Source organism: Podarcis bocagei, assembly GCF_964188305.1.
Source record: "Podarcis bocagei genome assembly, chromosome: 4".
NCBI lineage: Eukaryota > Metazoa > Chordata > Lepidosauria > Squamata > Lacertidae > Podarcis > Podarcis bocagei.
In genome coordinates this window covers 67,505,233-67,559,617 of record NC_138128.1, presented here as the reverse complement: position 1 = coordinate 67,559,617, position 54,385 = coordinate 67,505,233, and the positions used below count along the sequence as shown (strand labels likewise).

General features: G+C 44.9%; 1 protein-coding gene across 3 annotated transcripts; it reads right to left on the bottom strand.

Moving 5' to 3' along the window:
* Positions 1-1,838: 1,838 nt before the first annotated feature.
* On the bottom strand, positions 1,839-45,008 carry SLC16A12 (solute carrier family 16 member 12). 3 transcript variants are annotated; one of them, XM_081189695.1, is made up of 8 exons: positions 44,816-45,007; positions 26,270-26,339; positions 14,449-14,666; positions 8,786-8,889; positions 7,126-7,269; positions 4,742-5,333; positions 3,682-3,941; positions 1,839-2,446 (listed from the first exon to the last, which is right to left on the bottom strand). In XM_081189695.1, exons 3-8 carry the CDS (start codon positions 14,631-14,633, stop codon positions 2,199-2,201), a joined length of 1,533 nt encoding a protein of 510 aa, XP_081045821.1. In that variant the 5' UTR covers positions 14,634-14,666; positions 26,270-26,339; positions 44,816-45,007; the 3' UTR covers positions 1,839-2,198. The 3 variants fall into 3 exon arrangements, with proteins under 3 accessions (XP_081045821.1, XP_081045822.1, XP_081045823.1); XM_081189696.1 differs by lacking the exon at positions 26,270-26,339 and having other exon boundaries at positions 44,816-45,008; XM_081189697.1 differs by lacking the exons at positions 26,270-26,339; positions 44,816-45,007 and adding an exon at positions 20,488-20,610.
* Positions 45,009-54,385: the final 9,377 nt, after the last annotated feature.

Sequence of the window (54,385 nt, the reverse complement as noted above, 5' to 3'; positions counted from 1 at the left end):
TCAACCATTATTGGAATGTCTCTCCTGCATGTAGGTAATAATGTACTAGAATTCTTATTTTTGGCCAATAGAACAGGCAAGGCCCAAAACACACCAACCGTGAACAATGCAAAACCATTTGCCACCTACGTGGGAAGTTATATATATAAAACCGCTTCAGTACAGATGTGCAGATTCCAGCCATGCCATAAAACAGGTTACTTGAAGTGACCACAACTGCAGAGAGAGAGCTGCCTCACACAAACAGGTTGCACTCACATAACTGCATCATGAGCAACCAAATGTGCCTAGAAACAGAGTCACTGCAATGGTTTATAATTGTTGTGCTATGAAGCAGGAGATGTGGCTGAAACGCAGAGAAATACCTTCCATTTGTGCTGCATAATTCTGCTTAGTATATGCATTTTGTCAAGCAGTTTTCTTCTGACAGAAAGCATCTTTGTTGGGCAGGGGCTGGATTACGCTAATATATGCATTCCATGTGCACTTTTCAATCACATGTACTGTACACATTCTCGGTTGGAGAAATACAAGGCAAAAGATGCAAATTTTTAAGGAGCACTGTGTTTCGGCTCACGTATTGTTCAGGAAGTGTAAACTGTGTCTGTTCACTATCAAGATCATCTGAACCCAGAGAATGTTCATTATTAAAAAAAGGTAAAGGTAAAGGACCCCTGGACAGTTAAGTCCAGTCAAAGGCAACTATGGGATGCAGTGCTCATCTCGCTTTTAGGCTGAGGGAGCCGGCGTTTGTCCATAGACAGCTTTCTGCGTCATGTGGCCAGCATGACTAAACTGCTTCTGGTGCAATGGAACACTGTGATGGAAGCCAGAGCTCATGGAAACAGTTTAATTTCCCGCTACAACGGTACCTATTTATCTACTTGCACTGGTGTGCTTTCGAACTGCTAGGTTGGCGTGAGCTGGGACAGAGCAACAGGAGCTCACTCCATCATGGGGATTCGAACCCCCGACCTTCTGATCGGCAAGCCCAAGAGGCTCAGTGGTTTAGACCACAGTGCCACCTGCATTATTAACACCGGATGCATTCACTGAAGGAATGAAGAATTCATCTGCATCAACTTCAAATGCAAACTGAACTCATTTCTCCCCCATCTCTAGCATGCACTCATCAACAATGAACGTTCTCTGGGTTTTAACATGTGTGCAACTGAACAGAACAAGCACACAAAGAATTTCAAAGCTAAAATTAACTGCCTTTTAGGAAATCAAAAAGGCTTTAAAATATAGGAACAAACCTTAGTTAAATTTAACGAAGGCCCCTTTCATTGTATTATGCTTCCCAAACAAGAGGGCGAAGCTTACCATAGACAACTGCACTTAAGTGGCTACATCACAAGCAAGAACCCACATGGTTGGATGCATGTACTCAAGATATTCGAGTGTGTTTACTTTGCACATCAATACTGCAAAAGCGCAGTATTGCTCAGTAGAAAGCTGCCTCCATACCTGCAATGTCGGATCAACAACTTGTGATACTAGAGCCAGCTTCGCTATGAGTTTTTTCAAATGGAAATTCGTTCCTTCCATTCGTTCCCTCTAATTACTACAAATTGTTTTCAGGTGTTTTAAAGAAGAAACCTGTGAGAATCGCCAGCCTTCCAAAAGCCACATCCCAGTTGTTTATCAAATCCAGGCACATCATAAAGCAGATTTTGTGACCTTTTGAAATGAAGTTAACCACAGTATAAAGCAGCAGTTCTGCAGCTGAGTTCCTTTGCAGAAGTCAATAGGCATCTGTTGATTTTCAGAGTTAATCAAAGAACACATTTAACCTTTTTTCATCCCTGCTTATTCCAGGAAAGAGCAGCCACGTGCAAAATTAAAAGGCTTTTTACTGCGTCAACATTGTTTTACACACAGTTTTATCATCTATTTGAATGTCTAGTTTGCCTTCTTTGTGCATACAGGGCCACCCTCAACCTCCCCGGCACTGCGTTAGAAACTATCTTAACTACATCCTCAGAGAAGAACTTCCTCCTTCTCTGCTACCCTCATTAGGGCACAGGCTTTTTACCTGCTGAAAGGACAGAAAACAAAAGTCCCATTCCTTCTCTCCTTTCTTCCAGTGGGGAGGAACATCTTCAAATAGTGTAGCAAGACTTAACAAAAATCTATCTTAGCAAAAGGTTATTGGGTACGCTAAGGAGAGGGGGAGGGCCCTTTCAAGCACATTGTCATCTTTTGCTATAACTCTTTGCCTCACTGGCCAGCAGCTCCACACCTCTGGGATCTAATTCTCTAGTTACAGAATAGACAATGGCTCCATTTGTCCAGCTTGGTTGCTTGGCCCCAGGCCTCAAGGGAGTCCGTTTCGCCTTCTTGGCTAGTCTTGCGCAACACAGAAGCATCGAGCTGAATATCATGGAAAACCCACACAGCAGAAACGAGGCCATGTAGTTGCCAGTTGTGTCCACAAGCCAACCTGTAGGGAAAGATACAACATTGCCGCCATTATTATTATTATTATTATTATTATTATTATTATTATTATTATTATTATTTCAATTTATATACCACCCTTTATCAAATGATTCCAGGGCAGTGTACAATATTAAGAATGCATTAAAAGGTAAAGATAAAGAGACCCCTGACCATTAGGTCTAGTCGTAACCGACTCAGGGGTTGCGGCGCTCATCTCGCTTTATTGGCCGAGGGAGCCGGCGTACAGCTTTTGGATCATGTGGCCAGCAAGATTAAGCCACTTCTGGTGAACCAGAGCAGCGCACCCCATCATGGGGATTCGAACTGCCGACCTTCTGATCAGCAAGTCCTAGGCTCTGTGGTTTAATCCACAGCACCACCCGCGTCCCTATGCATTAGGGAGCACCTAACCCTTATGGCTGCAAAGGTCATCCTTGAAAATGTGTTGATGATACCTGGTGAAATCTTGAAAGCCAGAGGACATGCTGAGCAATATGACAGGCAGGGCTTCCATGCTCTACATTGCTAGGTGCAATGCAACTAGAAGCAGCAGAAGGTATTATCATCAACAACCTCTGTATCCCATGGTCGTCTGCATGGATGTGGGTTACCCCGCTTTGTCCTCACAATAATCCCATGAGGAGGGGTCAGGCTGAGAGCAACTGAGTCCCAGTCCCCCAGTGAGCTTCACAGCTGAGTAAGAGTTTAAACCCAGACCTGCCAGACTGTTTGGTCTGCATAGCTCACATAAGGCAAATGGTTCCAATTTCTTCGGCAGATAATTTGAGTTGCCTTGACGCAGACATTTGGTGGCAGTGGCAAACGCTACTTCTAAATAGCAGCTCAAGAGTATCCACAGGCAGCCTTTGCATTAGAGCGGTTAAGGAAAACAAGGTGTGATTTTGCACTGAAAGTTCACAGTGAGAGAATGAAGAAAAATACCCAGAAGACAATGAAGAAATCTGTTCAGATCTGTCACATATTTCTGGCCTTATAGCAACAAATACAGTATGGTGTCTGCTGTTTTTTGTTTGTTTGTTTCCTCTTAACAGGACCTCTCTAGGGTCCTCTTTCTTGCATTTGCCTTGCATACAGAAGGAATGTATTGCCCTCTGGTGTTCACTTTAGAGCAAGAGGAATCCAAGCAGCAATTGGAAAGAATAGGAAGGAGCCGGTAAAGCCATGTACTTGAGATTCATACACAACCAGGGAAGCCAATTCACATACAAAACTGACCTGCAACAGGTGGGCTGATTAGGTAGGGTATTGCATGAAGGAAGTACACCACCCCAAGGGCGGATGACAAGGAAGCTGTGCCCACCACGTCCGCGGTCACCACTGGGAGAAGCGTGATGTAGGCTCCATCGAAATACCCGAAGGTGAAGGAGAAAGGCACAAGGAGCGGAAAGCTCTGGAGCACCGGAAGGAAAAGGCAGCACAGGCCATCCATCCCCACCGCAAAGAAGTAGCAAACATAACGATACTTCTTCAAACACCTGCAAGGCAGTAGGCAAGAGAGTCAGTTGCAATGAAGTAATATTCATTTCATCTGATATCTGTGATCTTCACTGTAGCTGGGGTCGGTCTATCTATCTATCTATCTATCTATCTATCTATCTATCTATCTATCGGCAACTCCATGGGCTGATCCTCATGTTTTCTGCCTGGACATGCTCTGTTGCATTTGTTGGATTTTTGTCTCCTTTGGTTATGGACTCTAGCCTGTAATAAAAGGGTAAAGGACCCCTGGACAGTTAAGTCCAGTCAAAGGCGACTATGGGGTTGTGGCACTCATCTCACTTTCAGGCCAAGGGAGCCGGCATTTGTCCACAGACAGTTTTCCAGGTCATGTGGCCAGCAGGACTAAACCGCTACTGGCACACAGAGGACTGTGACGAGTGCCAGAGGACACTGAAACCTTCCTGCTGCACCAGTACCTATTTATCTACTTGCACTAGCATGCTTTCAAACTGCTAGGTTGGCAGGAGCTGGGACAGAGCAACGAGAGCTCACCTCATTGTGGGGATTCGAACCGCCAACCTTCCAATCAGCAAGCCCAAGAGCCTCAGTGGTTTAGACCACAGCGCCACCCTTGTCCCAACTAGCCTGTAATATTTAGCAGGGACACGCAGTCCGAGATGTACTGAATAAAATGGATACCACAATAAAATTGTTAATGCTGAAGGGGGAAGGAAAGATGCACTCTTCTTAACGTGGAAAATAATCCGTGGGGCGTGCAATGGTGCTCGTTATTCCACATCACCTAGCTTTCTATGTCATCGCTCTTGGCCATTACCGTCTATCTGTCAGCCATCCAAAAGTGATGTTGCCGATGATGTCAACGACCCCAAGGATGGACATGAGGAAGGCCGCCTGCTGATGACTCATCCCGACCCTTAAGGCATAAGGCACCAGGTAAACGAAGAGGGGGCTGCAGCCGTAAGCCATGAACAAGATGGACACCGCGAGCACCACAAAGTCCGGCATCAGCAGAAAGTGGTACTCCTGCCACGAGCATTGGCACAGGTATTTGTGGGACCAGACTTTGATCAGAGGGGAGCAGACCGACCACTGCGTCAAGTCCTGCTTCTGTGCTTCCGGCCCAAACTCCTGCTCCGGGAAGTCGGGCACGCTCTTGCGGTCCTCTTTGCCCGCAACCGGTCTCATCAAGGCACCGCAGACGCAGAGGTTTAAAACGAAACCTCCCAGGATGAGCAAGGCTCCCCGCCAGGAAAACTGTTCAATTAGGAGCTGGACCACCGGGGCCAGGATGAAGGTGCCAATGCCGCTGCCCGACATGGCCATCCCATAAGCCAGGGCTTTCCTCTTGTTGAAATAGTTGCCCACCATGGCTATGGCTGGTGAATAAGAAAGTGCAAATCCCAGGCCTGGAAGAAGAAGATCACAAACACAAGCAAAACACGATTTGTTAGCAATGCAGATGCCATCACTGTTTCTCTTCTCTGTTAACCATTCAAAAGGCCAATGAGATCAGCATAAAGGAAATAGCCCTCCTTCCATAGTTTGCTCTCAGATTTTTGCTATGTTCAAAAGGCACACTGAACTGAGGGCTCGCCATCATATCTTGCAGCAGTGAGTTCCATAGATGGTTCTCATAGTAATTGTCATTCAGGAAGCTGCCAAGGCATGAAGGAAATCTGCCAGTACAAAGTGCTGGTTATTTTGGGGAAATAGCTGAGCTGAAGGCTGATACTGAAGCACTCGGACAATATGTGCAATAATAGGGACCTTTTTTTTCTTAGCAAACAAGCTATTGGCAGCATTTGAGTACAGCATTTCTACAAAATTGTTATTAAACTGCAGGGGTCTGTGCACTAAGCTCCCATCACCGTGGCTATAATGCGAGTTTTAACAAGTCAGCAATTTCTGTGTAAACATTTCCATTCCTCATTTTTGAAGAAAACGAACTAGCAGAACATTGCAGGTTATTTCACACACACACACACACACACACACACGGCTGAATTCGCTGGGGATGATCCCAAGCAATGTAACCAGCTGAAAATGCTGGTTTCACATTTAATTTTAGTGAATTAACCATAGAAGGTTAACTGGTGTGCTTACTTCACACTGTCACAATGTGTGGCCTTTAACTGGGGGGTCATGTAATCACTTGAAATCTGATGAACTTTCAGAATCCAGAGTTTGAGAATTTTCAGCTGCAGACTTGAGAATCTTAGTGGGAAATTTGACCAGAACTTCAAAAGGTGTCATTGGTGAGCCTCACATTGCAACACCAACATTTGAACAGCCATAGGCACACAATTATGGCATTCCACCAAAACAACAAACCTGCATTTCTGAATTTCAAAATTAAGATCCCATTGTGATTTTCAACATTTGAATTTGCAATCTGAGAATCCAAGTCAGAATTATTATTATTTTTCAAAAGTAACCTTGGCTTTGTTCTGATTGTTTCCTTCATATTCCTGATTTTGTTGACCAGGTTCCCTCCTTTTCCCCTCTCCACATCTCACCATAGTTATGGTTCTCACTGTATGGCTTTGTTCAAGTCACTGTCTCCTTACCTAAGTTCCCACTCTGTAAAATGGAATTATGGTGTCCTAATTCAAATATGTAGTTGGGAAACTGACAGCTGGTCATACGTAAAAGCATAAGATATTCTGATCCATTAACAGATATGTCCAATAATGGAGGAGGAGGGGAGAATTTCCACACACACCCCACACCCCATCTCCCCTCCTCTCTGCAGCCTTCAGTGTTCCTCCACAAATATGCTCTGAGGGGTCCCTCAACCCTCCAGGACAGATTTTCAGGGACTACCAGGGCCTGCAGGTGGAGAGAGAATCAGCCAACATCATCTCCTCTTGTCCTCCATTAGTGGATGCCTCTGGTGAAGCAACAGCACTAGGACGACCAGCTGGATTTTGGGCAGACACACACAACACACAAACAAGTCAAATTAGTCTCCTGAGCAACATGCATGGAGCTCTGCTGCAAGGTTGCAGTTCTCTAGATGCCTATCTGGGGTTAAGTCTCAATGAATTAAGCAGCAGAGCCTATTTCCCAGAAAAATGCACAGAACTGGGCTCTCAGAGGAGGTTCCTGAAGCATGGAGAATAATAGTACTGTATTGATGCTACAATAATAACAGCAATAGTAATAGTAGTAGTAGTAGTAGTAGTAATAGTATGATACCTGTAAGAATTCCTAAGGAAAGGTAAAGATGCTCTAGGCTTGTGGCAAAGGAGCTCAGGATAAGTCCAGCAGATGCAAGAAGTCCTCCCAGAATGATGCCCACTTGGCAGGAGAGGTGATTGCTGATGAAACTCCCCAGTGGAGCTTAAAATGAAAATGAAGGCAGTCAGTGGGGTGCATCTCCATTTGAACACACGTACTTTCACATGGACCAGCATGCACATTGGGGATAGATTTCTGTGTACTAAAAAGGGTTACACACATATCTGTGATGCTCTGAAATCAAACAGAGAGAAAGGACGCCATGGGTTGTGCACCCTACTCTCCATAAAGCTTTCAACCATGGCTGTTTCCCCTCAAAAAAAAAAATCAAGAACGGTGGGGAGGGGGATAAAAGAAAATATTGGCATCCACTCTAGAGCCCAGTGATTTGTACATTTAAATTAATAACACACTCCCTAAGTTATGTTGAAATGTTATCCTCCGATGAGGAAAAAATAGGTTCTATGCCCCATAATGACTCTGTGCATCTCATAAATGAAATGTGGGTAGAGATTATCTCATAAGGGAATTCTCAGTGAGTGATGGCTTGCAGATGGGGAAGCAATAGACATACGGGTCAAAGGAGCCCATGTCATCCCCTTCCCAGGTGACACTTGACAATAGATGTGAGTTGGGATGAGTAGATTGGCCTGTTTCTACTCTGTCTCAGTTCTAAACATACCCATTCATAAATCTGTTCTGTCTTTTTCCCATGCTGGTCTGTGAATTTTTTTAAACGTACGGAAGTTCACACTGGGTGGCGTTCGACTAAATGTTATTCAGAGTAGGCTCACTGAAGTGAATGGGCTTAACTCATTTCAGTAGGTCTGCTCTGAATAAAACTTAAGTCAAATACCACTGTTTTTTAAAAGGTCTTTCATGGAAAGAAGTGCCAATTCCCTTCTGCTTGCGCAAATATGGCTTCGGAGGCCAGGAAGTGAATTGTACCCTGTGAGTTTTGCATTTCAGTTTGTGTAATTACAGTCACACCTCGTCTTACATTTGCTTCAAGTTGCGGCTTTTCAGGTTACAAACGCAGCCAACCTGGAAGTGTTTACTTCTGGGTTCGCCGCACACACAGAAGCAATCTGTGCGCTTCATGCATGTGCAGAAGCGCTCTATTGCGCTTTGCGCACGCACAGTAGCGGCACTCTACTTAGGACCTTTTGGGATGCGAATGGCACCCTGAAACAGATCACATTCGTAAGTAGAGGTACCACTGTAGTCCAAAACAAAGTGATGGGAGTGCATCCTAAAAGTTTCTCCAATCAGTACATGCCTTAAACTTTGATTCCCTGATTACTAAAATGCATATCGTGTATTTTAAACCATAACAGGAAAGCAGTGCAGTATAAATGAAATGAAACAACTGGAAACCAGAGAGATTATGTGGAATTGCTTGTTCTGATCATCAGGCAGGTCTAAACCAGAAACTCTGCTCATTTAGTTCTGGTTTTTTTATGACTATGTATCAAACCGTTACTAAAAGGAGACGTGCAGCACAATCTTATGCATATTTGCCCAGAAGGAAGTCCTACTGAACTGAATGAGACTTATAGGCATAGGACTGCAGCCTAAAAGTACTTCACCCATACACACAATTGATCCAAATACTCACCACAAAACATTGTAGCACAGTCTACTATGGAATGGATCCAAGCTGTCCGGGCATAATCTTGAGCAAAGTAAGTCTGGAACTCCACAAAAAAAATTGAGATGCACCTGGAAAACACACACACACATTTAATTCAACATGTTAAGCTACTGCAGTTAAAGAATAAATGGAAACTAACTTAAGATGTATGGTGGATTCCAAGTGAAAGGCAGAGAGTTGATTCAACATGGTTCCTTGTGCTTTTTGAGCTAGGGATGTCAAAGCAAGGGAAAGGGGCGTGGAAATTGCCATAATTCATGTGTTCACCCGAGGGCAGGAATGGAAATAATAGAAACAAATATGAGCACTATTAGCTATCTATATCTATCATCTATCTATCTATCTATCTATCTATCTATCTATCTATCTATCTATCTATCATCTATCTATCTATCATTTATCTATCATTTATCTAAAGTTAAGTAACATTCATGGACCTTTAGCCAACAGAATACTCCGCACTGCTCAACCAAAAAACCCCAAATTGAGGCACAGAGGGATTGTGTGTGTGTGTGTGTGTGTGTTTTATTAAATTTCCTGTTTTATAATTTCAGATAAACATTTTACATACTTAAGATATCACCCACTTCCCTTCTTCTCTTTTCATGGTTCATTTTACATATCTTATATCCCTGCATATTTTACAAAAACTATACCAGTCGGTTTTCCATTATTACATCCATCAAAACTTATTTACACCATTGGATTTATCTTAATACTGCCAGCATTTTCACATGTACACAATTATTTTCCATATATTCAATAAACCTTTTCCACTCTTCTTTAAACGTATGTTCTTCTTGTTCTCTTATTCTATCTGTTAAGTCTGCAAGCTGTGCATATCCTGTCAACTTAAATTGTCAATTTTCTTTGGTTGGGACCTTGCTCATTTTCCATTTTTGGGCTAACAAAGCATGGGCCGCAGTTGGTGCATACATAAACCACCTTTTCTTACACGTAGGAATTTCAGTCTGAATTATCCCCAACAGAAAGGACTCTGGGGTTTTTTTTTGGGGGGGGGAGTAATTTGTTATTTCAGGGAGACTTATTTTTAATAGAGTAAGAAGAGCCCTGCTGGATCAGGTCCATGGCCCATCTACTCCAGCACCCTGTTCTCACAGAGGCCAGCCAGTTGCATCTGAGAAACCCACCAGCAGAACTTGAGCCCGACAAGACTCTCCTCACTTGTGTTTCCCAGCAACTGGCACTCAGAGGCCTGCTGCGTCCGACTGTGGAGGCAGAATATGGTCCTCGTGGCCAATGGACATTGACTATTTAGCCATGGATTTTACCCTGTTGTGAGGGTTACTGGGCCCCTTCTTTCAAATAAGCCCTCTGATGGCAAAGAGAAATGAGAAAGATGGCTTCTGTAAGAAACAGGAGGATGACGGTGGCTGATCGTCTTTTGTGTAGTCTCAGACTAAAGCTCCTATCTCAGGTATGCACAGAGCAGGTGCATTGTTCTGAACAACTCAGATCTACTGAGTGGTGTTCTTATGAAGGAATACAAAATGGAGCTTGAAGCTTATAATGTTTATGTCCGATTATTGTGATCTATACATCAGTTTTCACTGTTCTGTGCAAGACACACACTCACCCAAGAGGTGTGGATTAAAAAGGCTTTTCTCCGTTTTAGATAAGACATTCCCCTTGCTTCACACAAGATAAACAAGCTTCCTCCTGAGAAAACTGCAAACATGACAGAAAACTGCCCTTCCGAGGGGCCCGTGTGTTCACAACTGATGATTAATGGCAGTGTTTGTTTCAAGCTCATCATGATACAGCATTAACTGAAACACGTTCACCTCTGAAAAACAACTCAGAGCTGTCTTTCCGTGCCATCTGATTTGGCTGGAACACCGAGGCCCATTTTAATGTGCTCCCCAGTTATGTCATCTGTCGCACTTGGTCTAGCTGCAGGATATTCCTCCTGGTCCACGCTCTGAGGCGTCAGTCTCTTTCCTCTAGACAAGTTAGCAGACACAGCCTGCAGTGCTAAATATTTGGCTGGACGTTTCTGCCCTCCTTGGGTTGGTGGGAACAAAATTCCATGTATAATTCTATTTCTTAAAGTTTTATCACCAGGAAGAAAATGGAACTGAAGCCACATTTGCAAACCAACAGAGACAGGCTTGCCTATATCTCCTCCACACCTCGGGGCCAAATGCATTTTAATTTGTGCAATGCACTCTTGAACAGTCCTTGCACAGTTTATGAAAAGCAGCTCTGAATCAGTGTTGTAGTTTGCATGATATGTGTTATGTGGTTGAAGAGCAACACCTGGAGGAATAATTTTGTCTCCATACTCCAATGTGTATTATGCAAACGCTGAACGCTGGCCAATTTTTTCTTCTTCTATTTTCTATTTTGAAGGTAGGCAGTATCAGATATTTTCTGAATATCTAAGATGCTTGAAGAGTATATATAGAGAAGGGGCCTTCTTGGGTCACTCACCCGTCTCATTGAGGGTAGTTGTGGAAAGGGATTGCACAACCAATGTCTGAGACATGAGTCATGTCAGGCAAGTCCTCAAAAAACAGGGCAGAACCAAGAAACCTGCCGTCTCTCTCTGTCTCTCACGTTGCCCACCGAGACAAAACAGCACGCAGCCCATCAGGCATGTGCAGCAGTCCCATTGGATAGGGGTCTTTTTTATTGAACAAAGATAATTATTAAACAAACTTAATAATTACTTTTTGAAGAAGTGTAAATCATATTACAAAGCGTCTTGGTAGCGACTCTGACAAGGGGGCAGTGCTAACAAGAGGTTGTCCTCACCTTGGTTCTTTTATTTGCCATCCTCTTGCATAATTTTCAGAAAGGTTGTGAACTGAGGCCAGTCCTATCACTAAGCAGAGTAAGCCTCAGACAGCAAGATTAGGATGTGATGAAAAAGCAGCGAGTTGTATCAGCCGCTTAATCTGTTATTGTATAGAAAAGACCCTTGTGGCCTCGGGTGCTAAGACTAATTTTAGTTACTTAAAGTACAGTGGTGCCTCGCAAGACGAAAAGAATCCGTTCCGCAAGTCTCTTCGTCTTGCGGTTTTTTCCGTCTTGCGAAGCAAGCCCATTAGCAGATTAGCGGCTTAGCGGCTTAGCGGATCAGCTGTTAAGCGGCTTAGCGGATCAGCTGATAAGCGGCTTAGCGGCTTAGCGGATCAGCTGTTAAGTGGCTTAGCGGCTTAGGATCATCTGATAAGCGGTTTAGCGGCTTGGGAAAAAGGGGGGGAACCCCGCAGGAACTCGCAAGACATTTTTTGCTGTTGTTGATTCTGCTTAGCTGAATAAAGTACTACTGGGTCACTGCCACCAGAGCTATACGTGGAACCCCCCTCGCAAGACATTTTTGTCTTGCGAAGCAAGCCCATAGGAAATTCGTTTTGCGAAGCACCTCCAAAACGGAAAACCCTTTCGTCTAGCGGGTTTTCCGTCTTGCGAGGCATTCGTCTTGCGGGGCACCACTGTACTGTTATCGGCCACCCCAACCTCTGCTGAGCAGTGCAAGATACAAGGGGTCTTGGCACCCAACCAGGGCTTATGTTTCTTTTGGGCACAATGGAGGCTGTAGGGTCTTTATGAAATATGGTTTGTTATTTACACCTGAGTCTGGATGGAGAGAGGGTTCTGAGCATCACATCTCAAGAGGGACTTGCTTGCTACAGCGGCACAGCACTGGATTTAAAGGCAACCAAAACACCATTCCTGTGTCTCCTCCATACAGCTTGTCCGTCCCTTGGCCCACATGGCCTCTAGCCCCACTCTTTTTCTTCCCCAAAACCCTTGCTAAAAATGCAAGCCAAGTTTTGTTTTTAAAAAAGGACATTTTCCCCTGTGGTGACATCACGCCCACTGTTACCCTGGCAACCTCATTTGTTCAGCCTCAAGAATCTGATTGGTCATCAGCACCTTTGTATTCCTTAACGAGTCCCCACTCCAGGCTATGCCCAGGTCTGGAAAAGGAGCTTATTCTGCAGTTTTACTAAATCCAATGCCAAAAACAGTACTTTTAGGTTGCCTTGTAAAGGTCAAACACCACCACCACCGCAAAGGCAGATTACAAAAGAAAATGCAATGCAGTACAATTGCAATTAAAACCTCACATATATTAATAAAAGCAAGAAATGCATACATAAATTATCCAAGCAAAACTGCTACAGGAAAATAATCTCAGAAGGAAACAAAGGCAGGTATCCAGGGCTCTCCTGGATATGTGTGACCATGGGGTTTGAGGAATCCCAGCAGGAAATGTCTTCTAGAAATGTGAGGCCTCTGTGGCCTCCCTCTTGTGCTCTCCACCCTCTCAGTGGCAGGCATGTGAGGGCCTCCGTTGCAGATCTTAACATATGGACAGGCTGCAAAGGCAGTCCTCGAAGTAACTCAGATCCGAAACATTTAAGGCTCCAAAGCTGTGGTGCCTAACCCTGACTCCCAATGGTTTGATCTGCTCCCTGCCCTCCACAAATTCTTCTGTCCTGCTCAAAGCAGATTCCCAGGAGCCCACCAATTTTGAAGGTGGCAGCAAAATGAAAAAAAAGTTGGCAGAGAAGCTTCAGCCCCGTGCCCTGATGGGGATGCAAACTGCTCCCTGTTAAATAAATGCAACCACCTCATTTTGAACTGGTCTTAGCAATGCACTGGCAATCAGCACAAGTGCCTCGTGAACCAATTGTCAGGCTCCTAACAGGACACAGCCAGCTGCATTCTGTACCAATTGAAGTCATCTGGTTGGCCATACCAAGAAGAGAACATTGAGAACTGGCCTGATCCAGCAGGGATCTTCTTATGTTCTTGGCAGTCTTCAAAGACAGTCCTATGTGAAGCATGTTGCAGAAATCCAGCCCACATATCACTAACACTTGGATAACTGAGGCAAGGTCAGTTGGCATACCAGTCTAAATTGGTTAAAAAAACACACTCCTGGCTGCTATCACCACTCGAGCTTCCCCAGTTGGCATGGAGAACTCCAGAATTCCACTCTTTGTCCTCCAGGGGAAGTACATGTCCAAACAGCACTGGTTGCAAGCCTCCATCCACTCACTTTATCTGGATGGAACCCATCTTGTCTGGATTCAGTATCAGCTTGATGGCCCTCATCCACTCTATGGGTTGACTAACTCAAAGCCAACAAGTTCAGTAGGTGTACTCAAGAGTATGACACAGCCGGCTACAACCCTACATGTCTTTGCGGCTCTGCAGAGGTAGGTACCATCATGCATCAAGTGAGACTGGTGAGGATGCAGAGGGATGTCACATCCATAGTTCAATGCACTCCTCTCAGGTGATCCACCCGGGTTTTTCTCAATGTCTGTGACACACTTTTAATGCTGCCTTAGCAAAGCAATCCTGCTGTTATTAGACTTAGAATCAGAGAGTTGGGAGGGACCTTGAGGATCATCTAGTCCAATCTCACGCAATGCAGGACTATGACCTTGGTTTTATCAGCACCATGCTCTAACCAGCTGAGCTATCCAGTGGACTGCTATAATCATTCTGCAGATAACACGGCTAAGAAGTGTCCAGATAAATTAATTAACGTCCTCCATTCCTGGACCATTTCCCACCGCTTTCAAGCAGGGGATAACAACAACAAAAGCTGGGTGAAGAATCACACCCATAAACGCCCTTACCTTGTTACAGCTCTCGTGCAGATAGTAACAAGGAAGCAGCCGATCACAATCATCCACCCCCAGCCACCATCAGGGGGGGAGGCACTTAAACCTTTCCTTGGTGCAGCCATGGCTGGGATAGGGAGTCTTCCTTTCTGTCCAGAGTCACTCTGCAAGACCTGCCAGTTGACAGGCAAGGCATGCATGGAATGTTACCTGGCACATGGGTTATTTGACATCTGAAACAAGAAAACAAAAAAGAAACAATAGGGAACAGATCAAAGCGAACCACACATGGCTCTGTCAAAGGCCACTATCAAATAGTTCAATGGAGAGGCAAGCTTTATTGTTTAAACTTAAGCTTTTTATTTTTAACTCCCAACAACCGTAGGAGTAAATTCTATGCATTGTTGGCAGCAGCTGACTATGGGCCATATTCGCCACTTTAATCCAGAGTCACTCCATTGATCTCACTTCATGTTCTGCCTCACCCATAACAGATGGAATCTCTGTATCTGACAGAAAATCTATCATCAGAATACTTTTAAATCATAGCACGTTAACATTCAAAATGCATTTGAATGGACTGAATCCTGAACTGTGATGTCCTGTTGTTTTACTTCGATACTTGGGAGCTGGTGAGGTGAGGTGGCTTAGAGTCCAGTCCACAAACCAATATTTACTCAGATGTTCCATTAACATCACTAATTCCTAAGTAACCATGCACAGGATCACAGCATTAGATGTATGATAGAACATTGTGTTCATGTAAGAAGGAGGAGGAGGAGGAGGCCTCACAGGCTAATCTTCCAGAAGTGCAGAGTAATGACTCTTAAAAGGTATGCATGCAACTTTCATGGCAGAGACAACAGCATTTTGCCCCAGTGGTGGGGGGGGGGGGAAGCAGTTAACGTCTTTCTAAAGTTGGGAAGGGTAGAATGTCAAAGGCATAACTAACATCAAGCAGCCCAACTGTCAAAAGTGCCTTTGAAGTTCATCTCCCTTATAGCTTTGCGTGAATGAGGAACTGTATCGGCAAGCTGGAATTTAAAGCCAGACCAAAGATGGGCACCACTAAATCCCAAAGACAGCCAGCCAGTTTCAAATGCAGTCTCTGCAGAATATGCTTCCTTTTCCTAGACCCATTCCCTATTTGTTAGTTTTAAAAGCTTTTATACTGTATACAGTACTTTTTAGGTTAAGTTGCCCCTCAGAGGAGTTTTACAACCATGTTCAAATATAAATCCATCAAATTCAAAGGAGAAGCCAGTAAAAGAAATAAAATATCCAGTTTGGTTCCAGTCATATGCAAGCCAGCGTACCAACAGAATAACCCAGGTATCTCTAAAGAATGTGATGTTGTTCATAGTTTTATTCAAATGGGTATATCGTGGTTTTATTATTGTTGGGATTAATTGTGCTGTAAATCACCATTAGGTGAATAGTGGTAGGCAAATTTACCAAACGAAAGTGAATAAAACACCTTATACCTTCATCTAAAAACCCACACAACCTCTTTCATTGGACCTGTCAGTTGCCTGTCTGTACTCCTGTCAGGGCCCAATTTTAGAGTCTTATTGGACAGGGGTAGGAAGCTGTGCTGAAAGGATTCCCATTCTCAGAATTCTCAGTTCCCAAAATCCTCTGGGGAAAACCTTAACAATTAAATGGATATAAAATCCGCCTCATAGATATGAATGGATTTTCTAACTGTGGTGTTGTATAGTGCTCAGAATTCTCTGGAGAAAGTCTTAACAATTACACTGACAGGAAAAACCTCCTCATATTTATGAACCGTTATTAGTCCATAGTATGGATATGCCCCCTTGTTCATCCGAGAACAGGGGAAATGGCTTCCAGGTCAGAGAACCTAAATTATCTGGAGAAACCCTGGAGCTAAGACACTACCACACTTTCCACTACCTTACTCAAGCAAAAGCACTTCATTTGGAACCTCAACATTAACATTCTGTTGCTCTGTTGAAAAGGATGTTTCTTCCCCTGCTGAATGAAGAATTCTTTTTTAAAAATAATAATAATAAAACAAATAAGCAAAGCTGTCTGGTATGTGATATAGTTTTCCTTGGAGGGAGACCTAAAATAGCCCAGCTGCAGCCTAATCCTTTAGTGGTTGAACACACAATATTCCTGCTGACAAGAATCACAGTCCCTTGAAACCTTATCCAATGCCATTTCTAGGAGGGAACTGAGTCCATTTCAAGATAAACAACGATAAGCAGCTTGGAAGAAGCTTTTAGTTCCATTTCAGCTTTATTAGCACTGATCTTGAGGCCAACTCTAATGTTATGGCCCCACATCATAACTACCAATAAAGTACCAGGAATGTGCCCAGGACTCGCATTTGTAATAGATTGCGCAATGGTCCCTACCTTGACAGAACTCTGGTGTGGTGCCAGCTAAGCCAGGATTTTGGGGCAGAGGGCCAAGGTCCCATTCAGTGGAATGAGCTGTTCATAACAGGCAGCAGTTCTGCACATTTCCCTATACCTCTATATCTGTCCTGGGTAGAAGAGTATTCATGTCTTCTATCCAGTTGTCAAGGGTCTCCGTTCTTTATTTTTAAAACTGTGATCCTTAAAGCTGTCTCGTATCCGCTGCTGTGCATCAAGTGTCCTGCTTGAACATACACACCAACTCCAAGCAGGATGTGGCTCTCAGATCATTAGGAGATCTGGCAGGAAAGTGCTTCCTAAGAATCTCAGCATTTTGCATATTAACTTTTATGCACAACTTGTTTTCATAGAATCATAGAATCATAGAATCATAGAATCATAGAGTTGGAAGAGACCACAAGGGCCATCGAGTCCAACCCCCTGCCAAGCAGGAAACACCATCAGAGCACTCCTGACATATGGTTGTCAAGCCTCTGCTTAAAGACCTCCAAAGAAGGAGACTCCACCACACTCCTTGGCAGCAAATTCCACTGTCAAACAGCTCTTACTGTCAGGAAGTTCTTCCTAATGTTTAGGTGGAATCTTCTTTCTTGTAGTTTGGCTCCATTGCTCCGTGTCCGCTTCTCTGGAGCAGCAGAAAACAACCTTTCTCCCTCCTCTATGTGACATCCTTTTATATATTTGAACATGGCTATCATATCACCCCTTAACCTCCTCTTCTCCAGGCTAAACATGCCCAGCTCCCTTAGCCGTTCCTCATAAGGCATTGTTTCCAGGCCTTTGACCATTTTGGTTGCCCTCCTCTGGACACGTTCCAGTTTGTCAGTGTCCTTCTTGAATTGTGGTGCCCAGAACTGGACACAGTACTCCAGGTGAGGTCTGACCAGAGCAGAATACAGTGGCACTATTACTTCCCTTGATCTAGATGCTATACTCCTATTGATGAGGCCCAGAATTGCATTGGCTTTTTTAGCTGCCGCGTCACACTGTTGGCTCATGTCAAGTTTGTGGTCAACCAAGACTCCTAGATCCTTTTCACATGTACTGCTCTCAAGCCAGGTGTCCCCCATCTTGTATTTGTGCCTCTCATTTTTTTTTTTAAACATTTACATTCCATTTCCCCCAAACATTTCTATAAAAGCTGCTCCTTTATAGCCGTGCACATGACTTACATGCAACCACACCAAAAGTGGAAGAGAGGTTCAGAAGAAGGGTGGTGGGATGAAAAGGAGGGCAGGACTCCTGGCACCTTTAACAGCTGTAGAAAAGCAGGATTGCAGCAGGTATAGCAGCCCTGCTCCCCCTTCCATCTGACCACTCTACTCAAACTGTTTTAAGTGCCAAGCAAAAAATCAGTCTGCTTCCAGAAAGAGGTATATTATGTATCGGTGCCCCACATGCATCCAAGATTATTTCCAGTGTCCTTATGACATAGGTAAAGGTAAAGGGACCCCTGACCATTAGGTCCAGTCGTGACCGACTCTGGGGTTGTGGTGCTCATCTCGCTTTATTGGCTGAGGGAGCCGGCGTACAGCTTCTGGGTCATGTGGCCAGCATGACTAAGCCGCTTCTGACGAACCAGAGCAGCGCACGGAAACGCCGTTTACCTTCCCGCTGGAGCGGTACCTATTTATCTACTTGCACTTTGACATGCTTTCAAACTGCTAGGTTGGCAGGAGCAGGGACCAAGCATCGGGAGCTCACCCCGTCACAGGGATTCGAACCGCCAACCTTCTGATCGGTGAGTCCTAGGCTCTGTGGTTTAACCAACAGCACCACCCGCGTCCTTCCTTATGACAAAGTGAACATTAAAATGTCAGTACCTAGCTTTCCCCAATCTAATCCAGATTTACCCTACCTGAAGGAAATCCAATGAGTTTTTTTTAAAAAACACCTGTTGCCATAACAACCCATTATCATGTTTCTGGAAGTACCCTAAAAGCCATCACAATCCCCACCCCCACCCCCCACCCCGATAATGGTGTGCTGCCTTTAACTCATGCCTGAAAGAAATGCAACAGGTACAGTTTCCCCCTACACCACGCTACTTGCTTGTCAGACAGAATGATCCCCTCCTCCTCTCTTCCAAGTGCTGTTTTGGGGGCTCTCCCAGCTATCCGATGAGGATTTGGGGAAGATGCAGGGGAGGGAGCCCCACTGAACGAGCGGAAGCCATTGCACTGGTTTCTGTTAGTGTGCCAGCTAAATTTAAACCAGTCCTAAGGGTTGTCTTCAATCAAGTCTTACTGAAAGTAGACCCACTGAAGTTTATTGACTAACTTCGGTTCATTAATTTTAGTGGGTCTATGCTAAATAGCCCTTAGTTCAAGACAACGCCAAGAGACTTCGTCTGGAAAACAAAGGTGTCAAATCTAAATGTGACCTTAAACCTAGAGCTTCCCTAAAAGGCAGCGATTTCTACCTGCTCCTGCAGTGAACAACACAGGATAATATCACCAAGGCAACAATAAACATCCATAAAAATGGCAACGGTAGTTTCTTTCCCAAAAAGATTTTATCTTTTTTAAAAAAAATGTTTTAGTGTTTTTATATATGTTGGAAGCTGCCCAGAGTGGCTGGAGCAAGCCAGTCAGATGGGTAGGGTAAAGGTAAATGGTCAGGGGTGACCATTAGGTCCAGTCGTGACCGACTCTGGGTTTGCGGCGCTCATCTCGCTTTATTGGCCGAGGGAGCCGGCGTACAGCTTCCGGGTCATGTGGCCAGCATGACTAAGCCGCTTCTGGCGAACCAGAGGAGCGCACGGAAACGCCGTTTACCTTCCCGCCGGAGTGGTACCTATTTATCTACTTGCACTTTGATGTGCTTTTGAACTGCTAGGTTGGCAGGAGCAGGGACCGAGCAATGGGAGCTCACTCCGTCGCGGGGATTCGAACCACCGACCTTCTGATCGGCAAGTCCTAGGCTCTGTGGTTTAACCCACAGCGCCACCCATGTCCCCTAAGATTTTATCTTAAACAACAGCAAACACAGTACATAAAGAGTTCACTTGTAATATATCAGTGGTTCAGGTTTAACAAACTGAAGAACATCATCCTCTTTCTATGCTCCTCCCGATGGAAACATGCAGAAGGGGACAGATGTACCCCTGCTTTAAGTCATTTGCATACTGTCTTCTCTTGTATATTATTTACTAGAAAGCTTGATGACTAAGCTTTTTAGTGACAAAACGTCGGATTACCAGAATGACGTCCGAGCACTGAACCACTGGTATATCACAAGTGGACTCTTTATTACAGCATTTGCAATTGTTCAAGATAAAATCTGTTCTGGAAAGAGAAGAAATGAGCACTGAACCACTGATATATTACTAGTGAACTCTTTATTGACCGTGTTTGCTATTGTTTAGGATAAAACCTATTTGGGAAAGAAACTGCCTTAGCCATTTTTATGGACATTTATTGTTTGTTTGCAGATCGTTGCCTTGGTGATACTATCGTGAGTTGATTGCAGTAGTCATTGTTCATTTTTTAATTGTTATTCTCCTGCAGTGGGCAGCTGAATGAAAGAGCCGTGTGTGCTAGGCTGCAGTCCGTTCATGCAGGAAGATGGTGAGGTCGCTTTAAGAGCTGCATGGAAAAGGACATCTCAGTGGGTGAGAAGTGTCATGCAGGGCGAGAAGCTGTACCTGCTGAAATGCACTCTTCTGCATTGCTTTCAGTAGGGCATTCGTAGAAGAGAGCTTACAATCCCAGTTACTTTACGGGCATATTGAAAGGATAGCAAACGAGCCTGGATCCTGCAACTGGCAGCTGGCCTCTCTAGCCCACTAAGGGACTTCAGGGGGAAAGGTCACTGCCACACCATACATTTAAAGCACATGGCCTCCCCTCTGGGAACTGTAGTTTACTCCTCACTTAGCTACAAATCCTAGCACCCCAAACTGCAGTTCCCAGAATCCTTTTCTTGGGGGGGGGGTCATATGCTTTAAGTGTATGGTATAGATGTGACTTTCTACTGCTGAACTTTTTCAGACCAGGAAGCAGAGGCAGCTGTGAAGCCTGCAGTCAGAGCAGTGAAGGAATGTTCAATGGGAATAAAGAAAACACACCATCCATGGCCGCTGTGCAGTGTTAAATTAGGCTCAATCCTGCACCCCACGAAATGATAAAGAAATTCTAAACCCTGAGAATAAGGAGGAAAATTGAAGATTTTTATTTTATTTATTTATTTTTGCAGGGGAAGAAAACATGGAGGACAGCTTTCGGCACAGAACTAATAGAAATATCCTGTTGAGGCTTTTTTTTTAGGGCCATTTGGAAATACCATTGTATTCATCTTAGTGCAATGAGACACACCTTCCTAATCTGTAGATCAAATGTTGGGGAAACTAATCTCTGCATTTCCTCAAGGCAAAAACATCACCAGCATCACCGTGGGCAACAGACTTTGAAGAGGAAGCATAGCAGCAAGTCAATAAAATGGAAGGTGTTTTTCCTAGGTGGTATCTCTGTGTTTCTGTTGCTTCCGGGGGGGGGGGTTCCCAGAAGTGAATAAGTGATAGGGAAACTTGATGAAAACTGGACAGCTGTTAAAAGCTCAGCAGCCCCATGAAGGACGGGAACGGTGAAGCTAAATGGAAATCAGATACATCAGAGTGAGGATACTTAATCTGCCTCAACTCTAGAACTCGTGAGTAGTCGCCATCTAAAAACACCTACTATGAGAAGCTGTACATGTAACAGAAGCTAAAAGCGGAATAAGTACAAGCTCTCATTCACGTCAACATGAAGTCAGAAACAGCATCCACTTGGTTGGATAACTGCAAAACAGTGTGGGATTAAGTATTAAGGGCTAGACATGATACAATGGCAGCACTTCAGCCACATTGGGAGCTGTAGGGGCACAGGATGGAGCCTGAACAATTAGAAGGAAAGGAGGCAACCAGAAAACCAATGGAATTTCTGACATTTTATTTTAGGCAGTAGACCCCACACAACATCACAAGGTTGTGTGTCGGTGTTGTTTCTAAATGACACCTCAGTTTCAAACATAAAACTTAGAAGGCTGATGATCAAGAAACAGAAACCCAATGGGCACACCCCATGCTTAATCACCCCATGCTTTGGACTCGGGCTACATTTCCCATCAAGATCTCTTTCCCAGACCATTACACCTGTTCCCTTGTTAAATACAGGGTTGCCATGTGAAACCGTCCTGCCTCTTTAAAAGCTGCAACTCATGATGTCACTGTAATCTTTCTCACTTTGTTTTCCCTGCAGTCCTACCACCCACCTTTTCTCCAACCACACCTTGTTCCTCCAGTTATTTAATTACCATATTTTTCATCCCATAGGATGCTCCGTCCCATAGGACGCACCTAGTTTTTTGGGGGGGAAGTAAAGGGAAAAAAAATTTCCTTTATTTCCCCCCCAAAAGCAGGTTGGGGAAACCGAACCAGGTCGAGGAACAGCGGGATGGCGGCGCTGCGCCTCCCTGCTGTCCCCCGAGCTTGTGGGGCTGGCCCATGTCTGCCCAGCGCGAGGAGCGCTCTGCATCAGGGCGCCCCTGGCGCTGGGCAGCAGGCTGCTATCTGCAGCGTGGGGAGCCTTGCGGGGAACTCCTGCAAGGCTCCCCACGCTGCGGATGTCTGCTGGGCGCGGGGGGCGCTCTGCTCCCCACACTGCGGGTGTCTGCAGGGCTCCCCACGCTTGCGGGGAACTCCTGCAAGGCTCCCCATGCTGCGGATGTCTGGCAGGCGCGGGGGGGCTCTGCTTCAGGGCGCCCCTCGCGCTGGGTGGCAGGCTGCTATCCGCAGTGTGGGGAGCCTTGTGGGGAACTCCTGCAAGACTCCCCATGCTGCGGATGTCTGCCGGGCGCGGGGGGCGCTCTGCTTCAGGGCGCCCCTCGCGCTGGGCTTCAGCAAAAGCCTGCATTCACCCCATAGGACGCACCCAGATTTCCCCTTCATTTTTGGAGGGGGAAAAGTGCGTCCTATAGGGCGAAAAATACGGTAATACCTATGTAATATGTATATAGCCCAGAAATCCTGGACTGCACACAAACCCTGTTAGAAAGTGTAAACTGGGTACATGATCTTGAGGGAAAACACTTACTGAAACCAACCAACCAACCAACAATTTCCATTAGTCGGCATCAGAATTAAGTTCCCACCCTTTGTGGATTCCAGGGGAAAAATTTCTAGGTCAGAGAGCCGGTCTTGGAGGCAAGTTGGAGCTTCAGTATTCCTAATTTTAAAAAGAAACTTGAGCAATGACCTATTTAATGAGCACTTCCGGTTCCTCAACTATATCTCTTGGTATTTTCCATCCCTAATTAGTGCTCTCTCATTTTTACATGGATGTAAGTGAGGTCTTCCTTGCTATCAGGGTGGAAATCAAACAAGGCTAGGATCAATTGTTTCCTAGTCTTGAGCATGAAAAGATACCCAACCAGACCCACTGGCTTTTTTTTAATCGAGCATGTATTCTGATAATGGACAAAATCCATTACTAGTACTATAATATTAATCTTTCTCAATGGCCATTACTTCCACTTACTGCAGGTTTGCTTGGTGCGCTATGCTTCTGAAAATTATGATGCGTATCATTGTATATCATCAAGCCTCATTGTATTGATTCCACCCTCTCTCAACTACCACCACTGTTGACCATCAGGGGATTTATGGAAGCAATAAAAGAATATATCCAAAAGTAGGGGATGTCCATAGCTAACCACAAGAATCAAGCGAGATTTCTTTAGATGTATGGGCTTTTTAAAAAGGGGGCTTTAACATGGCAGTTATTGATGAACATGTTGCAACAATGAGGCTCGATGCTGCAGTGCAGCCAACAATGCAAACACAAATCACAAATCTGACAGAATCTACATTAACCAAGTTATTAGAAACTCCTTGCTTTAAGAGCTCATTGAGTCTGTGGGAAATGGGTGTGTTTCAGTACACGCTGGAGTTTCCACAAAATTTCACCTAAAGTAAAATCAGAGGTGAATTTGGAAAGGCCTTGATCAACTAAACTGATCTGTAGGGACTACGAGAGAAGTTGTTGCTGTTACTAATGTTTTATGAGTGGTAAATAAGAAAATGAGGGTGGGATGTGGATACACTCACACAAGAGATCACACATGCCTCATTTATTTTCACTTCCAAAAATCAAGATCTGTTGTATGCCACCGTAGTCCCCTTGCCTCATATGGCACTGTATCGGCAGCACCAAATACTCTCCAATTCCCAAAACTGACTGAAAAATTTATTCAATGCTCCTGAATAAACCAAGTTGCCTAGAAGCCATAGGTTGATTGAGCAGCTTTGAAGCAGCAATCCTCCCCACCCCCGTGTGAATTCTGAGGTGGTATAGTCCTAACAAGGAACAGCGTAGCTCAAAGGTGAGAACAGATTCCTGAGAGATGTTTGTTGACCTCATGTCACCCTGGCTGAACCGCCTCCAAATCTCCTTTGCCAATCCCGCTTCAACACCTGAAGTTGAGGCAGTCACAGAGGATAAAGAACATATTGCTTCTGTTTCAGTGCTGCGGCTGCTACAGCTGCTTCTGCTGCTATCAGTGCCAATGTTATTTCATATCTATTAGCAGGCAACTGTGTATCAAGAACACACACGGCCTGTGAGTTTATCCTCTAAACCAGGTGGGACTAGGATTTTAAAAGAGACCAAAAGTTTTTTTAGCCAGCAGAGAGGTTCAGAAATGAATGAACGCATGAAATTGTATTGTGACCCAAATACAGAAATGTATAAACAGTAGAGACTAAAATAATATGGGATGTGCACTGGTGGGAAGCGACCCATTGTGACCACCTCCAAACCTTTTGCACATAGAGAAACATTATAGCATCATGAGCACAAATCATCATGAATGCTCAATAGAAAGAATATCTAGCTGGGCCCATAGCTAATTTAAGCTGCAACACATTATTTTTTTAGATTTCTAAATAATGTAAACAGTTTGGAATGGCAACATTAGTTGTTTTTTTTTAAGGAATAAAGGCAATATGTGGGGCTACCTCTGAAGACAGTTCAGAAACCTCAACTGGTGCAGAATTTGGTGGCCAGGTTTCTCATTGGGGCAAGATGGTTTGAATATATTACATTGCCCCTGGCCCAACTGCACAGGCTGCCAATTACTTTCCAGGCCCAATTCAAAGTGCTGGTTTTGACCTATAAAGCCTTAAATGGCCCAGGGCCACAAGGTCCACCTCCCTCCATATGAACCAACCTGAATGTTGTGATCATCATCTGAGGCCCTTTTTTGTATGCCCCTTTTACAAGAGGTCTGGAGGCTGGCAACACAAGAACGGGCCTTTTCTGTGCCAGGGAAGCTGACCTGGCACCTTCATTATACAGTGGTACTTTCTTGGGCTCCATGATCACTGCAGATGGTGACAGCAGCCACAAAATTAAAAGACGCCTGCTCCTTGGGAGGAAGGCAATTGCAAACCTAGACAGTGTCTTAAAAAGCAGAGACATCACCTTGCCAGCAAAGGTCCGTATAGTAAAAGCTATGGTTTTCCCAGTAGTGATGTATGGAAGTGAAAGCTGAACCATAAAGAAGGCTGATCGCCGAAGAATTGATGCTTTTGAACTATGGTGCTGGAGGAGACTCTTGAGAGTCCCATGGACTGCAAGAAGATCAAACCTCTCCATTCTGAAGGAAATTAGCCCTGAGTGCTCACTGGAAGGACAGATCCTGAAGCTGAGACTCCAATACTTTGGCCACCTCATGAGAAGAGAAGACTCCCTGGAAAAGACCCTGATGTTGGGAAAGATGGAGGGCACAAGGAGAAGGGGACGACAGAGGACGAGATGGTTGGATAGTGTTCTCGAAGCTACCAGCATGAGTTTGACTAAACTGTGGGAGGCAGTGGAAGACAGAAGTGCCTGGCGTGCTCTGGTCCACGGGGTCACGAAGAGTCGGACACGACTAAACGACTAAACAACAACAACAACAACCTCAGGTTACATACGCTTCAGGTTACAGACTCCGCTAACCCAGAAATATTGCTTCAGGTTAAGAACTTTGCTTCAGGATGAGAACAGAAATCATGCTCCGGCGGTGCACCAGCAGTGGGAGGCCCCATTAGCTAAAGTGGTGCTTCAGGTTAAGAACAGTTTCAGGTTAAGAACGGACCTCCAGAACGAATTAAGTACTTAACCTGAGGTACCACTGTATACTGGTATATTTAGGTGCCAGGCAGAAATGTTTCTCTTCAACCAGGCCTTGGGCTGATTAACATTCCAAGGCCTTTTAAATGTGTTAGTGGAGTAAACGATTTTGCTTCCGTTTTTGTTTTCTTATCTATTTTGCGTTATGTATTTTGCGTTCTTATTTCGTATTTTTGAGTTGTGAACCACCCTGCGATTTATTATAATAAATAACAGTAATAGCAATAATAATGTAAACCCCGTGTGTATCTGAATCCGCAACGCTTTGCTTACCTTGTAGATTTGGGAGCTGCCGGGATATGTACTTGTCAGCAGATCAGAGCAAAGAGATGGAAGGACATATCTGTAAGTACATAAACATAAGGTGGTTCTTAAAAAAAAAAAGAGGGATTTATATAAAGATCATTATGCATCGCAACATGAGAAGCTGGACGTGTCCACACTTTTACATCCATATCTTACATCAAGGAGTTCAAGAGGAATGGCAGAGGAGTTGAAGCTAAAATGGGAGATGATCCATGTAACATCAGGGGATTGGCTCCACACTCAAAAATGGTCCACAGAGGGTAGGCTAATTCTGGATCTGGCTCGCAAGGTGAAAAAAAAATCCCTATCCCTATTTTATAGTGCGGTCACTCCAAAACACATCTCACCCCCAATTTTTGTTAATCAGTAGCCTATTGTATTACGTTGAAGTCTAGATTTGGCATGTGTTCCAAAGACAAAGGCACAGTCAAGATGAGTGCTACCACTAGGCAGCATGAGGTAGTTCAACTCAGGTGGAAAATCTCAGAATTGTCTTAAGAGTACATGACTTCTGCTTTCATCTTAAGTCTAGAATAGAATCGTAGGGCTAAAAGCAACACCACAAGAAAACTATCAACTGGATAAAATGAAATGAAACAATGAAAGAGAAGAGAAAGAAGTGGAGGTCAAGGGAAAGCACTTTTTCCTTACCTATATGGACGTTAGGAAACTTTGAACTGGTCACACAACTAATGCTCTGGTCTTTCAAAGAGAGAGACTCACATTCCATAAGTTTAAAGGTAACTGGTGTGGCCAGGCAAGTCAGCAAATTCTCTGTGCTCAATGAGCAATTTGGAGTTGCTGAATAACTCGCATTCCCAAATGTCTATTTTTCTGTATTACACACTTTTCTCAAAAGCTTTATTTTGAACTCCCACAGTAGAACAAAAGAAAAAGACCATGTTGTTATCTGAGTAACCAGCCAGCAGTAACTTCATGAACAGGGAATGGTTATTTGGGGGGAGAGTGTCCTACAGATTTGCACAGTTGCACTCCTGACTGTAACTGATATGGACAAAGGTTTTCAGGAGCTGCCATTCTCTTCCATTTGGTTGTTGACTCTTTTTTTAAAAGATTTTTATTAAAGTTTCACAAATTATATAATAACAAACAAGACATTAATACAGACAAACAAAAAAACAAAAACAAGTATAATTTCAATCCCTTATTTTCTTGTAACTTACTTCCCCGACTTCCTCATACCTCCCTTTCTGTATTCCAATTTCCAATTATTAATTCAGCAAATCCTCTCCCTTATTATCCAATTAAATTTTTAGCCTTTCTTTTCTTTTACTTAATCATTAGAGCTAGAAACCACATAATTTCTAAACCAACGTCATTCTAACATTCAATAATTTTACAATGTTTCCTAAGATAGTCCTTAAATTTCTTCCAGTCTTCTGGTTGTTGACTCTTTCCCCTGCCCAAGAGTGTTACATTTAGAAAAAGAACCCCAGTCTATTTTGCCATGTTACTTAAGTGTGTTCATATTTCAATAACTTGTTTTTAAAATAATCAAAAGAAAAACAAAACAACCCAATAACACACACACACCGATAGCATTGGCTGTCATCATCCAAAAGCTTAGTTAAAGAGGAACATTCTTGCCCTCACGCCTTTTAGGACAAGTAGTGATTTTTAAAGAACAACTGCTTACCCCTTCTGAACAGAAATTTTGCATTTAATTAACGAAATGACTGGTTATACTATACCACAAGATCCGAAGGTAGTTCTGTTATGCTATCTTCAGGATTTGATCAATGGTATTTTCCTGAAGTACAGTGGTACCTCGGTTTAAGAACAGTCCTGTTTAAGAATGATTTGGTTTACGAACTTCGCAAAACCAGAAGTAGTGTCCCAGTTTGCAAACTTTACCTCAGTCTAAGAACAGAATCCAAACGGTGGAAGGGCACCAGCAGTGGGAGGCCTCATTAGGGAAAGTGCACCTCGGTTTAAGAACGGTCTCGGTTTAAGAACGGACTTCCAGAATGGATTAAGTTCGTAAACCGGCCGCCTTCATCTGCCCCAGCTGCAATCCAACATGTCTCCTCCGCATCGGACTCTACAGTCAGAGCAGGCACTGTCCAACAGCTTGACCTCATCCTCAATGGCACACTCCTCCATTGTCTCCTGAGACAGACGGATGCCAACAAAAACTCAGGGGAACACTTCATGTGTCTGATGAAGTGAATTGTAGTCCATGGAAGCTTATGCTTTAAGAAATGTGTTAGTCCTTAAGGTGTCACAAAACTCATTCTTTTTTGCAGCAAGAGACTAGCACAGCAGTTGTCTTGGTAGCCAAGTGGCATGGGAAAATATGGAATATCACATTCTTACTAAATTAACATGCTATAGAAGTGGGAGACTGACAAATGAACATCAAAAAATAGGGTTATCCAAAGATGTTATTTGCAATGGTTTGCATATACTGTTTTAGAATAATCAACTATCTACTTAGTTTCCCTCTCTTATAAACATGTCTCTCTCCCACGCCATCATTTCCAAGGTCCTTATGTACACCAGATTGTTAGTTATTATTATTTCTATGAATATCTGCATAGGCATGTTTCATATAGGTGTCATCATTTTAATTTTTGTAGCAATATATGAATGTATGATTGGACCCTTAAGTATAATACACGTGTTTTTTAAAATAAATAAATAAATAAAGGAGGTAGTGAAGTTGCTGCTACTCTTGAGTAATTCAAACAGGGGTGGGGAACTGAGTCTGGCCAGTGGGCCAAATCCTAATCTCCACATATACCCAGGGGGCAAGTTTGACAGGTGGGCGAGACCACCTACCTGTCAATCACCCGACATCATCATGACATTGGGACGCAACATCGCCTTTGAAGTACATTTCTAAGTGGTTTCCGTGGAAAATGGAAACAGAAAGCCGTCTGCTCTCTTTCCAACAGCTGTGCCAGAGGAGAGGAGAGGAGAGGAGAGCATGAGCTAGATGCTTGCTACTGATTGGAACAGTCTGTTCTACATTCTTAATGTATGCAGTGCCTGCCTGAGTAGACATGGATGTAAGAATGCTCTTGTTCCCATTAAAGGTCATATGGGGCCAGGGATAGGAGAAGAGGCCACGTGAGATCAAGGCGTACCCTTGCATCTCCGCCATGTGTGTAACCAACACACCCTTGTGCGAACCTCCCAAAGAAAATGGAACACATTTGTGCCAGCTTTTCATTAATACTTGCCTTGTTTTTTGCTTCGTTTGGAAAGGATTAATCAACGATGGGATCATTGCCCCTGCAGAATTCTGGCTGTGTGCAATGACAGATCAGTTGTTTAAAGCAAAGAAAAAGAAAATAAAAGGGATCAAGGACCATGCGAATAAAAGAAAGATCAGGCGGGCTACCTCTGGTTAAGCTCTTCTCAGGGTCCTCCCTTGGAAACAATGCATTTAAGAGACCCAACGGCTGCAGATAGGTGACAATAGATAGGATTAACTGGAACTGTTGCTATACCCATTTCATGTCTGAGCTGCATTTTCTTGTGTGGCGGTTTGGTTCAGACATGAAGGTGCCATTGCTTATGGAGCCAAGACAGCCCCACCCACACCCAAGACAAAAGTAGCAGCAGGCTTGGGGAAGCCACAATGTTTGCAGAAGTTCAGGTTTATTCTGGGGCAGTGGCAAGCATTATCGGAAGACAAGCATTACTCAGTTCCATTCCAATCTGGTTCAGACCTGGCCACAAGACTGAGATGTCACTGATCACCCTTTGTAGAAAGTGGGGCAGGGGAGTGTGACCTCGCTTTTACTTCATGATCTCTCATTGGTTTTCAATATCATTGGCTATGATATCCTCCCAGACTGGCTCCAGGGAATGGGAATTGGGGGCATAGTTTTACAGCAACCATGTGCTTCATGTAACCATTTAGTCTGTCTTAGTCATGCAGTTGTGCAATGGGTTGTTTTTACGTAGGCTCCTCAAGTAGTGTGTGCTGAGGTTGCAAGTTTTTTGTTTTGTTTTTTGAGATTGTTTACTCCTACACTTGTGCAGCTATTATAATTACGCTACATGTATATTAATGTTTTATGTTTAACAAACTGTGGGGTCAATAAGAACACACATACCATTTTGGACATTGATGAATGTTACATAGTGGGATATTGTTGACTCCCATGACTTATGTATCACTACATTGTTTTACTGCAAAATGAACGTTATCAATAAAAGCATAGTTTTCTGTTTGTAAATGAGGTCACCCTCAGTACCTTCCACTAAGTATTTTATCTTTATAGCTTTCTTGGGTACCCAAAAACAAAACGATAAGTGTCAATGTTTCTATCAACAAAGGGTTAAATAGAAGATCACTTTGTTCACATTAATCCTTGTATGATTTATTTTTTTTAAGTATGATGAGAAAAGTAAACAATAATCTAATGGTTTCCTGAGCAATTATTGTTACTGAAAAGTTAAGCCACCGAACTAGAGGATAAAAATAATAACCAAGTGATCTACTTGATTTTCCATAGCAATAATGTATCAGCCAGCTTTAAAGTCATTATCCTAAAGGTCTGTCCCCTTTCAACTAAACCACCAAAGAGATAACTTTCTCGTGGGAAACACTTCGCCTTGGATATATATTATTTCCTTTCCTTCCTTTTGGCAGAAAATAAGAGGTTAAAGTTTAATTTTTAAAAAATGAAAACAAGAAAAAGATCGGGGGTGGTGGTGTCTGTATCATAACTTCCTTTTAAAATCAAATCCATTCATTATGGAGTTTTTTCCCCAGAATACACCACAAACAAAAGAAATGTTATTTCCTTAAAGATTACCACCCACACCATTAGCTTCTCACAAAAATGCTAAATAATCAAGCTTAGTGAGAATGATTACAATCTTCTACTATAACATGAAATAAGATACAAAATATGAAAGCGAAGAAATGATTGAGTCCAATTCACTCCCAGGGGAGACCAGACAGGGCACTCGGTGAAGACCATTTTTCCCACAGAAATTTTAAGTAAGCTTAAGATTTTATAGCTAATTTTAAATGGTTTATATCCTTTATATCTCTTTTGTGACCACTTAGAAATGATGGTGTTAATATACGGCAATATACGGCAAATGGCAGAAATCAATCAAATCAATAAAATGATCAATAAAGTACCGAACTTTATGCTTTGATCCGATCCTTCCTCCAAGGAACTCAATGAACGGATGCACCAAATGCAGAGGAAACCTCTTTTCCCACCCAGAGGCCTTCCAAGATTATGACCTGTCTGCATGACGAAGTGAGCCAATTTGTGTGCGAATTTGCGGGTTCCCAGAGAGGAGCTCACAGTACTTTGCTCCTTTCCTGCCCCTCTTGGCTGCTGAATTAAGCTAAGCCAAGATTTGTTCTAGTGTGTCATCCACACCATGACTCACGATTAACTTTCTCCTCCTCACTATCAGCTAAGGTCAAGAACAAACCTTGGCTGAAGCTTGTGGTTAGCAAGAAGAGAGCCTAATCATGAGCCCCAGTGCAGATATTGAGTTGATGGCTTGGGTATGGAGGGTGCTAATTGGTTCGAACCAAACCTGTGGTTTTGAATCTGCAAAAAGGGGGTCTGTACAAGACGGAACCTGCTGTACTGGCGAAAGAAACCAATCTTTTCATAAGATAATGGCCTTAGCCAGCCAAGCTAAGTACCCCCATTTGCATGACTAAACAGACGGCCATGTTATCATGGAGACAATGGAGGGATGGTGTTATACAGGAGGGGGCAAACATTTTCCCTACCCCCTCACCTGGCTGGAGGTGACATCATATTGTAAGGAGGAGAACAGCAAAGGCTGGTTGGCATGTTTAATGTTGACTGGAAGCTGGAAAGACAGGGAGGCTTCTTGCTCTTTGCTGAATCCAAAGCTATGGCATTGGGGACCCCTCACCCCACCCCTAGAACCCTAACAGGGAAGCAAGATCTGTTGGAGCATTGATGTAATAATCCATTCCATCCTATGCTCAGGTTGTATATATGTGTAAATACAACCATGTATCCTAAAGACACTACAATCTCCATTGACCTGCATTCCAAGGAAACCAAACCATGAATGAGCTCCTGGAACCCCTGGAATCTCTCGCCGCTCAAAGATTGGGGCATGCACAGTAATACGCATAGATGCAAATGTAGCCTGACTGCAAACACTGACTGCCAAGAGGATTTTCTGGGCTCAGAACACTATATGTGGTCTGGGCCCTCTACCAAACCTGCAGCCTGTACTGCTGTGTATGTCATAGTAATACTAAAACAAATGTCTCTGGCCTGATTAAGATGGTGCACAGCTAGAGTTTCACTTCCTGTGAAGTGAAATAAATAAAAAGTGAGAAGGATGCCCCTGCTGGTCTCCACATTTTAGGCCCCAGAAGCTGCAACCGTATACATGCTTACTTGGGAATAGGGAGGGTAGATCAAGCATCAAATTGGCCCACAGTCCACTTTTCTCTAGTTTGGCTTGTAGTGTCTTTCTGTGAATTTCTCTAATACTGGGCTTTTTTCCTTTTCCAAGTTTTTGAATTCAACAGCCTTTGTTCCCATAGGGCAGGCATAGGCAAACTCGGCCCTCCAGATGTTTTGGGACTACAGCTCCCATCATCTCTGACCACTGGTCCTGTTAGCTAGGGATCATGGGAGCTATAGTCCCAAAACATCTATGCCTGCCATAGGATTTGGTCAGCTGCCATCTTTGATCTTAACTGTGTATTCAATTTAACTTATTTTATTCACTGTTGAGATGGTTATATTAGCCATTAACCACTGTTAACGTATATTGGCTTATTGTTAATCTTTCTCTCACTTTTTGGCCCTGTGACGCAAGCAGAAAGCACAGTCACTGTCTTTCATCTAAATGTGAGTCTATGTTATTTATTAATGTAGTGAAAAATGAGCTTTACTTGTACAGTGGTAACTCTGGTTACGAACTTAATTCATTCCGGAGGCCTGTTCTTAACCTGAGGTACCACTTTAGCTAATGGGGCCTCTCACTGCCGCTGGCGCGCAATTTCTGTTCTCATCCTGGGGCAAAATTCTTAATCCGAGGTACTACTTCTGGGTTAGCAGAGTGTGTAACCAGAAGCGTCTGTAACCTGAAGCGTCTATAACCGAGGTGTTTGTAACCCAAGGTACCATTGTATTTTGTGAATGTTAAAATGTGAGCTGGATGCCTATATTTTTCTAATAGCATTGTGACAACTTTATAACATTGTAATAAACAGATTATTTTTCCATCATGCTGTTTATGCTTATTAATTTTCATTATTAATCCATGCAAAAATACCCAATACTGTATTGTGGATTGTTTTTTTTTTGTTGTTGTTGTTTTCTGGCCAGAGCATGTGGGTTGGGGGAGGGGGGAAACCATAAACATCCAGTGCCCTGAAATCTGTCCAAAAATCGAAAGCAACAATCAATGAAATGGGCAGTCATTTACCTTATTTTTCGTCCTATAAGGCGCACCGGCCCATAGGACGCACCTCATTTTTTTTTTGGGGGGGGGGGAAATGAATTTAAAAAAATTATTTCCCCCCCCCCCAGCCCTGGCTGCCGCCCCAAGCCTTGCGCTCACCTGCCCGAAGCAGGGGAAGCCCTCCGGAGGGCTCCCCGTGCTTCGGGGCGACAGGCTGCTGCCCCAAGCCTCGCGCACCCGGCGGGACCTCCTGCCGGGCGCGCGAGGCTTGCAGACACTCGCCCAAAGCAAGGGGAGCCCTCCGAAGGGCTCCCCGTGCTTCGGGCGACAGGCTGCCGCCCCAAGCCTCGCGCACCCGGTGGGACCTCCTGCCGGGCGCGGGAGGCTTGCAAACACTCACCCGAAGCAGGGGGAGCCCTCCGGAGGGCTCCCCGTGCTTCGGGCGACAGGCTGCCGCCCCAAGTCTCGCGCACCCGGTGGGACCTCCTGCCGGGTGCGCAAGGCTTGCGGACACTCGCGGGGGCTGCAGGCTGCTGCCCGCAAGCCTTGTGAGCCCGCGGGTACTCCCACCGGGCTTGCAAGGCTTGCGGATAGCTTCCTGAAGCCTGGAGAGCGAGAGGGGTCGGTGCGCACCGATGCCTCTCGCTCTCCAGGCTTCAGCGAAAGCCTGCATTCGCCCCATAGGACGCACCCAGATTTCCCCTTCATTTTTGGAGGGGAAAAAGTGCGTCCTATGGGGCGAAAAATACGGTACTTGACAATGTAAATTGTGTAGATGGCAAGAAAAAAGTCACCAAGAAGAGTAACCCCAGGCAGGGGGTGAAGGTGCATCATCCCCTCAACCTCACTTCCAACAGACAGTAACCCTGAAGCAAGATGCATAATTCAATTAGCAAGGTAAAGGGACAGTGCTGTGGTCTAAACCACTGAGCCTCTTGGGCTTGCAGATCAGAAGGTCGGTGGTTCAAATCCCTGCGACAGAGTGAGTTCCCATTGCTCTCTCCCAGATCCTGCCAGCATAGCAGTTCAAAAGCACGGCAGTGCAAGTACATATATAGGTACCGCTGTGGCGGGAAGGTAAATGGCTTTTCCGTGCACTCTGGTTTCTGTCACAGTGTTCCATTGCGCCAGAAGCGGTTTAATCATGCTGGCCACATGACCCGGAAAACTGTCTGCAGACAAACACCAGCTCCCTCGGCCTGAAAGCGCCGCAACCCCATAGTCGCCTTTGACTGGACTTAACCATCCAGGGGTCCTTTACCTTACTTCAATTAGCAGTTACCAGCTCAATGAGATTTCAGCCAATTCTAAAAGTGTAATAAAAAAATTGTAAACAATAACATTACTTATGAAGAGCTAAAGAGAACTGAAGCAAACTGGCACAGCTAATGTGTCTACCAAGTACTGTATCGCTGGGAGTCCCACTGAACTCAGTGGAGCTTACTTCCGGGTAGACAAAAGCAACCTAAAATGCTTATTTTCCAGTCGCTCCGGATATTTGCATCATGCGCCATAGGATTACAAAATGTTATCTAAGGACACATCTCCTTCTCCAGGAAACACTCCCTTGCTGAGATGTGCAGCAACGGCGCCGCTGTACAACTTTGTTGTTTTGCCAATTTTACATCTCAGCCACAGGTCACTTTGCAAAATGCAGACCAAAGTCAAGCCATTTTATTGTCCCTTCCTCCCAAATGCTGTTTTGATTGCAGGATCGCTACTACCAATACTGCTACATTTTTTGGTAGAGGATATGCCTTTGCTGTGTAGTGACACAAACAGTATGTTTTTCCAACTGTTACAAAAATTCTAAGGTTTCAAATATAAAATAACTGTTTGTAGGTGCACAAGGTAAATACACACATATAAGTATATAAACCACAAGTCTGAAAGAGTACAGAGAGCAATCATGAAGCCATCTTGACCTTTAATGACACCCCCCCTTATTTCCTGTGCAAAAGGAAATATATTGGAGAAACCTTTTCCAATCGTTCTTTTCATTTACAAATCCTGTCTTAAGGGTATATTTTGTGCATGAATAGGGTATGTCTGTGACCTGGCCAGGTAATGCAATCAGTGACCATTATCAGGTATCTTGTCAGATAGGAGACAAGCCACACTCTCTTCTGTTATAGACCGCCTCTTTCTGTGACACGTATATTATGCCTTTTCGGTGGTCTTTGGCTAAGGAGTTGGGCAATTTCAAAATGTCATTCTGGCGCACCTTTGCTCTGGGTCCTCACCTCCTTGCAAGGGGTGGTGGGACTCTCTTGCAACATAAAAATAAAGATCTTCCTTGCTTTCACTCAATTTTCTCTGATCGACCTAGGGGGAAACTGAATCCTTTGATGGAGAGTTGGGCTGTAAAAGCCAACCCTAATTTTTTTCTAGAACACTATTATTGTTCTGGGATACCCGTATCTAGGAAGCAATGTTATACTTCAAGACTTTCTTTGATTTATTTGTATTTATTTTTTCCCAGACTTATATTCTGTTATAGCAGACTGGCTCATGTCGAGTTGGCCAACATGAAAACATTCCTTTCTCCAAAAATGTATTAATAGTAGGAGCACTAATAGCAGAAGCGGTTATTTTTATGCTATCTTTATAGATAAAAGTAAGGTAGGAGGAAATGACAGCCCACCAACCTGGTCAAGTTCACAACCTAAATTCAGTAGAAAGGGAAACAGATGGAAAGGAAGCCAGAGAACCAGGAACAGATAGCTCCATTTCAAATGAGGACTGAGGTGTAAAGGGTTAAGGAAAGAGGGGAGTGGGGGAGGGACCCTGAACGGGCCAAGAAAAAGCACAGGCATGTGGAAGTCAAGTTGTAAGGAAGCACAAAATGCAGGCCTATAGAACACGTTTCCTGCTTACTTGACACAGAAACCAAGGTGGAAGCCTGAACTCAACCATTTCTATGCTTTTTTATTCAGCGTGACTTCCTCCGTGTAAAGCACTTCAACTCTTTTCTTAAACCAAACTTTGTTGAATCCAGAATCAAACTGTAATGTTAGTAAGCACACTTAATACACACCGGGGGGGGGCGGGGGGGGGAGAAACATTTGAGCAAAAACAGAGAGAAAGAGAGAGTTGAGGAAACAAATAACGCTGCTCCCTAATCTGTTTTCAGAAACGAAGCAAGACAGGAGGTTTGAAAACTCAGCAGTAAAGCAAAGAGTGAGGCAAAACAGCTTAAGGCTTAGGCTGTTGACTTTGCTCTATTATTTATTTAATAACAAAAGAAAATAACTCTTTGGATCTTTTCCATTGTCTCATGACTGCAGCAATGCACAATCAATTTTTTTTAAAAAAAGATGAAGCCTTCTTTTTGCTTAATTTTCCCACACACTCCATGTGCAGAGTCAACGTTGCAAAATATGCAGCTAAAACAAGGAGTTTCCCAGGACATCTCCATACCATACATTTAAAGCACATCCAACTCACTTTTAAAGCCCAGGACCCCCCCCCCCAAAAAAAATATGGGAACCCTAGTTTGTAAAGAATGTTATGAGGGGAAACTACAATTCCATAGATTTATCCCAATCACTTTTAAAAACAGATTTGCCACATTTATCACATGTACAAATGAAAAAGGGCTTTTGCATTTGTTGCTTCATGAAGTACCAAAGCAGGCAAATGTATAGTTAAGTGGCATACTTTACTATAGCAAAAATAACAGAGTCACGTGGCTAACGCATTCATGAAAGTCCACCATTTTTTTTTTTACGGCAAAAGCTTTTGTGAACTACACTCCACTTCATTAGACGCATGAGACGCTATTCTGAGTTGAAAGTGTGCATGTGTTTCATTCCTAACCGTGGCCATTCACACACACAAAAAGTTGTGTTGATAACACAGGCATCTTCACACTGGCAAGTCAGTTAACCCATGTCATGTGATTTGTGTTTTTTAAAAAAAATCCACTGTGACAATGCAACCCACAAATGACAGAACAGAACCTCTTGATGAATTGTAATTTTGGGGTTTTACATTGAAGTCCCCATTTGAGGTTCCTTTGGTCCAGAACAGTCCCCTTAAGATCAATTACAAACCATGGCTTAGTATGAGCGAGCAGGCTCCTATAGAGCAGATTATAGCCACTTTGCTCAACCTTGGTTATTTTGCTTCTGCACTGTGTTGAGCCAAGTCATGGATTGGCATAACCTGGACTTGTGATACAGCACTGTCCAGACAAACCACAAACCTGTCTACCGTGGTTTACAGCTTGTGATTTGTCCAGGAGAGTCAACCATAACCCTGGTTTCCAGTGGTTGCGGATGCTTCTTGAGACTGGGAGGGTAGAAGGCAGGGAGACCAGCAGTAAGCAGAGCCACAGCAAAAGACAGGAACAGCCAGGTAATTCCAGGTTTGCTCCCATCCTCCTTCCCCGCAAAGTTCTACAAGAATGAGGAGGAAGAAGCTGGCAAGCAATGCCACTCCTTGGGCTGGTTGTATGTAACGAGACAGCAGGCAGGCAGGGGAGGGGAGGCTGAGGTTGGGGGGGGCAATGCATGCTTCCGATGACACACTAATCCAAACCATGGCTTAGCTCAGAGGGAAGAGAAATTGGCTACTGTGTTCTCTCTGGGAATCTGCACATAAAAATATTTCTGGAGAAATGCTGTGCGGTGGGACTTTGAAATAAACTGTAGCAATGAAAACGGATTTTACGAAGACTGGTGCTACCTGTAATCAAGGCATAACTTTTAGAGCACGCCTTAATCCTGCCGCGTTTCATTAAGTTTTCTTGTTGTCCTAGTAATTTGCCAGCATTGAAGGAAACGTTCCTTCATCAGCTCTGCAGGGAACAGGCATGGAAAGCTGTGAGCAGAAGTTGGCCACTCCAATCTGCTTGTTAATACAATCAAATCACTGTACTCAAAAGCCTCCATGCAAAACTCACTCGAACCAGTTCCTCCTGAGCAATGAATTCATCACTAGGCGGCTTTTGTTGTTGTTTTTTAAGGTAGTAAGTGCAATCTGGCGGCATCATTGAGAGAAATGAGAGCTAGTCTAGAGGGCTCCATAAATAAATCCTGACGCAGGACCAAACTAATGGCAGCATAAAATAAGCATGTTTCTCCAAGGTTGAAAGCCTTAAGAAGTTTCTGCAGACTTCCATCTATGCCCAAATTTCACCGTAAATAAGTAAATTGTTGCCAATAAGGCTTGGATCCTAAAAAAATAATAAGGGAAGGAAGTTCATGGAAGGAAAGTTTTGCATCCCATAAACCCCTGCAGTGGTTTACTGGGGGTCTACTGGAAATTGGCCCAAATACTTACCTAAAGAAAAATTGCTTTCCCGCGGACCATGAGCAGAAGAAATCTGTATTCAATGAGCCATAGCTCAGTTGCAGAGCATCAAATTTAATCTGCTTTGAATGCAGTGGTTAAATTGCTAGTATCTCCAGGTACGTCTGGAAACACAATCCCTCCCTGTCTGAAACCCTGCCAGTCAGTGTAGACAATACTAAGCTAGACCGACCAACGGCCTGACTTGGTGTAAGGCGGCTTCCTAAGTTCATTTGAAGAAAAAGAATTATCGGTGCATTTGCACAAGTTCATCCATATCCAGTGGTGGCACTCTTGCCAACACACAACGAAAAGAGTGGGAGGAAGGGAATGAGACCAAGTATAGGACTATTGCTGTGCCCAACACACACACACCCTGCCCAAGACCCACAACATAGATGACAAATTCCATCACATCCATACCACCCACCCACCCTGCCTATGGGTGCAGCCAGTGGGATTCAGGGGGCGCAGCTGCCCACCCAAACAAATAAATAAATAAATAAATATGCATAACTAACTGACCAATGATGCCACAGATAATGCAGTTCGGGCCCCCTAGCATAAAGTCTGCTCCCCCCCGAATAAAACCTGGCTAGGCCCCTGACTCTGCCCATAATTTGTCTTCAGATTTCCTGGGAAATAAAATCCATAAAGATTTCAATCCTGAACCTTTAAAATCAAGCATCCACCCAAGAAAACTACTGTGGTTAATTCCCTTTCCACCCTTTCCAGAGATGAGTTTTTCTACTGCAGGGCAGCTTTTATATGACCCTTCTCCCTGAAAGCACTAATACTAGCAATATGTGACAAGAGAATACAGGTTAGAAAGGGAGGTGCATTACTTGATCCTTTTCATTGGTAGCTGAATCTGGGTCCTTATCCATGTGCTCTAACACTGAATCATGGCCCACTTCTCAAGATGAACCTCCCCAGACACAAAGGGGGCCCAACCAGCAGAAGAGAAAATATTGATGTATATGCATCTTTTTATGTAGGGACAAGGAAAGTTGCGCCAACCTTCTACCCCAGCCTTTGCCATCCAGATGTTTTGGACTACAACTTCCATCAGTCCCAACCAGCTGCACTGCCTGGGGCTGCTGGGAGTTGTATTTCAAAACATCCAGAGAGCCCCAGGTGGGCAAAAGTCGTTCTGCACAACTCTGCAGAGATGCAAAAGCCTTTGCATCTGATTACCTACAACCTAGTCTGGCATGGTGGGTGGGCGGGGGGGATGCTTGCTTCAGATCTGGGTGGAAGAGCATTTAGATAACCCATTCTCAGCCTATTTCCCCACTGCACTGCATCCCTTCCTCTCCCGCTGCTTCCTGCTTTTGAAGTTTGCTCTGGCAAAACGGATGATTTGAAGGGGAGGGAGAGGGGCGGCCAGTGGGGGGGCATTAGCAAGGCACACATTCTTGCTTGTAAACAAGCAATGCTTCCAATTGCCATACTTACTAGTTTTAGCTTGTTTCAGTGTGTCGGGTGCACTGAGATCAATGGGACTTACACCCAAGAGAGCAGGCAAAGGATATGAAGGCATACCAGTACTAGGCAGCTGGGAAAATGTACATCCTTTTAAAATTATGTGCCTGAGTAGAACAGCTGGTTGCCTACATTGACTAGGGTCATTAATTTGCATCTTAGAGACCTCGTTCCAGGGCAGTAGAGTAGGAGATGTTGAAGATGCTGCACTGTTGCCTTTGTCTGCTCTCTTTCCTCACCTGCTTTAGCAAGCAAAATGCCTAGTTTTAGCCCCCCAGGAGGAGGCAGGGACCAAAGGAGGTGCAGCAGCTGTCTCAGATACAAGTTCTCCAGTGAGACCTGGCAACCCACTGAACTGGTAAATATGTTGACAGATCTTCCCTATAATCCTTTGCTCAAAATTCACATAGACCGAATGTTCTTTCCACAAATTGAAAGAATGGGAAATGTCCAGTTGTCCCTTTAAAAACACACACTAAAACCTTGAATTTGTGTTTTACAGGGGTATGGCAAGTGTGTTGAGTCTGGGGACTTATCTGGGGAGCCTCACTGAACACAGTGGGACTTACTTCTGAGTAAGCCAGTATAGGATTGCACTGCACAATAGGCAATGTAGCTTTAGCACTCCGCCTATGGGTCTAAAAGCACACCACCACATTCTTGTGTTCTCTGTTAATTAATCTAAACAGACAGCCACTCCCAGTTCCATCTTCCAGGTCACTAATGCATATTAGAATCCTCAGTTTATTGGGCAACTGGGAAGCCAGAATCAGGGACTCCCTGTTCCCAGATACTCCCTGTTCCAAGATTAATCAGCAGGAGGTGCAATTATGTGATCCTATATATGTGGTACACACCCTGTATTGTACTTAAGAACCAGATAGAAATTCTGGCCTCATAAAAGCTTATCAGATGCACTGCGCATCATGCAACACCAAAAACACCTGCTCTTCTATTCTTCTTATAAATTATTTAGAATAATTAACCTCTCTAGATTCATATTCCTAATTACATCGGGGATGCAAAACTCTACTACAGTGTTTCCCAAACTTGGGTCTCCAGTTGGTTTTGGATCACAATTCCAATCATCTTGCTAGCTCAGGATGATGGGAGTTGTAGTCCAAAAACAGTTTGAGGACCACGTTTGGGAAACACTGCTGTACCCACAATGTGATGGCCTGGGATTCGGACTCGGAGGCTGAACCTGAGGAATCCCAGCCTGCACAGGATTCCCCGCTTCCAGAACCAGCTGAACTGGGGCTGGGGCTTGAGCCTGAAGGGTCCTCACCTGTGCTGGATCCTCAGGTGCAGGCACCAGCTGAGTCTGCTCTGGCTCCTGAGGTGATGGAAGACCCATTGCCTGCAGGTGCTCCACTCTCAGCCCCGTCAGGGGAGGCTGAGGTTGCCTCTGGTTCCGGTAACCCTCCAGCCTCTCCTGAGCTGCAGAGGCTCAGGGCAGAGAGGTGGAGGGAACTAAGTTCCCGCAGGAGGAATGCTCGCCTCCAGGCCAGGAGAGGCGAGTCACCTGTGGACCGGGGCCACCCTATGCCTCGGGGCAGATAAAAGCCAGCCAGCCCAGTCCCAGGTTGCGGGAGCAACATTGTTGGTAACCTGTTCCTGCCTGTCTCCTGTTGGTAACCCTGTCCTGCCGGATCTCCTGACCTCGCCCGACTCCCTGCTTTGGACCCAGCTTCAACTTTGATGAACGGCCTCATTACTGCACCCTTGACCTCGGACTGGACTCGGACCACGCCTCATGGAAACCCACGGGACCAGCACACACACAAGCTCTTAGGGGTGATGGTTGGAAGTAACTCTTTTTACAATTAAGTTTATGGCAGGGCATCCTCCAGATGTTGCTGGACTATAACTCCCATCAGTACCCATTAGCATGATGGGAGTTGTTGTTCCACACCTTCTGGAAAGCACTATGATGGCTTCTGCTGGTTTGTGGGATGAGAAAAGGCATGTTTGGGCTAAAATTTGGGGAGCCGAAGGATTTGTGGGTATAGCTTGACCAAGCTAAGCTGCCGCTTCCTTCCGCTTCAGCCCACACTGAGAATCACAATTCACTTTCTTACCACTTTTGAGCTTCCTAAGAACACCTTTGCTCCACAACTCTCTCTAGAATCCTGGTTAGCAATTATTTTTTAACAGTGGGAGAGTGGAAGAGAGTCTATATTTTGCCTTGAGTAAAAGCTGAAGAGCCAGCAAGCATCATATGCTCCTCCACCCGCTGACTCATTCTGGTAAAAACTGGGCGAAACACAAGCAAAGATCTCTTTAATCCTTTCCTCCCCAGTTCATCCATGGTGCCTCCATTGTGAGACACAGGCAAAGAGGCTAAAGAAAAATCTACCCCACCAATGCGAACGGGAGAAAATAATTCTGTTCTTATTCATTCCTTACTTGCCAAGACCAAGGGGTGGGTGGCTGGGTGGCTGGGTGTGCTTTGACTCTCCAGATGTTGCTGAACTATAACTCCCAGCAGCCCCAGCAAGCACAACCAGAGATAAGGATGTTTGTAGTTCAGCAACATCTGGAGGGCCAAAGGTTCCCCACACTTGGCTTAGGTCTTGGCTCACACATAGAAGCATCAGCAGCTGAGAGTGCAGATAGTAAGGGCAGGCTCATTGGGCCTGGAGGTCATGTGAAAGATGGTCAGGTGCAAGCAAACAAATAAAACCAGACTCCTGCATCTTTGACAGTTGCATAGAAGGGGGGATTTCAGCAGGTATAGCTTGCCTGACCAGCGACATGTGCTGAAATTTCCTCTTCCACACAAATGTTAAAAGTACAGAAGCCTGGTACACTTTTTGTCTCTGACCATCTTAGTTGGGGGGGGGGGTACACAGAGTGAGCAGTTCATTTTCAATAGCCTGCCTCTCCTCTCTAGGTCAGGTGTGTGGCTGACCTCCAGCTATTGTTGGACTCCAACTCCTATAAGCCCCAGGCACCACGGCCAAGAGTAAGGTTACCAGATTTTTTTCAGTGAATCCGGGGACACTTTTCAACTTCAGTTGAAGGGGGTGGATTTTGTCAGGGGACTGTCCCCAGGAAACGGGGACATCTGGTAACCTTAACCAAAGGTCCAACAACAATGGGAGGGTCACACATCTCCCACCTCCTGCTCCAGCCTAATCTCCACTTCCAACCAGCCACCTTTTCTCCTTCAACCTACTTCCCTTACACTTATTTATTTTAAGCATTTTTCACTCAGTTCTTCAAGCAAAAAAAGCCTGCAAGAGCAACTTACATACATAACAGCAAGGATAACAAGACGGTCCTTGCCTGCAGGCTTCCCATCTAAAGTACACAACACAAAAGGTTAAAAACAAAAAGAGATGGGAAGGGAGAAAGAAAACAAGCAAAACTCAGGATGCTGCCTGACTATCACCTGTTTCATGGGAGAGGGATGCTAGGACATGGTGAAACTTGAAAGGAATCAGAACAAATGCTCCACCAAGACCTGACATAATCTAACCTCGGGCAACCTTTGTGCAATGAAGTCCGGAGGAGTGCTCAATAAGCTAGTCACCTGGAGCAGTCCTCAGGCACCGGTTCTTAAGTTAGGCAGCAGGAGGGCCAACTTGAATAAAATATAGGGAGAGTGCATGTCAGGTAGACCCTGCCCCACATAATTGAACACATGACACGGTGCATACCATTTGAATGGCAATGCCCATCAACTTGGGGAGTCCTAGCCCCCTCAAAAAAATTTTTTTTGGGGGGGCAAAGGGACCTCGGCCCCCAGGAGTCAGCTCCTATGTTAGGCAGTAAGCTCTTATATGAACGACCAGCTGGATAATTCGAGCAAAGGCTTCCCACTCTTAAAAAAAGGATGCTTAAGTTATATATCACCGCTATTGCTCCCTGTCCTGCCATTCCACCCCTCATGAAGACAAAACAGGTGTGTGCCTTTCCTTCCTGGGAAACCCAGCCAGATGGGCAGGGTATAAATAATAAATTATTACTATTATTATTATTATTATTATTATTATTATTACTATGTTGCTTGCTGAAAGGCTGCACCGGCTGAATTTCCGCCTGGCGTGTGCAGCTGTGCTTTAAAGCCACAGCAGTGCTACTGCACACCTGGGTAAGGTAGCTCAGCTGGTTAGAGCGTGGTGTTGGTCATAACACCAAGGCTGAAGGTTCAATCCATCTAAGGGGTGGGAGGCAGCTGCAGAGTCCAGGGGGCTGGACTAGATGATCCTCAAGGTCCCTCTTCCGAACTCTACAGTTCTAGGATTCTATGGCAAGCAACCCTTTAGGCAATATACATATACATATATACACGCGCACGCCCCACACACCCACGCTCACCTGCGGTCGTCTTGTAGCCACGCGGGCACGCGCGCTCTCCCTCCGCCGCCGCCGCCGTGGCTCCTCTGGGCGGCCGGGCTGCGTGCGGGTCTGTGCGGGGGACGAGGGCGGGGAGAAAGGGTCACCTAGCGCACGAGAGGCGGCTCCTCCTCGGAGCCTGCAGCTCCGGCTGCTGCCCCCGGCTCGTCTGTGCAGCGGAATCAAGGGCGGCGGGGAAGTCAGCCCTCTGCCCAGGCCTGGCCCCCTCGCGCCCTGCCGGGAATCGGATTACAGGGCCGGCCTCCCTCCCCGGGATTTATTTGGGGCCCTCGGCACCGCGGAGATTTAGCCAGAGAGCAGCCGGGGGCGGGAGCAAGCGGCTGCTTAATCCAGGCCGGAGGGGAGCGGGGCCGAGCTGGAGGCAGAGGAGGGAGGAGGCTTCCCGCAGAGCCCCGCCGAAGCATGTCTACTCGGGAGTAAGTGGCGCGGAGGACAGGGAGATGCCCAGGCAGGGAGACAGAGCTAAGCCGGCAGCCGCCGCCGCGCCCACAGCCAAGCGTGTTTCGTCTCGCTGCCTTTTCCCGCCCCAGAAAAGGTTTTGCTTCTGCTGCTGCTGCTGTTTGGCCACGTTGGTGCCCAAGAGAAAAAGCCCTCGCTTGCTGCTCTGTTGTATCTGCTCAGCGGCAGAAGGCGGGGTGGCTCCGTCCTGGAAAGGAAAGGTCTGGCTAAAGGCCAGAGTGCCTCTGAGCATGGGCAAAGAGCCTTTCCCTCACCGCAATCGGTTATGCCGGAGCCGCGACACATCCTTTCAAAGTGGTTCGCGGAGAAGCTTCTCGGGGCTCTTTTGCCCTTCCTCGTGGGAAAAGCAACAAGCGAGAGAACAGTGTTAAGAATGGACTTTTCACAAATATTCCTTCGAAATTCTCACTGGTCTTGTTCAGATTTTACTCGTGGTGGCGATAGTCTGCCTTTCTTCCAAGGAGCTCAAGGTACTATCAGCCTACATTTTTCTCTCTCTAACCCCCATCCACTCCGGCCGGCTTTTATCCTCACAATAAGTCTGTGGTGTAGGCTAGCCTGAAATTAATTCTGGGAACTGTAGTTTACCCCTCTCGGGAGCTACAGTTCCCAGAATCCTAACAAACTGCGGTTCCCAGGATTCTTTTTAGGGTGGTGGGAGGCAAGGGCTTTACATACATGGTGCTTGTGCAGCCCCTGTGAGTTTCATGGGGGGGGGGGTGTGGCGGCTTGAACCTGCGTCTCACACTCTCAACTAACCATTGCCCCACCCTAGCTTAAAAGATGCCTCTCCTGCCAATGCCATTCAGCAGGCAGGAGAATGTGCTTGGAGTAAGTTGTGTTCACAAGGACAGGGAAATGCTGCAAGGTGCCAATCTGCCTGGCCTGCTGCCCTGTCCAAGCCTCTGAGTAACAGACCATTCCACTGCTTTAATGGTGTTTATGTTTTATTGTTATACACTACCCTGATGTTTTGATACAGCCATATGCATATATATAGTGTATACAAATAAATAAATGTCATATAATTTAACAGTATTGTAAAGCCAACATATTCAAGGTAGGAAACCTTTTTCATACTCAGGCCTTATTCTCCTCTGCGCAACCTTCCTGGGCGAGTAGCATATGCCAGTGGTGGGTGGGGGCAGAGGTAAAAGTGTGTGTGTGTGTGTGTGTGTGTGTGTGTGTATATATATATATATATATATATATATTTGCTTTCGTAGATTTTCACGGGTACAGGAATGCAGGTTTTGGTGTCTTCGGGTGTCTTCCCAACTCTTACACGGGAAGACACCCGAAGACACCAAAACCTGCATATATATATATATATATATATGGCCTGCGTGCAGTAGACTTGGTTCTATCCACACTCACAAACCTTCTCTATTCAGACAACCAAGAGCCATCATGAGAGTTCAAGAACACATTCCAGACAAACAAAAAAGTCAATGAGGTTTTATAAAGCAGGTCTGGCAAGGGGGTGTACGGCCTGGGGAGAGGGCCACAATCAACCTCCAGGGCTTGTGTTTCCCGCCCTTTTTTGTGCCCTCTTCCATGTTGTCCATGGGGGCGGGTTACACCTTCCATCTAGTTATACTGCACTACTGGCCTGGGGCATTTAGAACCACAAGACAGAACAATGCCTGTCAAAAAGGGCATAGCCTCCAGCTAATCTTGTTGGAAAGGAAGCATTGCAATTGCCAAGTGCATTCTATCAACTGTGGCATCTTGGAATTTGCATTTAGTGACTAGTTTCTTGGCAGTTGGTACTAGGGGACATGAGGAATCTTGTCTGTCTTCATGTGAACAAATGAGAACCCCTTCCTGCACCTGGGAATATAAGACCTACAAATGAGCATAAACTGCCCATGCTGGATTACTGTGTAGACTGTCTAAATCAGTTTGCCAGACAGGTGGCCTGGGGAGTTTACATCCCAGCTGTGAATTTGAGGGACTGTTGTCTCCAGCACTGTGGGTTTGGCAATAAAGTGGTACCTCAGGTTACATACGTTTCAGTTTACATACACTTCAGGTTACAGACTCCGCTACCCAGAAATAGTGCTTCAGGTTAAGAACTTTGCTTCAGGATGATAACAGAAATCGTGCTCCAGCGGCGCGGCAGCAGCAGGAGGCCCCATTAGCTAAAGTGGTGCTTCAGGTTAAGAACGGACCTCCGGAACGAATTAAGTACTTAACCTGTGGTACCACTGTATACTACTGCTGTAAATGGAGGTTTCCTCTAGCTGTCATAATAGTCATTGATTCCATTCCATCTAAACTTCTTTAAAAGCTACATATAAAAACACAAAAAACTGGTTGGGTAAACAATATACAGTACCAGAATAATAATTTTTTAAAAAAATCTTTTTAAATTTAAGGAACAAGAGAGGGAGATGACATGCAAGAATCTACATTCATTCAGAAAACTTTATCCCATTCTTTAGCCAAAAAGGCTCTCTAGAATGGCTTATTGTTCATTTTAGAGATATATATTTATATATTTTTATATAACAACCAGAGTCCTTGCTTTCAGACATGACAGAAAAGGAACAATGGATGGGGAGGGAAGAGGGCAACTGGCAAATTCTGCACCAAATCCTTGATGTTACAAGGTTCTTGTCCTGATCCACCGGCCCAAAGCAGGGCTTGTAGGAGTGGCTTGATGCAGACACACTGAAGAAAGATGTCAAAAAACAACAGAGTGATCAGTTCCAGTGCTTTATTTTAAGAAGGAAACATAGGCTGCACAGCCTGCAGAGCCCCACTGCCTTTGCATATGCAGGACGGACACTGCAACAGTGAGAGGCCGTCATGACTAGTCTGCACCCAAGCAAACGTTTTATACATTCTTTATACCCAAAGCAGCATGTGTCACTTTGGCCAGAACTTCCCATCACTTCACCTGACCAGATGAGAGCATAGGTGGCAAATACCCAAGTCTTACAGACAGTTCCCCTTTCTGGGCTCAGAGCCCAGCACCCCAAGCCCATCGATAAGGATAACATCAAAGCAAGGCAATCAGTTTATATCACAGCAAGTGAATATAAACATATATGAGTTTATTGTTACAACATCTACCAATTAGTTGTGGGGTTATCTTGACTATGAAGATGGTGTTTGCAGAGCTTCCGGAACAGTTTTTGTAACAGGGGATTGCTGGGGTGTTTTGCCTTGACAGTACCTGGGAAACAGCCTTCTTGGAAGTTGCTGCAATTGAGCCATACCTTGTTGACCTTAAAGGATGAGGACTTGGCGCTCTGAGTCCTTGCCGGAATCCGACACCACCTTGTTGGTTCTGCAGTGCCAACACCCGCAAAGGTGCTCTTCCTTACAGATCACTTGGTTCTAAAATCTTCCGGGGGGGGTGCCTGGCCCAGCCAGCTGAGAGTAACAGTGAGTTGTCCCCCCCCCCCGCTACCTCTACCTCCTGCTGCTACCACTACCTCCTGCTGCTGTGTCTCTTCTGCCATGAATGTCTTCTCTATGGGCACTTTCAAAGAACAACCTCTCCATTCTGTATCATGTAGTCCACCACACATGGGAAGGGCCATGGCTCAGTGGTACAGCATCTGCTCTGCATGCGTAAAGTCCCCTAGCATCTGTCCTGTTGGGTCAAGTCAAAGGCCTATCTGGTCCAGCATCTGGGTCTCACAGTGGCTAGCCAGCTGGTCTATGGGAAGCCTGCATGCAGGACCCAAGTACAACGGCACCTTCCTCGCTTGTGATTCCCAGCAACTGATAGAGGCAAAGCACTGGCATTATGGCCATAGTGGTGGCATCTAAGCTGGTAGCTATCACTACACCAGGTATGGCTGGGAGAGAGCCCTCCCTGGAATCCTGGAGGTCTGCTCCTAAGTCAGTGTAGATTACTGTGCTAGATCAATAACCTGACTCTGGATAAGGCAGCTTCATATGTACCACCCTATTCTCTGCTTCTGTGCAGATCTGAGAGCGCAGAAAGACCCATTTCCTGACAGCTATCTGATACGCTCCAAAGTGAACTGAACCTATCGCAGAGTGTGGATGGTGCCCTATATTTGACCTCACATCTGCAAGAGCTGCATACAGAGACCAGGGTGGAAGGCCATGAAGTATGCTAGTAGAGGAGATCTTCTCTTGCATGATGCTTTCTGTATTTAGTAAAGGCATCCATACAGTGCCAATGGAGCCACCACACCTTTTCCTCTAAGCCACAAGAGGTTGAGGACGGTCTTTGCTGGAGCATCACTGCCACCTCTGACAACCCCATAAACACAGCTAGTTGCTGGCCAGGACCAGCCTGAAAGCCTTTGAAGAAATGGATGCTTGTAGGTCTGCAGCCCCACTACCGCATGGGATGTATGGCACCCTTTCAGTTGCAGCGCTCATGTGGGTGTTAGTGGAACTCGCCAATAAGAATTATGATAGAGATGACAGCTCCCAATTGGCATGGCTCAAGGGATTGGGGGGGGGGGACTTTGGCTAGATATCCTCCATAAGCTTCCCACAGCAAGTCTTGCTCTTCACCAACACTATCACCAGCTGCTGCTTTTCCTTATCACGGATATCACGTGCTTGCATGCCAGGCAGACTGATCCTTTGCCTGCTGCTGCACCATTGCCTAGGCAGAAATGAGAGAAATGCAGGAAACCAAGCAGGTTGCAATGGGGAGCAGGAGGGGCATGTCCAGGGGGCTCTTCCGAGTGGGCCCTTGACTGATGCCCCATCATGCTGACCCACCATGCAGTCATAATAACCATAAAATAAAATTAATAATAATAACCACCAAAATAAGTGACATCTGATTCTCCTATGTTAACCAGGGGAGATGAAGGCTGGCTAGCTGGTTGGCCATTCATTATAAACCCTTTAACACAACGGCAGGTGTGAAGTAAATTACTTGGGGGAAGTAACTTGTTAGTTCAGATTAACATGTGCCAAAGCAAACACCCACACAGATATGTTAGCACAGATTTGTGTTGCCTGTCACATTCTCATCAAAGGGAGTTACCAGGAAATATTTCAAAGAACACAAGAAAGATAAGTAGGAGGTTGTTTACTTAAATGTTTGATCTCCATTGCAGGATGCTTTCAGTAAAAAAAAATGGCACTATATAACCTTTAGGCACTTGCCTGGTTATTCAAGGAAGTCCGTAGCTGAGAAAATGGATTTTCTGATGGTCCTAGTCCCGCCCCCTCTTGTTTTTTGGTCTTCTGGAATGCTGCTTTTGTTCCTTGCTGGAACTTTAAGCTCTTTGGGTTGTGTTTTATTACGATTGTGCTTTAAGGAATTTTGTGGGGGGTTTTATATCATAATATGTTTTGATGATGTAAATCATCTTCAGTTCTCCCCTCTGTCCTTTTTGTTACGTTTGTTTTTGTTTTTTAAAAAATCTTATTTCTACATGTTAATATTTATTATTACCATTATCATTGACAAGAGATTTCTACCATGCTCCTTCAACTCTAAAAGGGTTCAAGTTAGAGAAAGTTTTGCAAATCAAAAGAAAACTGGTTCTCCCTCCCTTGTAACAACATTTTTTTATATTCAATGTGGCTAATGTCACAGTTTGACTTCACCCCAGAGGTACATTCCATTGTCTTCTCAAGACAGAGGAATGCCAGCAGCATGTCACAAGTATAACCCGCCCTTCATCGTAAGATGTTCTCAGGGCGGGTCACACTATATACCAATGCATAAAACCACATATAAAAACAAAACATGCTTAAAAACGCAATATACTGTTCAATGAAGACCCACATCTGTTTCACAATTCAGCAGACAGACCCATTGTTATTCAAAAAGCCTGGAAGAAATTTTTCAAACTTTCGGTGTCTTGATTAAATACTTTTTGGCCTGATGACAGACCTAGCAGATAGCATCCACTCCTTGTTAACCGTACCAGATTAATTTGGCGCTTTATTTTCTTTCCTAATGCAATTGTCTACTCAATGACACTTTAAAAGTGGGAGAAAGTAATTACACAGGATCTTAGGGTAAAGGTAAATGTACCCCTGCCCGTACGGGCCAGTCATGTCCGACTCTAGGGTTGTGTGCTCATCTCACTTAAGAGGGCGGGAGCCAGTGCTGTCCGGAGACACTTCCGAGTCACGTGGCCAGCGTGACGAAGCTGCTCTGGCGAGCCAGCACCAGCGCAGCACATGGAAACGCCGTTTACCTTCCCACTATAAAGCGGTACTTATTTATCTACTTGCACTTGGGGTGCTTTCGAACTGCTAGGTGGGCAGGAGCTGGGACCAAAAGACGGGAGCTCACCCCGCCGCGGGGATTCGAACCGCCGACCATACGATCGGCAAGTCCTAGGCACTGAGGTTTTACCCACAGCACCACCCGCATCCCTCAATTCATTATACCATCACAAGGGACTACTAATAAGGCTTGGACATATCAGAGATAGTATGCACTACTTTTGACCTGTTGGATCCTGTGCCAAGAGGGCTCTCAGTTGGTGGGTTCCTTAATGGATCTAGGACCCAACAACTGCCCCATCTTACCAGTGCATGGTGCCCGCTCTGGTTCAGCAGAGACATAACGTACATTGCATCCTCCATGTAGCGTATAATTGCACAACTCTATTTGGGGAGTAAAGCTCCTAGCATGGCAGCTGCTATTCACACTGATCTCTAGATCTCTTGGCCATGTGCAACAAATAGTGCATGCAGAAGTCTGCACCATACGGATGTTGCTGAAGATTCTCAGCACCTTGCCAAAGTCACATGCCTGTCACAGCATTTTGCCTGGGCCAAGTGGGTCAGCAGCTTGCAAGCTATAGCTGTCTCAACTGGCACTACTGGTTGCAAGCCAATCAGCAGCAGGTGCAGTGTATGTGTGTGTATATATAGACTGGATGAGTTTTTACTTCAGCTAACATTCACACAACTACGTATGTTCCATGCGTGCATGGATTTACTCAAGCCACATATTCGACATCTCTAAAAAGTGACCACCACATTCGTAGGTCTATTGGCCTCTTCACTCATTCAGCTGTACATGTGTCACTCAGTATATCAAAGAGGCTAATGGCAGGGTGGGCTTCTATTCATGGTCTCAAAAGAAACAAGTCATTGGTACACATGTTTAGGAATCACTAGTTTAAATCAAAGATATGGCTTGTGGGCAATATCTAGTTCCCCAAAGCCTGGGGGTTTATGGACAGTCTTCTTAGGAGCTACAACATTTCCCTGTAGAGCACACAAATGAAAAGTGTGGTTGTACACACACAACACTAAGCTAAGTTATAACTGTGTCTGTGTGAGCTAAAAGACCACTTCTGAGGTTTCCCTTGGCCCATGAAACAAGAACACTTCTCTGTGGTAGCACTCTGTTCACTTGGGTGTTTCAAAACCAGAGAGCAAGTTTTAATTAATAGAGAAAACCCAGAAGCATCTCACCACAACGTGATTCACAGAGGCAGCACTGAAAAGGCCATACAGCAAGTGGACTCCTAAACAATAAGAACCAAATCCTATAGAGTCCTTCAAACACCATCAGCATGGAAAAAAATATTTAGCTATAGTGAAATAACATACTGTTCAACACTGGCATTAATTGTTTCGAAAACACAGCACACAACAATAGCAGGGATAGGTATACGAGTGACAGATAAAAAATAATTTAACGAATGTTAGCTCTTGTCTCCGATTCAAATCTTTCTGACATATTTCATGTAGCTATTGCTTTCCCTTACCTGGCACACCCAAAAACATTCTAAAAGCGGCATTCCTTTGCAATTACTTTGACATGTTGCTCTCCGCAGAATTGCTCTTGCATGCACCAACAGCACATAAGGTGTCCAGTTAGGATATTTCCCAGTGAAATCTGGACATACATAAACATGTCTGCTTTATTGCACCTGAAGGGTTTCAAACAAAGTCGGCCAAAGACTACCTGTGTAAGCCTCATTGAAAGGAATGGTGATTATGCCTCAAAACCAACTACAGTGGTGTCTCGCAAGACGAAAAGAATCCGTTCTGTGATTCTCTTCGTCTAGCGGTTTTTTCGTCTTGCGAAGCAAGCCCATTGAAGGATTAGCGGATTAGCGCTATTAGCGGCTTATCTGCTGATCGGATCAGCTGGTAAGCGGCTTAGCGGCTTAGAAAAAGGGGGGGGGGACCAGCAGGAACTCGCAAGACATTGTCGTCTTGCGAAGCAAGCCCATAGGAGATTCGTTTTGCGAAGCACCTCCAAAACGGAAAACTCTTTCGTCTAGCGAGTTTTCCGTCTTGCAAGGCATTCGTCTTGTGGGGCACCACTGTAACAGAATTTAGCATTTACGTAGCACCCCTCCATACAATCACTTCAGAAAATCCTTCAGTTTTCAAAAACGGATTGGCATTATTATCCCCATGTTACAGATGAAGGGCTGACACAGAACTGATTCACACAAATATTTCTATCATCTGAGGACCTTAAACAGTGGGGGTGACTTACATGTGTGAACAGACTATTACAGTTAACTACGTAAGGAAAGCCTGCTGGATCAGGCCAACCAGGTGCCTGTGAGAAGCAGGATCCGAACACATGAGCACTTTCTCTCCTCCTGTGGTTTCCAGCAACTGGTATTAAGAAACCTTCTTGCCTCAGACTATGGAACAGAGCATAGTCACCATGGCTTAGTGGCCATTGATAGCCTTATCCCCCACAAATTTGTCTTTTAAAGCCATCCAGTCTGGTGGCCATCACTGCCTCCTGTGGGAGCAAGCTCCAGTTGGACTGTGTGCTGCCGTTATGCTGCAGCCCGCTTTTCTCACCACTTCATATACAATGCTCTTCAGGGCTGGGAAAGACTCTTGACTGAACGTCCAGCGAAGAGCCACTACAAGGAGACATTTGACCTCCGAGTCTGGGGGTACAGTAGAGACACAATTCTCGTTCTCTGGCCCTTTATATACACAACACATTCTGTATTTTTTTTAAATCTGCCTTTGAATCTGAGAATAAGCTTGTCTATTATTATTTTTTAGAAAATAAAAACAAACTGCAGGTTCTGTCAGAAAGCATTTTGGCAGTTCTTATAAATCACAAAATCCCACAAGAGACGTGTTTGAAAACCTCAAACTCCCGTCCAA

Excerpts from the sequence above, each read along its gene's own strand:
- SLC16A12 (XM_081189696.1), bottom strand. The coding sequence starts at position 14,633 with ATGCATGCCTTGCCTGTCAACTGGCAGGTCTTGCAGAGTGACTCTGGA. Across the intron at positions 5,334-7,125 it reads TTCCTTAGGAATTCTTACAG|GCCTGGGATTTGCACTTTCT; the intron begins GTATCATACTAT and ends TTCTTCTTCCAG. Across the intron at positions 3,942-4,741 it reads GGATGGCTGACAGATAGACG|GTGTTTGAAGAAGTATCGTT; the intron begins GTAATGGCCAAG and ends ACTGCCTTGCAG.